The sequence below is a fragment of the Lolium perenne genome, chromosome 6, assembly GCF_019359855.2.
Source record: "Lolium perenne isolate Kyuss_39 chromosome 6, Kyuss_2.0, whole genome shotgun sequence".
NCBI lineage: Eukaryota > Viridiplantae > Streptophyta > Magnoliopsida > Poales > Poaceae > Lolium > Lolium perenne.
This window is the reverse complement of record NC_067249.2, coordinates 66,300,831-66,371,837: the sequence shown is the minus strand read 5'-3', so window position 1 is coordinate 66,371,837 and position 71,007 is coordinate 66,300,831. Positions and strand designations below refer to the sequence as shown.

Genomic DNA, 71,007 nt, shown 5'->3' with positions numbered 1-71,007 from the left:
CGGGAAGGTTTCTAACTTATCCCGTAAGATTACAAATAACATTTCCTATTACAACTCTATCTTTCCTTAAATACATCTTGGGCTCCCGAATCTTCTTATTCTTCGGGTAGTGGGCCTTCAGTAAACCCCGGGTACTATCTTCGGCAAGCCCATTTGGGATGCCTATGTCAGTAGCCCCCGAGATTTTGCTTGAATCGTAGAGTCAGGGAAAATCTCCACTGTTTATTTTTATTTGACAACTTTAACTTTTCTATATTTCTTCACATAAATTTCTATATTGTACAGGGATAATGGTAGTTGGGGCTAGTTCATCTGACGGATCAGGTACTAGTTAACTGCTCTAGTGGCAATCCGCAAAAACCTACTTCAAAATCACGTCCCTGGACATGATCTCGGGATACTGGTGTAAACTTCGACAGGTGCCGCTTAAGGTCTTACCATTCTGCCGAGTCCCAGTCAAATTTATCGGGTACCTAACGCGTCCGTTAGGATTTTTCTTCGTATCTGTTGATACGGATAAAAGTAGCAGAGCGCAGTCTTCGGCGATGCCACGCCCAGCAGAACGGATCTGGGGTCTTACCTTCGCAAATTTGCGGCATTCAGAAATTGATCGCAACTTTGGCGTTCTGAGAATATATTGTCGAGTGCTTTTCCGGCTGTTGGAATGGCACATTTTATCGAGTCAAAGATGACTTATATTGCTCTCCCGATGGGAGTATATGTAGAGTTAGTTATAACTCGAAATATACTTTTTTGCTCTTCTATCTTTTTTTTTTCTCTTTCTTTCTTTCTTTTATAATTTCATCGGGCACGCGAACAGCGTTCCCGATGGGAGTAGCCCCCGAGGCTACAGCCAAGGACTTGTTCTTGGTTGTAGGCTCCACACCTCATGTCGCTATATTCTCCTTTTATCTCCCGAAGTTTTCCAATTTCTCGGGTGCGCGAACAGCGCTCCCGATGGGAGTAGCCCCCGAGGCTATGAACAAATATTTGTATTTGGTCATAGGCTCATGCCACTTCTATTTTGTCTTTCTAGATTTTTTCCTTTTTTCCAAAGTAGCCCCCGAGCATTTGATCAGAAACTTGTATTTGATCAAAGGCTCAATCATTATTTTTCCGTGTCGCCTTTTATGAAGCTGTTGAGTCGAATTTTTCCTTCTGTCAAGTTGACGTTGTTGCTGACGATAGCCACGATTGCTTGTCAAAAATTTGCGACAAGCCTTTTCTCGCCGCCATGCGGGCCCAATTAATCCACTATCTTGACACGTCGTGCAAGTGGGGGACACACGTCCTCCGCTTTTTCTGGCACGCGCACCGTAACTTCCGCGACGTTGAATTACTTTTTTACCCTTGATGCCACGTGGCTATCATCTGTCACACATTTTCCTTATCCAACGGTTCGTCGTTTCACCATACCCCTATATAAATTCATCTTCTTCCTCCTTGGGCACTTCCGCCCGCGCCGTCTTCCTTCTCTCATCTGCAAATTTCCCCTTGCAATTCACAACCTCCTGAGCTCCTCATCTCCAGACTGCGAATCCTGCGCCATTGTTGATGCCACCTTGCCGGTTGACCAGGCACAGCACGCCGGAATCCTCCATGGCCGCCGTGGATCTCGGAACGGCGGAGTGGGAAAGATCCAAGATTTCCGCTCAGGACATCAACATGCTGAGGAGGCTGGGGATCAGCAAGAAACCCCAGGCATTGCGCTTCCCCAGCGAGGAGAGCTATCCAACCCCTCCAATGGGGTACCGGGTAAGCTTCGTCGACCACCTCATCCGCGGTCTCTCCGCCCCCATCCATCCTTTTCTCCGTGGACTTCTTTTTTTCTATGGTTTGCAACTCCACCACCTCACGCCAAATTCCATTCTCCACATCTCTATTTTCATTACTTTGTGCGAGGCCTTCCTTGGCGTCCAGCCTAACTGGGCGCTATGGAAGCGCATTTTCTTCTGCCGCCATAATGGCTCGCCCAATGTCGCCTATAATATAGGCGGCGTTGTAATTTCTGTTTGTCCCACTGTCGACTACTTCGACGTCAAGCTTCCTGACTCAGTTCAAGGATGGCGCAAGAAGTGGTTGTACATTCAGGAGGAGAACCACGGATGTGCAGAAGACAACATTCCTCCTTTTGATGGCGCCGAAAAAATCTTTCGCCGCCGCTCATGGGACGCGGAGGCCACCGAAGAAGAAAGGGCGTCGACGGAAACATTGATGGCTCGTATCCACGAGTTACAAAATACTCGCGGGAAGGAGTTATCAGGTGTCCAAATCACTGCATACTTTCTTAGGACTAGGGTGCAGCCGCTTCAGGCTCGCAAGCATCCTCTCTGGAAATATGCCGGCGACAAGGACGTAGATCGGCTGTCGGTGAATTTGGAGGTCAAAGACTTAGAAAGACTTGTCCGAAAAATTTCATCTCTCAGCAAAAAAGATGCTGTTCCTTCTTCTTGTCGAGTGACGCCATTCAGCGCCGCCAATCCACTTCCTGAGGTAATCTGTGACTAATTGTCTTGTTGTTGCTTTGCTATCTTTTTTGTAACTTTATTTCTGATATTGCTCCCTGTTTTGTTTTACTCAGAATCATCCAGACCTTGTCTCGCTTCCTCCTCTCCCTGAAGGTGGAGAAGTCGAAGAAAGGGCCATTGTCACTGATGACAATCAGGAAGCTCCATCTTTTGTGAATGAACCCGTGGATTCTCGAAAATCTGCGGGTTCTTCCGAAGGTACTGCGTCGGCACAATCTCCTCCTCCCGCTGTCTCCCCAATAGGCAAAAGGAAAAGGAAAGATGTCGAAGATTCCGGCACTTCCAAAGCCGAAGAAGTTGATCCTTCACGTCAGAAGGCAGCTTACGATCCATATCTTGAATCCCTCGCCAGCTCGTAAGTCATTTTTACTTCTCCTTATTTCTGTACTCGAAATGTTTATCTTGTCTTGCTTTTTATGCTGTCGATTTTTAATCACAGCGATGATGAGGGAGAAATACCAACTGTTGACGTGGCTCCTCGGACGAGCACGTCACATACTTTACTTGCCTCGGACACGTTAGTTGAAGGAGAAGAATCTTCGCCTCCTCAACGAAACGTCGTCACCACTACTCCACCATCAAGCCCCCTTGCTCCTTCACCAAAAAGGACAAGGATTGAGATGATCCCTGAGCCTGCCCCTCAATTGGGTAGCTCTTCTACTCTGCTCTTGGATGATGTAAGTTTTTTAGTTTTCTTGCCGATTTCTGTATTTCCTCTATTTTGCTTTTTTACGCCTTCACTCTTTTTTCATGCCGATGTTTCTCTTGCTTTGTTCTTCTTTGACAGCCCATGATCAAAGATCTTATCCGCATCGGATCCCAATTCATTGGGTACCGTGAGTATGCCGTGAATCGAAGGTAACAACTTTTATACTTGCCGCTCTTTCTGACTTTTTGCTCCTGTTGTTTGTCGCGATTTTTGATCTTTCTCTTTTTTTTTATCTCGACAGAGAAACTTGCAGAGGCCAACAAACGTGCCGACGCACTTGCTCAAAAACTGGAGCAAAGTGAGGCGGCTCGCAAGAAAGCCGAAATTGTTGCTAGCGAAGCCAAAGCCGAGGCTGATGAAGCCAAAGCAAAAGCTGCTAGTGTCGAGGAACTGCAGAAAAGACTTGAGGATGCTGAATCTGCTTTAACCGAGCATAAAGCTACACAAGCTGCTCGTGAGCAGGGGATCCTCAAGCGCCTGAAATCACAAAGTCGACGCACTCAAAGTAATATTATTGATCCCCCCTATTTTTATGAGACCCGCTGTTTCTTGTTTTTGACCAACGTTTTGTTTCCTGTGGCAGACCAAACAAACCAAGAATTTGATCTGGAGAATCCCGACAATGACCCTCTCCTTGACGCACTTTCTTATCTGGAGCTTCATGGATCCGAAATTCGTGAAGGCGTGGCAAATGCTAGTGCAGGACTGTCAACGCTGTTCCCCTACTTCTTCCCGAAGAAAGAGGAGCCCCCGACTTTCCTTGCCCTTGCCAAGAGCTTCAATTCATCAGAGGACCTTGGACTGAAGATGCGCCAGGAAAACATGAAAATTGCTGTCGAGAGTACTGTTGCCCTGGTCGCCGACAGCCAACAAACTGTTGATTGGATGAAGGTTGGCGACACCGATCAGATAGAGCAGTCAAGATGGAGGTCGTTGATTAAGGCAGCCAAGCCCAACACGAAGAAAATCCTGGCCTATCTTGGGATCAAACCAGCTTCAACTCCTAGCTCATCAAGGCCGGAGGTCTAGTTGCATGCCTCTTTTTGTTTTTTCGTTCTCTGTTTATTTTGCCCTTGTCGCCAATTTAGCTTTGGCGACAATTATCCTGGTAGTCCTTTAGGAGAAACTTCTTTTGTAATGCCTATGTAAATATTTCTAGAAATTAATGAAATTCCGTCTGGCACTATCATTGATCCAGGCGCTTTCTTTTCCAGTTAATATTTGACAACTATTCGACCAATCCTTGCTCTGCCGATGCTTCTCCCGCTTCTTCCTTCTCGAAGAAAATGCCAATCGCTGATAACCCTCTCGAAGGTTCTTCAAGCAAACATTCGTCAGAAGATTTGCAAGAACTTCGACAGCAACTTCAATCCATGAAGAAACAAACTCTTGCGATGATGGAAAAATCTCGACAAGCATCCGAAAGAGAGGAAATTGCTCTTCAACAGGCGAAAGAAGCGATTGCTGCGAAGGATGCTGCTGTTGCTGAAGCCGCTGAAGCTTCTTCCCACGAAAATTATATGCTTCAGCTAATGTCTGATGCTAGTTTGGACATGACAGGTATGTTTTCCCGCTCGTAATCATATTAGATTTTATTCTTGTTGACTGCCAAAACCCAGCGGCGGGCAGCGACCGTCAACACAGGTAGAGCCGGGAAGAGCCTAGAGCTGCGGCTGGCTGAGACCCCTCCGAGCGACGGCCCGCAATGCTCTTCTGGTCACACGTCCGATGCGAAGTGCAAGGGCGTGCCACCTGACCTATACCTGGTCAGGAAGGTGATGGGGATGCCTCGCTTAGTTTCCTGCATGGCATACACGTAAACATTAAATACGAGCCTCGATCGGCTCTCAGGTTATCCTGTGAATCGGCTCAAGGAGCCGATCCACCCATGATTCATACGGGGTGCACGAATATATGGTGGTCCTGCTTGATCAAGATAAAGCTAATGAGATCTACGACGATTTAGGGTTTTCACCGCATAATCGGATCATCCTACTCCAGGTTGGGCCTCGCGGCCACGCACGGTGATCGTAAGCCGATCCTAAACAAGGCCTAAAAACCAACATGAAGTTGATCCTCGGAACATCCTGTTTAGGACTTGCGAACGACACCCTACGTGCCGCTGGATCCTCCCCCCCTTTCTAAGGCCTAACTATTGCAGATATTAAACTAATCCTTGTAGAACAAGGAGCGACCGTAACGGATCAGATCTACTAAATAATGATCAAGCGGGGTGCCGCCCCCACACCTGAGATAGGTGTGAGGGCGGCTAGACATGCAAGGGTTGCACTATGTAAGCATGCTTAAACGAAGAACAATGCTAACCCTAACACATCTATGATAACTACGTTGCTCGCCATCAAAAAGGCTTCGATCACGAGCAACGCACTGAACAACGTGGAGCTTGTGCTGCCTAGATCGCAAGATGCGATCTAGGCGCATGTCGCTTACTCCGATAGAAACCCTCGAGACGAAGGAGTTGGCGATGCGCCGAGATTGGTTTGTTTTGGGTTGAACGTGAGTTGTTGTTTATTCCATAAACCCTAGATACATATTTATAGTCCAGGGGACTTTCTAACGTGGGAATATCCCCACCGTGTACGAGACAAACTCTAACTTTTAATCTACGATACAATCTACTATAATTAAGGGTACACGGGCAGTCTAGCCCAAATTCTCCGTGCAAGGCCTCTTCAGAGATCTTCCACGTGTAATCTCCCAAGCCCATCTCTCTGACGGCCCACCTCCCGATTTGACCAAAATCTGGTGATAACACATGCCCCCCTGGTTTTGGCAATGATAATTCCAAAACCACTCTGTTTCTGAAGGGTCATGTCGTGGCGGAAGCGTAGCTGTTGCGATATCCGTTATCATTATGCCCTGTCTTCTCAGCTTCTCTGCAAAATTCGATAGCCCTGGCATCATTTCCTTGGAAACTATAATGGCATTAAATTTCCACCAGGCTTCTCATTATTTAACCGTGCCGACTGATTAGCTCTCTTTATCCCCTTCTTCTGTTCCAGCCATCGGCACCCAAAAAACCCTCTTCTCCTATAGCAATGTCCTCCTCTTCCTCCTCCTTCTCAAGCCTCTTCCCCCAATCCTCGCCGAAGAAGAAGAACGAGGACAAGCTTCACTCCGAGGTGAACCCCCTCTCCCCCGACAATGAGAAGAAAGAAGGAGAAGTAGCAGAGGCCAAGGCCTTCCCCTCCGCCAAGCTCCCGCCGAAGAAGCGCTCCCGCATGTGGGCGGATAGCGAGGATGAAGACGACGATGAAGAAGGAGAAGAAGAGGAGGAGGAAGATGAATCTTCCTCTTCCGCTGGGTACCCGCCGACCAAGCGCTTCCGCTCCTGGGCGGACAGCGAGGATGATGATGATGACGCGGAGGAAGAGGCTCCGGCGAAGGGCTGGGGCAGCAGCGACGAGGAGCTTCCTGGGAGCAGCGCCGACGACATCGACGGCGGTGATGACGAGGACAGCGACGACTAGCAGAATAGGACTAGTAGTAGCAGTGCACTAGGCACTAGATCCCTCTTTTGAGAGCCATCGGCTCTTTCTTGTAAAGCCGCTCCTTTGAATTAATGAAATCGTTCTTTCAATTCATCCTTCAATTACTCCAATTTCATTTCTTCCGCCTGTCATGCCAAGACCGATAGCAATGTATCGGATTTCTTTTCTTTTGGACGCCCATGAAGCCGGACTCTCATGTCGATTAGCTCGTAGGCCAAGAACTTCTCAATTTCAGGCTGCGATTAGGTATCTGACCACAATTTTTCGCAATCCCTTAGCCGATGACTACTCATCGGCTATTTTGAGAATCTAGTCCCTTCCCTTCTCTTGCAGCGACAGGACGGTCCAAAACTTGTAAAAAACAACGGCCCCCTTCCCCGATTCAGAGGAGACCCCAATGCAGGGCCAGTCGATGCGACTCCAATCGGCTTTCAAAAACAGAGCATTTACCAGGCCAGCTGCCCCCCGAGTCTTAGTCGAGGCGAGAACGGTAATGGATCCGCCGAATGTGCCGCCTATGCAGAGTTAGCCGATTTCAACAAAATCGGCTCCCCAAAGCAGAGAACCTTCAGGGTGAACTGCCCCCCGAGCTTCTCCAGTCCACTTTTCGCGCCTTGCAAGTCAGATCGGCTCCTTTCCTGCACTGAACGTCGATGTCGATGTGAACTTTGAGCATATAACCAGCCGGTCTTGGTCTTGTGTGACTGCACTAGAGTTGATGGCTGCGCATCGGCTTCGCTTCTTGCGAATTTTTTTTTTATTTGGCCGATTTTTCTTAATCGGCCCCCAATGTTTCACTGCACGCATGTTTACACACATTTATCTGCACATGTTCATCTGACTGTATGCCCCCCGAGCCGAATCTGCCAAAAGACTGCAGATATCGGCTTTTATGGTTAGTCAGGGCACTGTACTTGCACGTCGGCTCCGCAAGGATTCATGCTGACTTTCATCTGCCGACGTGGCCGCTACCCAGTAGATCGTTGCTGAACATAAGCAGAATATGTGCTGAATATGTAGTGAACATAATTTTGGCCGATTGCTGGAATCGGCCCCCATATCCATTAGAGCGCTGACTGAAGGTTCTGTAATGCTCCTTCATAATTTATAGAGCCGATCACCAGGATCAGCCTCGCCTTGTTTGCTCACTGGTGTGTTCTTGCTACTCGGTCAGGCTGGATAAAACCAACCCAACCTCTGACTTTATGCGCTTGCCGTCGTCCACCTTGAGTGCATCGTATAATCGTGGAGCACTAAGCTCCGTCGGAAGGACGAGCACCATATTTGTGCCAGCCGATGTTTCATCATCGGCTTTCCTTTGTTTGGGGCGCCACTCCATTCTCTGTGGACGACCCTCTTCATCCAGGGTTCGCTGAACTTTTGCAGCCAGATCAGGTCGTGCCTTCCTTAGCGTATGCAAGTATAACCTTTCGGCTTCCTCCAGGCCGCGCAAACGCTGAACCCTGCGCTTTTGGGAATGGCTGAGTCCGTCAGGGCACCACCTTGGACGGTGGTACCTGTCTTCTTCCTCTGGTCCCTCGTCTTCAGAGTCCTCAAGATCTGCCCACCGAGGGGACTCAGCACGTTTGCTCTGTGGCGGGAGAGGCCCTAAGCGCTCGAACACAGACACGTTGGCTGCCTCCTTCTTCTTCTTGTTGCATTCTGGGCAATTGCCGATTGTGGGCAATCGGCTCATTCCTGAATCCCAGCAGTGTCTGAAGAAGGGGCAGTCCCAGTGTCTGGCGTTGTCATCTTGCTCCCTTGATTTTTCCGTGGCACGGCGCTCGTGCTCCTCCTCATCGCGATCATGCCGACGATGTCTTCTGGCTTCTCTAGCCAGACGATCTCCTTCATCATCATAGTTGGACCGTCGGCGTTGGTCATACTGACTCACATATTTGTTGAGGAGGTGATCAGAGAGAGGTCGTTGATATCTTATGTTCTTCACCTCTCCCTCTGTGACATAGCGCTTGCCATCATGATGGAGCCGATCGCGTGGAGCGGCCCCCTCTGTGTCCTTGCTATGAGAGCAGCTGCCCTCATCTCTATCTTTGCCAGAGTGGTTCCCAGGTCCTACCATGTTGATGCTGAACGAGGGACCTGGCTGGCAACCCTCATGGTAGGTGGCTTCCACCATGTTAACGGCGGGAAAGGGCTGGGTGTCGACCTTCATGGCTTACTGGTTAAAAATTAGACGCCCCTTCTCTATCGCCGCTTGGATGTGCTGACGCCACACCGTGCAGTCGTTGGTGGCATGGGAGAGCGAGTTGTGCCATTTGCAGTATGGCTTTCCGTTCAGCTCTTGCGCCGTGGGGAATTTGAGACCTTCAGGAATCGTCAACTGTTTCTCCTTGAGCAGGAGGTCGAAGATTTGCTCAGTCTTGGTCACGTCAAAATCAAATCCCCTGGGTGGGCCTGGTGGCTTTACCCATTTGCAGGGCACGGGGGTTCCTCCCCGAGTCCATTCAGCCACTGCTACCTCTTGGTCTCCCGCAGGAACTTCGTCTTCCTCTGCATCGACCAGGACTACTGCACGCTTGAACTTGTCTTGGTACAGGTCCGGGTGGCGCTGTTCATATGCTGATAGTTTCTGAACCATGTGCGCCAGCGAGGGATAATCTGCCTGGGAGGCCATGTCCTTGAGCTGTGCTGCAAGGCCTGCTACTGCCAACTCGACTGCTTCCTTTTCAGTTATACGAACCGAATAACATCGGTTCCTAAGATTCCTGAAGCGCTGGATGTACTCTGTCACCGTTTCTCCGCGCTTCTGACGTAGTTGTGCTAGATCGGCAATGCCGGACTCGGAAGCCTCTGAATGGTATTGCATATGGAACTGTTCTTCCAATTGCTTCCAAGACCGGATGGAGTCTGCTGGCAAAGAGGTGTACCATCCAAAAGCCGATCCCGTGAGGGACTGTGAAAAGAGCCTCACGCGTAGCTGATCCGACACTGAAGCCGGTCCTAGTTGCGCCAAATATCGGCCGACGTGCTCGATGGAGCTGGAGCCATCTGATCCACTGAATTTGGAGAAGTCAGGGAGCCGATATTTAGGTGGCAGCGGGATCATCTCGTACTCGTCAGGGTACGGCTTGGAATAGCCGATTGCCCTTCTTTTCGGCACCATGCCGAACTGGTCTCTCGCATGGTATCGATCTGATCCGTCGTGTCTTGGCTGCAGGAGTTGCACTCTGAAGATTCGCCGGGGTGGCGTACTTAGCCAGCCATGTTTGCTTTTCCAGCTCTGAGCCAACTGCAGGAGCTGAGCTCTGGAGGTTCGTCGGGGTGGCGTACTTAGTTAGCCACGTCTGCTTCTCAAGCTCTGTCGCTGATGTTCCTCCTATTTTCGCCGGAGTCCCTGATGTTGTGGCCTGGTTTGTGAGTGCCCAGTTGCCACAATCTGGCACATACGTGCACGCGTATCCTTGAGGGATCTCCTTAGGCGCCTCAGTCAAGAATTGGTAGTCACTAGGGTCACCACCGATCTTGTAGATGACGAATGCCGGTGTAGCCGGCACTTCAGCTGGTGCTGCCAACGCATATGGCAGCGGTGGACGGGACTGGAGTGGCAACTCTCCTTGATGCGTCCCGAGAGCTGGTCCTGACGGCGAGTACTGGTGGCTCATGATCTCCTGGATCGCGCGCAGAGCGACACGCTCCAACACGTTGACCAGGTTTTCAGAGTGGCGGTGTAGCGAGTGAGCCACCAAGTAGTTGATCTCCTGCCGCAGGCCCCTGGTGCGTTCCTCCGACGGGGCAGAGAGGTCTATCCCATCGAGTGCACCTTGCGGTGAGAATCCCTTCCATCTGATGCCATGGGAACAGGTTCTCTGAAAAGAGCCGATGAGGTCGGCTTCGAGGGTGGCCTTGATCTCGTCATATCTCTTCTTGAGCTCGTCAGGCAGCTCCTCGTAGGTGACTGGCGTGCCGTCCGCCATCTCAGATGTAGATGGCGATGTGGTTGATGTAGACGATTGTCCCACCGGGCGTGCCAGAATGTGTTGACTGCCAAAACCCAGCGGCGGGCAGTGACCATCAACACAGGTAGAGCCGGGAAGAGCCTAGAGCTGCGGCTGGCTGAGACCCCTCCGAGCGACGGCCCGCAATGCTCTTCTGGTCACACGTCCGATGCGAAGTGCAAGGGCGTGCCACCTGACCTATACCTGGTCAGGAAGGTGATGGGGATGCCTCGCTTAGTTTCCTGCATGGCATACACGTAAACATTAAATACGAGCCTCGATCGGCTCTCAGGTTATCCTGTGAATCGGCTCAAGGAGCCGATCCACCCATGATTCGTACGGGGTGCACGAATATATGGTGGTCCTGCTTGATCAAGATAAAGCTAATGAGATCTACGACGATTTAGGGTTTTCACCGCATAATCGGATCATCCTACTCCAGGTTGGGCCTCGCGGCCACGCACGGTGATCGTAAGCCGATCCTAAACAAGGCCTAAAAACCAACATGAAGTTGATCCTCGGAACATCCTGTTTAGGACTTGCGAACGACACCCTACGTGCCGCTGGATCCTCCCCCCCTTTGTAAGGCCTAACTATTGCAGATATTAAACTAATCCTTGTAGAACAAGGAGCGACCGTAACGGATCAGATCTACTAAATAATGATCAAGCGGGGTGCCGCCCCCACACCTGAGATAGGTGTGAGGGCGGCTAGACATGCAAGGGTTGCACTACGTAAGCATGCTTAAACGAAGAACAATGCTAACCCTAACACATCTATGATAACTACGTTGCTCGCCATCAAAAAGGCTTCAGTACGAGCAACGCCTGAACAACGTGGAGCTTGTGCTGCCTAGATCGCAAGATGCGATCTAGGCGACATGTCGCTACCCGATAGAAACCCTCGAGACGAAGGAGTTGGCGATGCGCCGAGATTGGTTTGTTTTGGGTTGAACGTGAGTTGTTGTTTATTCCATAAACCCTAGATACATATTTATAGTCCAGGGGACTTTCTAACGTGGGAATATCCCCACCGTGTACGAGACAAACTCTAACTTTTAATCTACGATACAATCTACTATAATTAAGGGTACACGGGCAGTCTAGCCCAAATTCTCCGTGCAAGGCCGATTCAGAGATCTTCCACGTGTAATCTCCCAAGCCCATCTCTCTGACGGCCCACCTCCCGATTTGACCAAAATCTGGTGATAACAATTCTTCACCATTCGTTCCTTGATTTTTTGTTTGATGTGTCAGGCTCGTTTCTGGATGCTGCTGCCGAAGACCAACGTGTTGAAGCTCGAACCACTGTTTTGCTGAGATTGGCTGCGCAGCATGGGTCTAATTTTTGGGTCACTCCTGAGCGCACCCGCCAAATCGTCAGATTTCAAGATCGCGCAGCTCAGGTCCGCGATTTCCTTGACTTCTGTACGAAGACTTTATTCTTAGTTTATGGAACCATGTTCCCTCGGAACAAAATGCCAGAAACCCTTCCAGCTTTAATGGAGAAATTTCGAGATGCTCCGCGAATCCATGGCTTTGTGCGAGCTCAACTTTCTGCTGGCGCAAGATTTGCCATGATGATGATAAAAATTTGTCATCCAAAATTGCCCATAGATCAGATTGTTCCTACTTGTTTGGCGAAGATGGCAAAGAAAAAGAGAAATATGGGCAAGATTGACGATTTGGTGACTCCCGTTGCTGAGGATATGATGGATGAACTTCTTCGGATGGATTCTGAGTTCTTCGTGAAGGGAAGCTATGCTGAACATAGTACTCGTCCTTCTACTGAGCGGGTAACCATAGATCATGTGCTAGGTTTCCCTTGAAAACTTTTCCCTCTTCTTTGTTGTAGTTCTATCATCAATACATCTTTGTGTATTTGTGAACACAATCTATATTGTAAAGCTGTGTTTTTTATCTTTGAGCCCCCGAGCTTTTGGCCGGAGTTGTACTGTTTTTTCCATCTCGAAGATTTTTCCTCGTGTCATAATAAGATATCTCTGTTTTTTCATTGATGAGTTGAAAGCCCCCGGGTGTCGTGGTGTCAAAGTTCTATATTTTTGTTGCGAGGTTCTGGGACCAAAGCAATAAGTTTTTGGCGCGTACACTATATTTATAATTTTATTAGCTTCCGATATTTGGCGAGGTATTGAGTGTACCAAGGCGAAATATTTTGGTAAGTCTAATATATCTATATTGTATGTATTTTGAAAACTTGAAGGCATTGAGCCCCCGAGCGTGTCGAAGAATAAGAAATATATCTCCACTATCTTTATTATATTGCAGTACCGCGAGCCCGCCTCATTAAAAACCTTTTCGGCCCCACTCGGTGCCCCGAAAAGGAAAAGAGTGCGTCTGAAAACTCGCGGGCGTTTCAGTACATTGTATTTTTACAGAAGAGGACTATATTTCGACTCTAGGCGTAGAACCGCCTGAGCTGTGCTACGTTCCAGGGGTTTTTCTCAGGAACCCCCGTCTTCTTGTCCTTGATCCTATATGTGCCTCCGTTGATGACTTCTGTGACAACGTAAGGTCTCAACCATGGCGACTCGAGTTTTTCAGTTCGCTCTTGATTGAGTCGCAAAACTAAGTCTCCGACTTGAAAAGATCTTGGTCTCAAACGTCGACTGTGGTAATTTTTCAGGTCCTGCTGATACTTGGTTACCCTTGATAATACTTTGTCTCGAGCTTCGTCGAGTGCGTCGACGTCGTCTTCCAATGCCTTCCTGGAAACTTCGTCATTATACTCTGTGACTCTAGGGGAGTCGTGCTCTATTTCTATTGGCAGTACTGCCTCTGCTCCATGGACAAGGAAAAACGGGGTCTCTTGTGTCGCTGTATTTGGTGTTGTTCGGATGCTCCATAACACACTTGGTAGTTCTTCTGGCCAGGTATGTCGAGCTTTTTCCAGTGGTCCTAATAGGCGTTTCTTGATGCCATTGCAGATGATGCCATTGGCTTTCTCGACTTGACCATTGGTTTGAGGATGTGCAACTGACGCGAAGTGCAATTTGATGCCTACCTCTGCACAGTACGCCTTGAACTCCTTTGACGTAAAGTTGCTGCCATTGTCTGTAACGATGCTATGAGGTACTCCAAATCGAAAAACGATGTCCTTCACGAATTTTATTGCCGATGCTGCATCTGGTGAATTTATCGGTTTTGCTTCTATCCACTTGGTGAATTTATCGACAGCAACCAGCAAGTACTCATATCCGCCTGGCGAAGCTTTATGCAATTTGCCCACCATATCAAGTCCCCATTGGGCAAAAGGCCACGACAATGGTATTGGTGTTAGCTCTGCTGCTGGAGAGTGAGGTTTTGCGGCAAACCTTTGACACGCGTCGGAAGTTCTTACTATTTCCTTGGCGTCCTCTATTGATGTCAACCAGTAGAATCCTGCCCGAAAAACCTTGGCTGCAATAGCTCGACTACTTGCGTGGTGGCCACATACTCCTTCGTGTACATCCTTCAGAATTATTCTTCCTTCTTCGGGTGTGACACACCTTTGCAGGACGCCTGATATACTTCGCTTGTATAATTCCCCTTTGATCACTGTAAAAGCTTTAGATCGTCGAATAACTCGCCTTGCCTCAACTGGATCATCGGGTATTTCTTTCCTGAGGATGTATGATATATATGCTTGCATCCAAGGAATTTGTACCATCATCACAAGCTCTTGGTCCTCTTCGTCCTCCGTGGTTTCTTTGAGGGGTGCCGAAGTTTTCTCTTCTTTTACTTTTTTCTGCACCTTTTTTGGCTTCGTGGATCTCTCCGCTATTTCTTCCCAAAATACTCCTGGCGGGATTGGGAGGCACTGCGATCCAATATTTGTGAGAACGTCGGCTTCATCGTTGCTCAATCTACTGATGTGATTTACCTCGCATCCATCAAACAGCTTCTCGAGCTCATTGTACACCTCCTTGTATGCCATCATGCTATCATTGACTGCATCACATTGGTTCATAACTTGCTGAGCTACCAATTGTGAGTCGCCAAAGATTTTTAGTCGAGTTGCACCGCAAGCTTTCGCCATCTTCATCCCGTGTATGAGGGCTTCATATTCTGCTTCATTGTTAGATGCGTTAAGGAACATCATCCGAAGGACGTACTTTAACTTGTCGCCTTCAGGTGATATAAGTACTACTCCTGCGCCAGCTCCTTCTACTCTCTTGGACCCATCGAAGTTCATGGTCCAGGTTCTCGACAAATCTGGGGGTCCCGTGTTTTGTAGCTCCATCCACTCTGCAATGAAATCTGTCAGAACTTGCGACTTGATTGCCTTTCTTTTTTCATACGTGATGTCCCGAGGGGAAAGTTCTATTCCCCAAAGGGAGACACGCCCTGTAGCTTCTGGATTGTTCAGTATATTTGAGAGAGGTGCTTCATTGACTACTATTATCGGGTGTGCCGAAAAATAGTGGCGCAACTTCCTTGCCGTTGTAATTACTCCATATGCTAGTTTTTGGTACTGCGGGTACCGCTGTTTGGAAGGCGACAGAACTTCGCTGGTGAAATATACTGGCCTTTGCACTCCATGGAGTTTTCCTTCTTCTTCTCTTTCGACAACTAGCACCGTGCTCACCACTTGGGGCGTGGCTGCAATATACAGCAGGAGAGGTTCCTTTTCCTTCGGCGCCACCAGAATTGGTGGTGTCGAGATTGTGCGCTTCAAATCCTCGAAGGCTTTGTCGGCCTCTTCGTTCCACTGGAATTTATCTCCTTGCTTTATTAGAGCGTAAAATGGTAACGCTTTTTCTCCCAGCTTGGCGACGAATCTGCTCAAAGCTGCGACTCGCCCAGTTAGCTGCTGTATTTGTTTCAACTTTGTTGGCTTCCTCATTGTTACGATAGCTTGTATTTTATCGGTATTTGCTTCAATCCCTCTTGCTGAGACTAGAAACCCCAGAAGTTCTCCTGCTGGGACGCCAAAAGAACACTTCGTCGGGTTTAGTTTGAGGCAGAATTTGTCGAGGTTGTCAAAGGTTTCCTTGAGATCCTCGATCAGCGTTGCCCCCTTTTTTGATGTTATGACGACATCGTCGATGTATACTTGCACGTTTTTTCCAATCTGTGTCGCCAAACACTTCTGCATCATCCTCTGATATGTTGCTCCCGCATTTTTTAGACCAAAGGGCATTGTTCTGTAGCAAAACACGCCGTAAGGTGTAATAAACGCTGTTTTTACTTCATCTTCTTCTTTCAATCTGATCTGGTTATAACCAGAATATGCGTCCAGGAAGGAAAGACGTTCACATCCAGCCGTGGAGTCGATAATTTGATCGATCCTCGGGAGGGGAAAGTGATCCTTTGGACAATGTTTATTGAGACACGTAAAGTCGACGCACATGCGAAGGACCTTAGTGTTTTTCTTCGGCACCAACACAGGATTTGCTACCCATGTGGCTTCTGTAAATATCTCTTTGATAAATCCAGTTTCTCGTAGTCGATTGATTTCTGACAGCATGGCCTTGCGGTTTGGTTCCGAAAAACGCCGCAAGGGTTGTTTGATTGGTCTCGCTAATGGATCCAAGTTTAGGTGGTGCTCGGCAAGTTCCCTGGGTACTCCTGGCATGTCAGCTGGACACCATGCGAAGATTTTCCAGTTCTCACGGAGGAACTCGACGAGCGCGCTTTCCTATGCGAGGTCCATGTCGTTTGCGATGGATGTCGTCTTTTTCGGGTCTGTCGGGTGAATCTGCACCTCCTTAGAATTTTTCTCTGTATTGAAAGTTGATTCTTTGTTTGGCCTTCCAACGTCTGGCAGCACGTCGTAGTCAGTCATACTCCTTGACGCCAGGTATTCCGCTTGCATCCCGAAAGTTTCTGATAGCCGGTGAAAATCCTTATCGCATTTATCGGCTAAGGCGAAGCTTCCTTTGACTGTGATTGGTCCCTTTGGTCCAGGCAACCTCCACAACAGGTATGTATAATGTGGCACCGCCATATATCTAGCATATGCTGGTCGTCCCAACAGAGCGTGGTATTGCGACGGAAAATCCACGACTTCAAATTCCAGCCTCTCGATTCTATAATTCTCTCGGGTTCCAAACTGAACGTCGAGATTGATCTTCCCCAATGGATAACTTGGTTTCTCCGGTGTGATGCCGTGGAACCTTGTGTCTGTTGGCTTCAAGTTTGCTAAGGATATGTTCATCTTCCTCAATGTATCTGCATACATAAGGTTTAGGCTGCTGCCGCCGTCTATGAACACCCGAGAGACATCAAATCCCGCAATAACTGCTGGCAGAATAAGTGCTGACTGCCCTGGTCGAGGAACTTGCTGCGGATGGTCTGCTATGGTGAAGCCAATATCTTGTCCTGACCAATTAAGATACTCGACTGTTGGTGGAGGCATTTTTTCTGCCATAAACACCTATCGTGAGATTACTTTCTGAGCTCTATTGGATGGCCTTCCCTTCTGAATCATCGACACCGCTCCGTTGGAGTTAGGATCAACATAAGGTGGTGGTGGAGGTGCTGCCGCTATTCTCGAGCCGATGCCGATTGTCGTCAGAATCGCGGGAGGAGGCGGCAAGTGAATCTCGCTCCCGGGTTCTCGAGGATTTCTCTCGTGTTGCCCGCGCGTTAGCGTGCTCGCATACCTTAGCATTGCCTGAAAATTTCGACAGTCTTCTGCAGTGCCCCGACTGTCTTTTACCGTTCTTTGTCGAGGAAAAAGTGCATCCGACACGGCCCATTCATCATCTCTTCTGGGACACGAAAGGCCTTGGGAACCTAGGCCTGCTATTTTGCCTCGTTGTTGCGAGAATCATCCCTGTTATCACCTCGCTGTTCACCGCTTCTCGATAATCATCTCTATTGTTTCCTCCGTGTTTGCCCGAAACCTGCCGAAATTTGCCCTGGAGCGTCATAGTTCGGGTACTGCCGAGGAAATCGTCGCCTCGGTTGATAATTTCGACCACGGTCCTCCTCTGGCGACCTGTGCCGTTTGTTGTGGACAGCATCTTCTCCATCTGCCCATCTGTTTGCTATCTCCATTAACGCGGATACTGTCTTTGGATTGGTCCTTCCCAAGTCCTCGACAAAATCTCCACGCCTGATTCCTGCGACAAACGCATCTATTGCTCTCTCGTCAGATATATTTTCTGCCGAGTTTTTGATGATGTTCCACCTTTGGATATATTTTCTCATTGGCTCATCTGGCTTTTGTCGACATGCTCTCAACTCCTCTAACGACGCAGGTTTTTTGCACGTGGATCTGAAGTTCTTGACGGACACGTCCTCGAAGCTTTCCCAGCTGTCGATAGATCCTGGAGTAAGTTTCTTTATCCAAGATCGTGCGGCTCCACTCAAATGCACCTGGATGCTTTGCATAGCTGTTGCCCTGGTTCCTCCTGTGAGCTTCACTGTCTCGAGATAATCAACTAGCCAATCCTCTGGATCTTGAAGGCCGTCGAACTTCTTGAAGTTGTCGGGTAACTTGAATCCCGAAGGGACTCGAGTTTTTCGGACTCTCCTCGTGAAACACGGTAAGCCACACATATCTTCGTCGTTAAGCTCCGGGGATTGCCGATGTTCCCTTCTGCTTTGCCGCGCTCTATCGACCCTTGCTTGTGCTGCCGTGTCTCTTGCTCCACTTGGGCCTTCGAGTCTTTGCCGTTGTTGCCGCAGTCGTGGACTATTTTGCCTAGCCGCACCTTCGGGAGGCGTTGATACAAACGCTGTCCCCATAGCTCCAACTCCTGCTACCGCCATATTGTATAGTGTTTCCCTTGGATCACCTGGAGGTGGTTTAGATGCAAGGATAAAAGCATGTGTCGCCATATACCCAGCCTCTGGTATCTTAGGGATGATGTTTCCTCTTGTATCTATCGACATAAAAGACATGTCGAGGTTTTGGACCAAGTGCTCTCTTTCTGCTTCGGGTATATGTTGCAACCTTGATCTTGCTCTGTTCCGCGCCTCCCTGTGGCTATCACCCGAAGTTCTAGATTGTCGACTTAGATCTGCCCTTCTCCTGCTAGATGCAGAAGCTGCCTCCTTTCTTCTGTTTAACTCAGCTGTCTGTTTTTCCAATTCTCTTGCAGCTCGTGCGAGCCTATATTGATATGCTTGCAATTCCTCTGGTGTGGCTGTGGTGGCCATTGGTTCTGAACCGTTCATAGCTCTCGCAGCTCTATCCCACGCTGCTTGCGAAAGTTGAACTCTGTCTCGCGGCTGTGGCCCAACGTATTTGTTGCCCAGGCCTTGTCGCAGATTGGAGGGATCGACGTATGGATTTTCCAGATCGTCGAAAGCCTCAGATGTTTCCTCTTGATCCTCAATGGCATAAATCTGATGATATTTTGTATTCAGATCTATGTTGGGTTTGGTGACATCATCGTTGAGATTCATGAAGACCTTGCCCACTGTGATAGATTTGTCGATGAAGTCGTAACTGTCGACATCGCTTGAGCCATCGCTTATATATGAGTCCGCAGATGACCTAAACGATATGTCGCTGAAGATCTTGGCGAGTTTCTCTATTGCTCTGGTGCTGACGTAGCGTGTCGACGAAGTTTCTTCTTCTCCCGATTCGGTTGACGATGTATAGCTTGGAAAATCGGAATCGACCGCCGACGATCCCGACGAAATCGGAATTTCGACACGATACGATCCTTCCTTCTCGACGCGGAAGTGAAACCTTCCGAACGTCATCTCCATGGGCTCCGCCAGATACGCATATGCATCCAAACGGGAGGGTGGGTGAGGAACAAAATCGACAGGGCCAGCAGCGATCTGTTTACCTCGATCCATTGCGTTGCTTGCGGTTGATGATGTCGAAGATCTTGAACGTGCCATCGAGATCAGATCCTTACGCCTCTAGTTCCCACAGACGGCGCCAATTGACAAGGTATTAACTTGTCAATGCCTATGGATTGTAGGCTAGGGTTTAGTTGGAAGTAGAGGGCAAGTAGATCTCGAAGGTTTCAGCCGAAAAGTACTCGACGATTATGAAAACTAGGGTTTATAAAACAATGATTCGATGATCTCCTCGTCCCTCGACTCCCCCTTATATAGGAGGCGGAGCCGAGAGATTCGTGTAGTACAAGTTACATAGTCCGGGAAGGTTTCTAACTTATCCCGTAAGATTACAAATAACATTTCCTATTACAACTCTATCTTTCCTTAAATACATCTTGGGCTCCCGAATCTTCTTATTCTTCGGGTAGTGGGCCTTCAGTAAACCCCGGGTACTATCTTCGGCAAGCCCATTTGGGATGCCTATGTCACTAGTTGCTATTGTTACACTTAGTTGAGCTTAGCATATTTAGGGTTTGTGCTTATAAACTAAACGATAGTTTAATTCCGCATTCATACAAGACAAATCCGCAAGAGTTTGTAATCGCCTATTCACCCCCCCCCCCCCTCTAGGCGACATCTCGATCTTTCAAACTGGGGATAGAAGTTGTGACTCGCTCGCTGAGTGAGTGGTTCACGCCATCAAGGCGAGATACAATGGCTTTGCAAATGACACACTAAATTATATTTTTTGCGGGTAAAAGAAAAAATGTGATTGACGGTATATACATAGTATAAAACGTGCGTTGCACCTGTAGGCTTACTAGTTACTATAAATATATGTAGTATTGATTGTCAAAAAAAGTAAGTTTCGAACATTGGACCGGACCCTTTTCTCTCAGGATACATTTAAATTTTAAGTTGAAAGGGGGGTATGGGATTTCCGTAAATGATTTTTGTAGGTGTAGCATTACTCTTCTGAAACAATAATCCTACACTTACGGACTCTTTTGGTTACAAAAATTCCTACGGACAGACGTGGAGGAAAATGGTTGGTCCGGCTTTGATTCCTCCCGCAAAAATCGGGAACCTCCCTCACTGCTACCGTGCACGATGTTTGTGCGTATGGGATTTCCGTAAATGATTTTTGTAGGTGTAGCATTACTCTTCTGAAACAATAATCCTACACTTACGGACTCTTTTGGTTACAAAAATTCCTACGGACAGACGTGGAGGAAAATGGTTGGTCCGGCTTTGATTCCTCCCGCAAAAATCGGGAACCTCCCTCCTGGCTATGGGATTTCCGTAAATGATTTTTGTAGGTGTAGCATTACTCTTCTGAAACAATAATCCTACACTTACGGACTCTTTTGGTTACAAAAATTCCTACGGACAGACGTGGAGGAAAATGGTTGGTCCGGCTTTGATTCCTCCCGCAAAAATCGGGAACCTCCCTCCTGGCTACTGTGCACGATGTGAGTCCGTATGGGATTTCCGTAAATGATTTTTGTAGGTGTAGCATTACTCTTCTGAAACAATAATCCTACACTTACGGACTCTTTTGGTTACAAAAATTCCTACGGACAGACGTGGAGGAAAATGGTTGGTCCGGCTTTGATTCCTCCCGCAAAAATCGGGAACCTCTCTCCTGGCTACTGTGCACGATGTGAGTCCGTATGGTATGGGATTTCCGTAAATGATTTTTGTAGGTGTAGCATTACTCTTTCTGAAATCCAAGGTTTATTTGCCGCACAAACGGGAAATGAAGTTGCAACCGTAGTACCGTGAGAGACGGCGGCATCCTCTCACCGGATCCCCAAGGTTTATAGCACGAAGGCCCCCGCGGGGATTCCATACAGCTGCCACATTAAGAACCCACCACGCAAATGTTTGGCGACGGTCGGACTACTGGGCGCGGCGGCAGGGGCGGCGATCCGACGACTGGGCGCGGCGGCAGGGGCGGCGATCCGACGACTGGGCGCGGCGGCAGAGGCCGCAGGCCAACTCCTCCTATGGTACGTGTGCGGATTCGGTTGCTGGAATGCATCTCCGTGTTTCGATCTCTGCTCAACATTACATCATCTCTACTGAAAATCAAACATATCACCATCTCATTTCCCTCAATGCTCACCATCTGCTCGATGAAATGCGCAGTTCGTCCGAAGCCGCCTTGTCGGCCGCACGGCGCGGGAGACCGCGGGCCGCGACAGGCTAAGCGCGCTCTCCGACGACCTCCTGCACCGCATCCTGGGGCCCCTGGATGCGCGGCTGGCCGCGGGACAGTGCAGCCTCCTGTCGCGCCGGTGGCGGCATGTGTGGGCAACCATGCCCCACGTCACCCTGCCCGGCCACGCCTCCAAGAGGTTCGGGGACAACCTGCTCCTCCTCCGCGACGGTGACAACAAGCTGCGCGCTCACCCTGCACAGCGCCAGCACGGACCACTTCGCGCACCAGTGCAGGTGGCTGCGCCATGTCGCGAGCCGCGGCATCCGCGTGCTCGACATCACCCTCGGCACCGCCTACCATTTTGAGCTGCCCGACTGCGTGTTCAACTGCGCGACGCTTGAGGAGATTACCGTGTCGGCGTTAGCGGTTGTCGTCGCACCCAAGACTATCTGCCTCCCACGCATGAAGAAACTGCACCTTCGCTTCATGCAGTTGTCTGACCCATCCGTGGCAGATAAACTCACCTCCGGGTGCCCGGCACTCGAAGAGCTGGATTTATCCCGGTGCTCGCTCGGTGTATTCAGGGTATCTTCAGACACCGTGAAGACATTGTCGGTCACCGCCTGCGATTACTTGGAGATCCATGTATCTGCTCCCAGCATTGCTTCCCTCAAGCTATCTGTTGCAGGAAGAGTTAAGCTGGACGCCATGCCTTCGCTGCTACATGCCTGGGTCAATGTTTGTGGTGATGGACTGAATCCACATGCTGCTGATAGACATGATTTTCTTGATGCTCTTTGCAATGCTCAACATCTTGAGCTACTTAGGTTTGGTTCGCTTCTCAAGGTAAAAAATCTTCTTGCCGATGATGCAATGCTGCTGTCTAAGAAAAGTTATTTCCTAGTAACTCTAAGTTTTGTTTACTGTTGCCTTTGAAGGACATGATGGATAAACCAGCTACTGAAGGCCCAACCTTCAGCAAAATGAAGAGCTTGTATCTTGGAGAATGGTTGGTCGTTGATTTCTACCGTCCACTTGCTTATTTCTTTAACCACGCTCCTAACTTGGCCATGCTTAGTTTGGACCAATGGAAGGTACAGCCCTGGCATATGTGCCATCTACTAGCTGATCTGTTTGTATAATTGTATTGTGAAGCGCCAGGACTAAAGTCTAATAAAGAGCTTACAAATAAATCATATCTGTTTCCGCAGTTGTATAACAATGGGAAGATATCTGGTCCAGCGTACTTTCGGTGGAAATCTACTGAGAAACTGAATCTGCCATCTGTTCTATCATCAGACCTTGAGATTCTCCGTCTCAGAATCTCGAAAGACAATGACGCTGGAGAATTCAGCACGCTCCGAAGGATGCTCAAGGAGAAGACAAAGCCTAAAGAGATGGAGGTCGTGTGGTTTTAGTCTTTCTGTGGTTGTTTCTTCCGGAGTCTGGTGATGCTACTCTTAATTTTCCATATCAGAGTTTGCAACTCTATTTGTTCTCTCCTAGGCTATTTAGGCTGGTGTTTGTGGACTCTTTGACAATGTTGCTTCAAATTATCGATGAGATCAATGGGTAACATTTCGTTGAGTTATCTGGGCTGTCATGTTGATGTATTTAGGGTACCGTTAGCACGTTGATCAGAAAGGTACCAATGTTGCATGAACTAGGTTAATGCCTGTGTCACAGTTGTTAAATCTCTCGCCTCTTCGCACATGTGAACATAATGTGTGTAAACAATCACGCATGGTGCACATGAGTTTTTGTTCCTTTTTAACAGCATCGCCTCTAGGCCTATGTCGGTAGGTTCTTTTTGAACGTCAACAATGAAAGTGCATCTAGTGCTTTCTATAGTAGGTTCTTAATTTTCCATATCAGAGTTTGCAACTATGTTCTCTACTTGTACGCTATTTTAGGCGGGCGATTGTGGACTCTCTGACACCATTGCTTTGAATTGCCGTGAGATCAATGGGTAACATTCCGTTAATTATCTTGGTAGTTATTTCTTGTACACTACTTAGGGTTCCGATATGTCAGTACCTGCTATTCTTCAGTTAGCAAGGTGTTGCGGTTTCAGTTAACCTACTTGATATATCTTGATCGACAAGTTGTCTAAAGTAATATACTTGTTATACTCCGTCCGACCCATATTAGTTGCCACTAATATAGATATGTCTATTTTAGTTATAGGTACATTCATACTAGTAGCAAGTAATATGAATCGGAGGCTAGAACCCTAAATTGAACCCCAATTCACAACTCTTATCCAATTTTCCCATTTTGTTTGCAATCATACTCGATTTATGGCACTCGCTAGCATGTTGACCAGAAGGAGTTGCAACGATCATAACCTTTTTGTCGTATATGTAAACATAATACAATACAGTAATACATGTAAAGATATACAGTGGCGCACAAGGTAGCTAAATGTCTATGATGTTTATGCTCTTCGTTGCATGTGTACCCTTTATTTTAAAATGTGTGTTTGATATTGAAATATCAAAAATTTCAAAAGAAAAATTCACCTGTACATCTTCACATGCTACGTGCGCTCAAAGTTTTCCATAAAAAATCAACGCATCGTTTAGGCTGCGTAAAAAGACAAAATTTGGTCATAAAGATAAGTCTTTTTGTAAGGAATATTTTGTCCTTTTTAAATTGACCTAGAAAAATATCGGCTTTTCGCTAGACTGTGCGAACACATACAGATTGTCAAGATATACCTACAAAAAAAATTATTAATTTTTTGAACAATTAATTTTTTTAATGGTGGCATACACCTGAAAGGAATTAAGTATATCCGTTTTTTAAACTCATACTAGTGCCCTAGATAGGTTTCTTGCTCCGTGTCGTGGTAGGAGGTCAGGTCCCAGTTGTGTGAAGAATTTTCAAGGACGGGAAAACTATTGCAGCTGATAATACACTGGACTACGCAGCAAATTTTTTCACACATGCTTGGTTTTGATGACCCCAAAATGCTGGAGTTGATGCGCCTATACATAACAATTCACACGTAATTTCATCCATCCTCATTTCAATTTCTATATTTGTTTGCTGAAGGATTTAGGGTTAATTTTCCCTTGTACCGTGACCTGTTTTCTTGCAGTGATCACGAAGGAGGGAATGTTAGTGCTCATGCTGGGCATCTGGTAATATTTGTTTCATTTTGTCTATCTTGATTTTTCTTGTTAGTGTTGCTACAATTGTTCTGAATCTGCCAAAGGATGACTGCTGGCTGCACTAAGATACTTTGATCTGTTGGCATCGTTACACTGCAGTTTTTGGCATGCACTATTTCATCATATATCATTGCTGACCTGTGGCTAGGCACAATGTGTTTGCTACATATCTGTGATGCATTAGCATGTTTCATAAACCAAACTAGCACTCATTGTTCCTGAAAAGCACTATTGACCAGGACTGTAGGATAACCATATTTCAAAATGTACTGTAGTAGCAAGTAGCAACTGTATTGAGGCAATTGTTTTTATTGATTTCTTCACTACTTCAATTTCAAGTCCTTGTGTAGTTATTGTGCTTTGATGGTTACTTGTTTCCTGTTTATACCTTTGTGCACTAGCCTCCTTATCCAGCACTAATGTGATACATTCAATCACAGGTTGGAAGTGCTCTGTCAGATCCTTATCTTTCTTTTGCAGCGGCACTAAACGGTTTAGCTGGACCACTGCACGGCCTGGCTAATCAGGTACACTAAGTTTTATGTAGCGTTCTCACTTTTCAGAAACATCCTGTTTTGCATGTGCTTGTCAAATGAATCTCCTTTAGCAAATTGTTTGTGATAATTTGCAAAAACTGATTGCAAGTTTGCTATTTACTGTATCACTTGCTTTTACACATGCTTTTCAAAGAGCATATTTTCTGTCTTCTTTGATTGTTATACTTGTTGTATTAATATGCATGAACTGACCATGGTCACCATGTACTACAGGAAGTGTTGCTATGGATCAAATCTGTAATGGAAGAAACCGGGAGTAACATTACAACTGATCAGCTTAAAGAATATGTTTGGAAGACACTGAAGAGTGGAAAGGTAGTGTATCTCAACAAATTGTTCTATTCAACTAGCAAATGCTATTGCTTATGAGTATGTAATTCTAGAAGTTAAATACTGCACAATAGATCTACTACCTCTGTTCCAAATTAGTTGTCGCAGGTTCAGTGAACCTAGACAGATTTAGGAAACATTTTGCCTAAATCTGCGACAATTAATTAGGATCGGAGGTAGTATTATATTTGCTCTCTATTGCATCCTTCCTTCTGGGCTGGTTATGCAAATGCCTTTTCTCTCATGATCTGGGTCTACTTTTAGTTTGTTTGTTTTAACTTAAATTTAAAACTCTTTACTGGTGGCGGGTTGCATCCATAGGTTGTTCCTGGCTATGGTCATGGAGTTCTACGTAATACAGATCCACGATACTCGTGCCAAAGGGAGTTTGCACTGAAGTATTTACCCGAAGACCCACTTTTCCAACTGGTTAGTTTAAAACCTGCATTCTACTCCATCCTAACTGCATGGTTTCTCTTCGGTTCTACAATCTTAATGCGGTATATTGTTCTTCCCTTTCAGGTCTCCAAGTTGTACGAAGTTGTGCCTCCTATCCTCACTGAGTTAGGCAAGGTAATATGCTATGACACTGGTTGTGATTTACCCTCCTTTAATTTCATATTTCTGGGTATGGGCATCATCATATCTATGCTATGCATTTTCAGGTAAAAAACCCATGGCCTAATGTTGATGCTCACAGTGGAGTTTTGCTCAACCACTTCGGATTAGTTGAAGCACGGTATTTAATTTATTTTTGTTAAATTATTTAGTTAATAGTTTAATCTGCAACTGATTTGATATAACTCCGTAGTAAATCTAGTACATTGTGAGTAACAGCGATGACTTGTCTAATCCACAGGTACTACACTGTCTTGTTCGGCGTCTCAAGGAGCATGGGAATTGGATCTCAGGTCTGTCTTCTCCTTCCACTTTCACATGCTTGTTCTGTGGATCTCCCCCATTTGCTAATCTTGATCTATTATCTGTGACAGCTCATTTGGGACCGTTCCCTCGGCCTGCCACTTGAAAGACAGAAGAGTGTCACCATGGAGTGGCTGGAAAACCACTGCAAGAAGGCTGCGGCCTGAAGCTACACCAATGCTTCGTTTTACAAATCAGGCCGTCTTTGATGTTAATAATGACTGAGCATAAGTTAGGCATGGTTAGCCTTGTTTTACCATCTTCGTTTTCCTGGCCAATAACTGGAGCAAGAGGCTCACAGACGGTAGAATTTTGTAACCACCGTTACTTGAACACCGAATCAGTTAATATGTCATTTGGCATAAAGAGATTAGGACATGACACATAAGTTTTATGTGTCGCTCGGTAACGTTTTTTAAGTTTGTGTTGCTCGAGTTAACTATACCAGTTATATGATGTGGGGAATAATCTATCATGGAAAAGAATGCTACTACATTGATATGACCGTGTTTTTCCTTCTTGAGGATAGACCTAGCAATACTTTGAAATGGTGGTGAGCTCTGTACTTTGATTTGATACTGGTGTTCTTTTGCCGGTATAATTTTCTTCAATTGTTCTTCTCATAGAGGAAAAAGCAGTAAAGAATTATTTATAAAAAATCATACAGGGCCATCTAATGTGTGTTTCGGCACTTAGGTAACCTCAATTTTATTTTATTTTATTTTATTTCGGTGGGTAATAAGCACCCTTGCTTTCTGTATGCATTTACTTCTGAATACTTAAGAATCCTACTGTCGGTGGAGGTATATTTTTTTCGAAATGGGGAGTTTAACCCCGGCTTCTGCATCATGATGATGCACACGGCCTTTTATTAACCAAAAGTTTCATCCAGTCTTATATTCTAAAGAAAACAATCATCGCCTACAGTTGATACAAGAATCAACCAGCGGAATAAAAAACTAGAAAAACTACACATTATTGTAGCCTTCTAGTATGACGCCAGTCAGCCTGGCACAAGATATCCTGAGCGACCGTCAGGAGCCGTGTGCATCCAGAAACCATGGCATCCCTGAGCCCCTCCGGCGAAAGGAGAGCCCATAGCTGGACCCAGTGAGCCATCATGTGAATAACCTGTAAATAGTAGAAAGAATGTTTTTTGTTAAAGATAAGATCATTTCGAACCCTCCAAACAGACCAACATAAAGCAGAAATCCCCACACGGATGAACGCTTTAGATTGTCTATCTACTCCATTTAACCAATTTCCAAACATATTTATAACATTGGTTGGAGGTGGAAGATCAAAAGTAAAATTAACCGTTCGCCAAAGAAGTTTAGCCAATGGACATTCAATGAAAAGATGTTCGACTGTTTCATGTGCTCCACAAAAAAACACACTTCATACATCCGTTCCAATTCCGTTTAGCTAAATTATCTTTAGTTAACAAAACCTTGTTACTAAGAAATCACATAAAAATTCGAATTTTTAAAGGTATCTTAACTTTCCACAAATATTTTCTCAGATATAGGGTGTGATCACTCATCAGATCTTCATACATAGATTTCACCGTGAATTTACCATTGGTTGTCAGATCCCAAATAAAACGATCCTGTTCATCATTCAAATTTACCGTCATTAGTTTTCGGCATAACTGCAACCATAAAGTCCATCTGTTTCCCAACAAAGCCCTTCTGAAACTAATATTCAGTGGGGTATGGGCAAACACATGTGCTACCGTTATATTTTTGTGATGCATAATATTATATAATGACGGATATTGATCGGCCAGAGGAGTTTTCCCTAACCATACATCCTCCCAAAAACGAGTATTCATTCCATTACCAATATTTAAAAAAACCTCTTTTAAAAAATTCCTCCTTCACATGCATTAAACCCTTCCAGAAAGACGAATCTGTGGGCTTAGGCTGAATAGCCGATAATGGCTTATATCTTATATATTTATTGTGTAATAACTCCTGCCACACCCCATCCTCATTAAGCAACTTAAACAACCATTTACTCAAAAGGCATTTATTTTTAAGTTCAAGTACCTCAATACCTAAACCACCTTGATCTTTTGGTCGACAAACAATATTCCATTTAGTGAGCCTATATTTCTTCTTTATTTCATCAGATTGCCAGAAAAACCTAGATCTATAAAAATCCAATCTTTTCCTTACCCCAACAGGTATCTCAAGAAAAGATAACATAAACATAGGCAAACTGGTTAAAACTGAATTAATTAACACCAACCTATCCCCATAAGATAATAGTTTTCCTTTCCAGCATCCCAGCTTGCTTTCAAACCGTGTTTCGACTGGATACCAATCAGAATTCCTGAGTTTTCTGTAATGGATTGGAATACCCAAATATCTAAAAGGGAGAGATCCAGCATCACAACCAAAAATCTCTTTATATTGGTCCTCATCATCCTTTGCCTTACCAAAACAAAAAAGCTCACTTTTATGGAAGTTAATTTTTAGACCCGACAGTTCTTAAAAAATGCATAATATTAACTTCATGTTTACAGCTTCTAGAAGATCATGTTCCGAAAAAAGAATTGTATCATCGGCATATTGTAAAATAGAGATTCCCCCCTCAACAAGATGAGGAATAAGCCCTCCAACTTGACCATCATTCTTTGCTCTTTCAATTAAGATGGCAAGCATATCTACAACAATGTTGAATAACATCGGGGACAAAGGGTCCCCTTGCCGCAATCCCTTCTTTGTTTGAAAATAATGACCAATGTCATCATTTACCTTTATTCCCACACTCCCACCTTGGACAAATTTCTGAATTAGGCTACACCATTCTGTAGCAAAACCCTTCATTCTCAAGGTTTGTTGTAGGAAAGACCATTTAACTTTATCATAAGCTTTCTCAAAATCAATTTTAAACAACACCCCATCCAATTTTTTAGTATGTAATTCATGAATCGTTTCGTGAATAATTACAACTCCTTCTAAAATATTTGTTCCTGGCATAAATGCAGTCTGTGTTGGTTTAATCACCTTAGGGGCAATCCCCGTTATTCTATTTGTTCCCACTTTAGTAAACACTTTAAAACACACATTTAGTAAACATATGGGTCTATATTGTTGAATCTGCATCGCATCCTCTTTCTTGGGTAATAAAGTAATCACCCCAAAATTGAGTTTATAAAGAGACAACTCTCCTGTACTCAATTCATTAAAGAGTGACATTAGATCCACCTTAATTACTTCCCAAATTTTTTGATAAAATTCGGCCGGAAAACCATCTGGGCCTGGTGCTTTATTATGTTCCATCTGAGATATCGCCTCAAACAGCTCCTCTTCAGTAAAAGGATTTGTTAGAATTTCATTCTCATGAGGTGAAATCTGCGGAATATCGTGCACCACTCCTTCTAATAACGAAATATTTGTCAACTCCGGTGGTCCAAATAATTTTTTATAAAAATCAGTGATATAAATCTTCAGGTTATCTTCTCCTACAATTGTTTCTTCTTGTTGCTCTAATTGAAAATTTTTCTTTTTCCGATGTTTACCATTTGCAATCAAATGGAAATACCTCGTATTATTCCCCCCTTCCTGGATATGTTTAACTTTTGCGCGTTGAGCCCATTTAGATTCTTCCTCCCTCCTTAACTTACTCAAACCTTCATTTGCTTTTCTAAGTTCCTCTCTTTCATGCGGATCCAAAGGATTATTTTCTGCTTTAATATCAAGATGATCAATAATACCTATTAGTCTTTCTTTCTCCTTTTTGTATTTCCCACTCTGATTTTTTGCCCAACCTTTTAGATATTTCCTAATGTGTCTTAATTTGTTTAACCAAACATCAATAGGAAACATCGGTGGAGGTATACGTATACATCGTATGAAATATGTTAAGAAAGAGATAAATCTCTTGGATTGATTGCCATCAAGTATAGCCACGATAAAGACCAAACACTTCCAATTTTGGAGAAGCAACACACCACCATAAACCCTAGACCAAACACTTCCAATTTTGGAGAAGCAACACACCATCGTAAACCCTAGGGTTCTTAGTTTAGCTCTAAAGAAATATCGCAAAACAAGAAATATTACCCACCTCGGGGACCTAAATCTGGGTGAAGTGTCTTCATGTTCTTCTCTCCATCCAAACTGACATAAGTAATTCATGCTTTGACACCGACTCACTAAATAAAGTCAAAGTTTCGAATACCGCCCTAGATAGAAAGCACGCCCGCTCATTCCTGGCAGCCGCCGGCCCTAAGAAAACAACTCCGCCTCCACCTTCGCCTCCTCCATAGATCAGTTCCCCCCTCCCCGGCCAGTCTCATCGGCGTCAGGAGGAGTGGGGGACCCGATCTATGTGTGAAGTTTTTAAATAAAAGTAGGGTTTTTTAACGGATTAGGTTAGGGTTTGATAGTGGTCTTCTTGTTGGCCTCCGCCTCAATGAAGATGGCATGGTCTACAATAAGAGTTTTTTGGCCCTTCATTCCACTAGAAAATCTCATTCGTGGCGTCAATATTGGCGATGGAAGATTACAGTTTTCTAGGTATGAGACTTCAGATTTTATTTCGCCAGATTAATTTTGGATCTTTTCTCATGGTTGTCGCGAGAAGGATTATCCTTGCAGTATTTGTCCTGACTGTTAGAGTATATGTCGGTTAGGGATAGATTAGGTAGGGATAGATTTGTTTCTTGTCTTCTACTCCAAGTCGGTCCCTTGTACTCCTATATATACTCGCCCATGAGGCTCAATAATACATCCATCATATTCCGCATATCTCTCTCCCTCTCCATCCTTCTACATGGTATCAGAGCGGCACGCTCCTTGACCTAGCCGCCGCAAGGTTTCCGCGCCGTCCTCGGGGAGATCGATCTCCATGATCTACTCTGGGGGCCGCGCAATCCGTATGAGGGTTCGTTCGCCGATCCATTGATCTGCTGCCCTCGAGTTTTTTTTCCAATCTGTAGATTGGTTTTCTTTTTGCTCCGCCGATCGCTTGACCATCGTTTTTTCCTTTTGGTTTACCGATCATAGATCGGATTGAGTCGCCCATCGCCGTCGTCCTCTTGCGCCTCTACTCCGACAACGGCATCAACCTGTACCGGCCATCAACCGCACGGCACAGCCGCACGCGCCGCACACGGGGCGCCCCTACGTGCGACGCCGCAGGCTGTCTCGCCCGCGCGGTCTCCATCGCTGGTCCGTCTTCGCCGTCCTCGCCCGCGACTACATCGACAACGCCGCCATCGACTCCGATCTGTGCGTCGTCCACGCCATGGCACATGTAGCGCCGCCGTCGGTCTGATCAACCGACCCCGCACACGTCTACGCCAAGCAAGTCCCCGAGCACGCGCCTACCACCGATCGAGCATCGGGTTGCCGCTGCGTCGCCCCTTCGGGCCGCAACGCCGCCGTCTTTGGTCCACGCCGCTAGCCGCTGCCGCACCGGCTGCACCGGCTGCCGCGCCGTCCGCCCCGGTCACTAGGCCGGCTGCACCGGCTGCCGCGCCGGCTGTCCTGGTCGCTCGGCCGGCTGCACCGGCTGCACCGGCTGCCGCGCCGGCTGCCCCGGTCACCAGGCCAGCTGCACCGGCTGCCGCGGCCTCTTCATCTACCGCACGGCAGACCTCCTCCACGACCTCGTCCTCGACCCCTGCCGCACCCTCTGCTGCGGCTACAGCTACGCCGCCCCCTCGGGCCGTGGCGTCGCCACACGCAGTCACCTTCGCCGTCCCCCGCGCACCGACGTCCGAGGCCACCACAGCGCCACCCCTTCGGCACGGGTCGCCTCCGTCCGCGCATGGTCTTCGTCACGCCGCCGGGTCTTCCTCGCCTACTTCGTGTACCGCCGCCGCGCCCCCACCCCGAGTCGCCGTTGGGCTCGCCAACCACTTTAGGTCGCGCTTGGCTCGCCGACCACCGCAACGCCCGTCTAGGCGTCCAGCATGACCACCCCTGGTGAACGCTGGGTTAGCCGCCTTCTACGTCTCCAACCGTCTCGACTTCGTCGCCCGTGCCATCGCCTCGTCCCCGTCTACACCACCTGCTACTCTACTCTGAGAACCGCGAGCAGCGTCGGCATCTGTCCGTCGATCTGCGAACGCGACGCTTCCGAAGGCCTCCTCTGCTAGTCCCTCTGACATGGCGATAGGTTCATGATGGTTCCTGCCCCTCGCATGCCCGGTACTGGCAATACCGGAAGTGCCTTCGTCCCCGACACGTTCCCGAGTCTGGCAAACTCGCGACGGACGTCTTGTCTTCATCGGCTTCGACAACGTCTTCTTCGGCATCGCCTCTACAACTGCCTTGACCGCGTCACCAACTTCTTCTATGTGTACTCGGTTCTGGCAAAACCGAAGTATGCCTTCGTCCCCGACGTGCGCCTAGTTCTGGCAAAACTAGGGCCGCACCTCGTCGCCGATGGCTCGGACTGCATCGACTTCGGCATCGACAACCTCCACGACTGCCTCGACGCGTCTCCGTCACTCTCCTCGCGCACTACGCGCTTGCGGCTACATCGACACCGGCACCCGCCCACGACATCGACCACGGCAATCCCTCGCGCGGCTCCCTCGACCAAAGGTTGCAGCACCCACGCTCACGGCTACCTTGACATCGGCACAAAGGGCTACCACCTCGCCTGAGACTCACCAGCTTCCTCTACAGTCCAAGCTAGTGCGTCGCGACACCGTCCACGAGGCAGCTCACTGGTTCTACTTCGGTTTCTCTCCAGTCTGACCGTCTGCGACGTTCCAGTTGTTCACGATGCTACCGCTACGACTGCGGGGGGGGGGGGGGGGGGGGGTGTTAGAGTATATGTCGGTTAGGGATAGATTAGGTAGGGATAGATTTGTTTCTTGTCTTCTACTCCAAGTCGGTCCCTTGTATCGTATATATACTCGCCCATGAGGCTCAATAATACATCCATCATATTCCGCATATCTCTCTCCCTTTCTATCCTTCTACACTGACTGCTACGTCATCGACAATAATGATTTGTACTCTCGGCTCTCCAACGATGTTGATCAGGCTGTTCGGTTATTTTCCCTGATATACTAGTGTTGGTACTCTTTCTAATGTTAATTGACTATCTTAATGGTTGCGCATGTGTATGTAGCCTTGGTATTGCGGCTCAAATTAAAACTATGGGAAAACATACGTTGGTATTTTCAAGTCTATGGTTTAGTATCTATTTTTGGCTGTCTTCATAGAAGTACAATATTATGTCATGAAAGGAAAAAAGAATTAGAAGATCTTGATGATTTTTTATATTTTATTTTATAATCATTGGAATTAGCTCATGCCATGTACTATTTATTACTATAAATATATGTGTGGTATTGATTGTCAAGAAAAAGTTAAAAGTTTCGAACATTGGACCGGACCGTTTTTTGTGGGCGAGCCTCAGCATACATTTGAATTTTAACTTGAAACTTCAAGGGGTACTTGCCGCACAAACGGGAAGTGAAGTTGCAACCGTGCTACCGTGAGAGACGGCGGCATCCTCTCACCGGTTCCCCTTCTCCTTCATAGCACGAAGGCGCCCGCGGGGATTCCATACAGCTGCCACATTAAGAACCCACCACGCAAATGTTTGGCGACGGTCGGACTACTGGGCGCGGCGGCAGGGGCGGCGATCCGACGACTGGGCGCGGCGGCAGAGGCCGCAGGCGAACTCCTCCTATGGTGCGTGTGCGGATTCGGTTGCTGGAATGGAATGCATCTCCGTGTTTCGATCTCTGCTCAACATTGCATCATCTCTACTGAAAATCAAACCTGTCATCATCTCATTTCCCTCAATGCTCACCATCTGCTCGACGAAATGCGCAGTTCGTCCGAAGCCGCGCTGTCGGCCGCACGGCGCGGGAGGCCGCGGGCCGCGACAGGCTAAGCGCGCTCTCCGACGACCTCCTGCACCGCATCCTGGGGCCCCTGGACGCGCGGCTGGCCGCGGGCCAGTGCAGCCTCCTGTCGCGCCGGTGGCGGCACGTGTGGGCGACCATGCCCCACGTCACCCTGGTCGGCCACGCCTCCGAGAGGTTCGGGGACAACCTGCTCCTCCTCCGCGACGGTGACAACAAGCTGCGTGCGCTCACCCTGCACAGCGCCAGCACGGACCACTTCGCGCACCAGTGCAGGTGGCTGCGCCATGTCGCGAGCCACGGCATCCGCGTGCTCGACATTGCCCTTGGCACCGCCGATGATGTCGAGCTGCCCGACTGCGTGTTCAACTGCACGACGCTTGAGGAGATTACCGTGTCGGCGTCAGCGGTTCGGCAGGTCGTCGCACCCAAGACTATCTGCCTCCCATGCTTGAAGAAACTGCACCTTCGCTTCATGCAGTTGTCTGACCCATCCGTGGCAGATAAACTCACCTCCGGGTGCCCGGCACTCGAAGAGCTGGATTTATCCCGGTGCTCGCTCGGTGTATTCAGGGTATCTTCAGACACCGTGAAGACATTGTCGGTCACCGCCTGCGATTACTTGGAGATCCATGTATCTGCTCCCAGCATTGCTTCCCTCAAGCTATCTGTTGCAGGAAGAGTTAAGCTGGACGCCATGCCTTCGCAACATCTTGAGCTACTTAGGTTTGGTTCGCTTCTCAAGGTAAAAAATCTTCTTGCCGATGATGCAATGCTGCTGTCTAAGAAAAGTTATTTCCTAGTAACTCTAAGTTTTGTTTACTGTTGCCTTTGAAGGACATGATGGATAAACCAGCTACTGAAGGCCCAACCTTCAGCAAAATGAAGAGCTTGTATCTTGGAGAATGGTTGGTCGTTGATTTCTACCGTCCACTTGCTTATTTCTTTAACCACGCTCCTAACTTGGCCATGCTTAGTTTGGACCAATGGAAGGTACAGCCCTGGCATATGTGCCATCTACTAGCTGATCTGTTCGTATAATTGTATTGTGAAGCGCCAGGACTAAAGTCTAATAAAGAGCTTACAAATAAATCATATCTGTTTCCGCAGTTGTATGAAGAAAACAATGGGGAGATATCTGGTCCAGCGTACTTTCGGTGGAAATCTACTGAGAAACTGAATCTGCCATCTGTTCTATCATCAGACCTTGAGATTCTCCGTCTCAGAATCTCGAAAGACGACGACGCTGGAGAATTCAGCACGCTCCGAAGGATGCTCAAGGAGAAGACAAAGCCTAAAGAGATGGAGGTCGTGTGGTTTTAGTCTTTCTGTGGTTGTTTCTTCCGGAGTCTGGTGATGCTACTCTTAATTTTCCATATCAGAGTTTGCAAATCTATTTGTTCTCTCGTAGGCTATTTAGGCTGGTGTTTGTGGACTCTTTGACAATGTTGCTTCAAATTATCGATGAGATCAATGGGTAACATTTCGTTGAGTTATCTGGGCTGTCATGTTGATGTATTTAGGGTACCGTAAAGGTGCCAGTGTGGCATGAACTAGGTTAATGCCTGTGTCACAGTTGTTAAATTTCTCACCTCTTCGCACATGTGAACATAATGTGTGTAAACAATCACGCATGGTGCACATGAGTTTTTGTTCCTTTTTAACAACATCGCCTCTAGGCCTACGTCGGTAGGTTCTTTTTGAACGCCAACAATGAAAGTGCATCTAGTGCTTTCTATAGTAGGTTCTTAATTTTCCATATCAGAGTTTGCAACTATGTTCTCTACATGTACGCTATTTTAGGCGGGAGATTGTGGACTCTCTGACACCATTGCTTTGAATTGCCGTGAGATCAATGGTTAACATTTCCTTAATTATCTTGGCAGTTATTTCTTGTACACTGCTTAGGGTACCGATATGTCAGTACCTGCTATTCTTCAGTTAGCAAGGTGTTGCGGTTTCAGTTAACCTACTTGTTATATCTTGATCGACAAGTTGTCTAAAGTAATATACTTGTTATACTCCGTCCGATCCATATAAGTTGCCACTAATATAGATATGTCTATTTTAGTTATAGGTACATTCATACTAGTGGCAAGTAATATGAATCGGAGGCTAGAACCCTAAATTGAACCCCAATTCACAACTCTTATCTAATTTTCCCATTTTGTTTGCAATCATACTCAGTTTACGACACTTGCTAGCATGTTGACTCTAAGGAGTTACCTGAACTACCAGAATGTCCATGAGTTGCAACACTCATAACCTTTTTGTCGCATATGTAAATATAATACAATACAATAATACATGTAAAGACATATAGTGGTGCACAAACTAGGTAAATGTCTATGATGTTTTTGCTGTTGGTGATATATGTACCCTTTATTTTGAAATGTATTTTTGATATATTTTGAAATATCAAAAATTTCAAAAGAAAAATTTATGTGTACATCTTCACGTGCTACATGCGCCCAAAGATTTTCCATAAAAAGATCGACGCATCGTTTAGGCTGCGTAAAAAGACATAATTTGGTCATAAAGATAAGTCTTTTTGTGAGAAATATTTTGTTCGTTTACATTGACCTAAAAAACATCGGCTTTCCGCTAGACTGTGAGAACACATATAGATTGTCAATATGTACATACAATATTTTTTATTACTCCTGAAAGCTCAATTTAAAATATTTTTTTAACAATTAAGAATATATATTTTTGGATGGTAGGAGGATACACACCCACTAGAAAGCCGAATTAAATATCAATTGTTTTTAAACTCATACTAGTGCCCTTTTTTTTGAAATACCATATATATTAAGCCAGCAAGCCGCCTCATTAAAAACCTTCCAGTCCCCTTAGGTACCCTGGTAAGAAAAAGAGTGCGTCTGGAACTTGCTGCTTCAATCAAAGTATAGTTACATCGTTTAAAAGCCTACCAAGAATAAAATCAGGGGGTTCATCGACCCAATTACAAGAGACTTTGCTACTAAAACAAGCCCTAGATAAATCATGAGCTGCCTCATTTGCTTCCCTTGGACAGTATTGGAACTGAACACCTCCAATAAGCGCGGCGAGATCAACACAATCCGCAAAGATAGCCGACGATTGTCCCCACCAAGTAGCTTCTCCTGTACACGCCTCCACTGTATCTAAAGAATCAGACTCTATTTGGATGTTATTGCACCCCAATCTACTTGCAAGATCAAGACCCTCCTTCATGGCCAACGCCTCAGCCGCCGCCGCCGATGCAATGTTAGGCAAGTAGATCGATGATGCCGCAACAAACTTTCCATCGTAATCTCTAAGAATGGCACCTACCGACCCTGTATGAGAATCTGAATGAAAAGAACCGTCAACATTTACCTTAGTAATCCTCGGTGGCGGTCTAGACCATCGAACCCTCTGAGTAGTTGGCTTGCTCTGGGCCTTTGCAGCATTAGCAGCAATAGAGAGGATAGAGAATTTGCACTTGAACATTGGCGGAACTTGTTCATCATGTGTGCGTTGTCGACGGATCCACCAGAGGTACCAACTTCCAACAGCAATAACTTCCTTCATTCCTAGATCAATTCCAGGCATAGAGGTATCTTGTCTCCTGAACAAAAATTCAAGGACTGCAGAACCTGAACGATCTTCCTCTATGGCTTCTTCCATGATTTGGGATATACCTAGGGAACACCAAAGAGATCGAGCAGTAGAACATGTAAAAACAAGATGCAGTACATCTTCCGCTGCTTGATTACAGATAGGACATCCACCATTCGTTCCAACATGCCGATTTGCCAAAATTGATTTGAGTGGCAGTATTCCATGCAGTGCTCGCCAAACGAAGATTTTAACTTTACTAGGTACCTTGAGCTTCCAAATAATTTTCCAAATTGGGTTATTAACTGATGAACCTGGGAGAGATAACTGAGATGTCCTGGGACCAAATTGGTGTCTCCATTGGAGATGGTATCCAGACCTGACCGCATACTGTCCATGTTTGGTGAAATTCCAGGCAATGAAGTCCTCAAAACCTTGATTGTTCAAGGGTATCTCCAGTATACGGTTTAGATCCACTATATTAAAAAGTTCATTTAGTCTCTCTTCATTCCATGTGCCGCTGTTTGGGATAATGAGATCAACCACCTTTGTATATATACTGTCACCTCTCGGGGTCATTATTTTCCTGTTAGGACTAGACGGAATCCATGGGTCAGTATAAATATTTATCTTCTCTCCGTCGCCAACTCTCCATATATAACCCCTTTTAAAGGTAGTCATCCCAGCTAAAATGCTCTGCCATGTAAAAGAAGAACCTGACTTAGGCCCTGCCTTTAAAATATCACCATTGGGATAGTACTTTGATCTCAACACTTGGGCACATAGAGAATTTGGCTCGTTTAATAACCTCCAAACTTGTTTAGCTAACATGGCCAGATTAAAAGAATGAAAATCCCTAAATCCCATGTCTCCCTCATTTTTTGGATAGCACAATTTCCACCATGCTAGCCAATGCATTTTCTTACTATTTTCATCATCACCCCACCAGAATTGAGCTATAGCATCTATCATTTTCTTACACACTCCAATGGGGATTTGGAACACTGACATCGCGTAAAACAGGAATTGCTTGAGCTACTGCCTTCAGAAGGATCTCCTTGCCGCCTATAGATAACATTTTTTCTTTCCATCCATTTATCCTCTGAATTATCCTTTCCACAAAATGAAGAAAGCAGTCACTTCTATCTGCCCCAATAATAGCCGGAAGTCCAAGATACTTATCAGATAGGGCTTCGGTGTCAATATGAAGAATCTCACAAATATCTGACCTTACCAAAACATGGGTGTTCGGAGAGAAAAAGATACTAGATTTCGCCAAACTCACCAACTGACCCGAATTTGCACAGTAGGTATCAAGAACATGTTGCAAGGGAGTTGCATTATTCATATCCGCCTTCATGAGAATAAGAGAATCATCAGCAAAAAGTAAATGAGAGACTGACGGTGCATTTCTGCACACTCTTAACCCATCAATGCCACCAACTTCTTCTTCATGCAATAATAGACTAGATAATCCTTCCGCACAAATAAGGAAAAAATATGGAGAGAGAGGATCTCCTTGACGGAGACCCCTCGTAGGGAAAAACATATCCGTTTCCTCAAATTTAAACCTTACTTGGTATCTGACAGACCTCACACAAGACATCATGATAGTAATCCATCTTTCCGAAAAGCCAAGTTTCCTCATCATATTTTCCAAGAAAATCCATTCAACCCGATCATAAGCTTTGTGCATATCCAATTTCACCGCACAAGCTCCATTATTTCCGGTCCTTTTCCCCTTGATAGAGTGAATGCATTCATATGCCACCAGAACATTATCTGTAATAAGCCGCCCAGGCACAAAGGCACTTTGCATTGGTGAAATCACCTCGGGCAGTTCCTTCTTCAGTCAAAAGGCCAGCATTTTAGAGATTATTTTGTAAATAACGTTACATAGACTTATAGGCCGATATTGAGTGACTAGCTCCGGATTGTCTACTTTTGGTATCATGACAATAGTTGTATCATTCCAGCCTTCGGGGATGACTCCAGAGTTCAAAGCCTGTAATATTTCATTTGTAATCTGGTCACCACATAGACTCCAGAATTTTTTATAAAATATGGCATGTAGACCGTCGGGTCCTGGAGCTTTAAAATCACCGATGCTAAAAGCAGCTTTCTTCACATCTTCAGCCGTGAAAGGGGCCGTAAGACGCTCATTCATATCATCATTAACCTTAGTCTGAATTTTCTTCAAAAGAGCAGGGTCTGTGTACTGAACCTCAGACGTGAACAGATTAGTAAAATAATCAAAGACAAGAGGTTTAAGCATCGCCGTACCTTCGACCCACTCATCATTTAAATCCTTAAGTCTTTTAATAAGATTTTTCTTGCGGCGAGCTGTAGCGAATTGGTGGAAAAAATTAGTGTTGCGATCACCCTGCGTTAGCCAATTTGCTCTAGAACGTTGGAGCCAGTGTACTTCCTCTTGCTGTAGCAGCATCTGCACAAGATCAGTCATTTCCTTCGCAATCTTCTCATTCTCATCGGTCATCGGCCCATTCATAGCACTATCTAATTTCTTTTGTGCTTTGCGGATTCTCTTTCTCGGTTGTTTGAGAATATGCCTGTCCCAGTCATGGAGCGCCTTATGCATATGAGCGAGTCTATCCAGTACCCCACTCCCAGCCGTTGCCTCATTTGCATTGTGCCAAGCCTGTTCCACTACCTCAATGAAGTCTTTTTCATGTAACCATTTGGCCTCAAATTTAATACTTGAGTTAGGATTGCTTGGAATAATTTGAAAGTCCGTGTCGAGAAGGATTGGGCGATGATCGGATCTTGCAAATTCCAAATGTTGCACCACCGCACTAGGATGCATTATATTCCATGCATTGTTCACTATTACTCTGTCCAGACGTTCACGGATTCTGCCCTTCCAAGTGAAAGGTTCACCAATAAAGCCCAAATCAATCAGATCACAATCATCTAAAACATCTCTGAAAGCTTGCATATACACTTGCGGTCTAGGATTTCCACCCTCTTTTTCATGGTTGAATAAAATCTCGTTGAAATCCCCTATAGTCGCCCATGGCATATTATATTGGCCATTTAGTTCTCTAATTTTATCCCACGTTAAGTGCTTGTCCTCCCATCTAGGTTCCCCATAAATACCAGTGAGTCTCCAAACCTTGTTCGGGCTTTCAACAACACGGACATCAATGTACTTAGGCGCTGAAAAAATCTGTTGTATAGAAATCTCTCTTCTCCATAAAAGTAGGACACCACCACTACGACCATCGCTAGGATTAACAATTTTAAAGTCCATCTTCAATCTTCTCTTAAGACAATCTGCCGGATAGGTATCCAAGTGCGTCTCCGACAAAAACAACACATCGGGGTTGCAGCGCATTTTGATATCCAAAAGCGCTCGAACTGCCGGGTCATTCCCCAAACCCCGACAGTTCTTCCCTAATATCCTCATTGATCTGGGCGGCGCCCCTCCATGGAGCCCGCCAAAGTAGAGTTAACATTAGAACCTTCCTCTTCAGTAGTCTTCTTCCTCTTCGGATCTCTCACTGGATTAGGACTTGGTGGATTATAAGCCTCCAGAGAATTAACAATAGCATCCACTTTTCCCCCTATCTTTGATCCTGCCAATGCATCTTTTGTAGCAGTCTCGCCCAATGGAGCAGGTAGTGATGCATTGTTTCGACCATCCCCAGTTCTCTTTCTATTAAGCTCAGGATCATCTTCCGACATAGCATCCTTTTCTTCCTCCTCAGTACGTTCTTCAAAAAAGGAACCAGAACCACTTGTAAAACCTCCTCGACTACTTCCAAAACCCCTCCCACGGCCATGGCCTCTTCCCGCAGAACGAACAGCCCATGTTGCTTTGAGGTCCTTAAAAACCAGTGACGACGATGGATGTATACCATCTCCATGTTCTGTATATAAGTGCCCTATCATCCCACAGAAAGCACACCAGTCCGGGAGTCGCTCATATTTCACCAAGAATATTTGTCGCCTTTGTGCTCTTATCATAGAAACGTGATTTTTCAGCGGTTTCAAAACATCTAGCCAAACTCGAACTCTGAAAAAGTTTCCAGGGAAATCACCCGAGACAGGTTCCGAAACCACAACCTCTCCAACTTTAGCAGCCAAAGATCCGAGCATTGGCTTAAACCCATCTGGGAGATCATGGATTTGGATCCATATTTTGAATTTATTCAATGGAATCTCCGAAGGTTTAGTAAATCCGTCATAAGGAGCCAAGATCACCGGGTGCCCTCTGAAAACCCAAGGTCCTCCTTCCATCACTTTGTCCCAATCACCTAAACAATGGAATTGCATCGTATACATATTGTTGTCCAGAGATCTGATCTTGACTTCTTGAGCTAGATCCCAGGCTGATCGTAGATTCTTATAGAGCCAGAAGTCACTGTATTCTCTCGACGTATGCACGCGGGCAATCGCCAGCCAGCGAGTAGATTCAGGCGGCGGAGTGGGTTCCTCCTAAAAAATTACGTCATCAAGATCCTCTTCCCTCAGCCCCAAATTCTTCATCATCTCCTCCAGATCGTCTTTTCCAGAACCCCCAACATGGGATGTATCTGCTAGCTTTGCTGGGTCCAACGCCATGGTGAAGCACGTCAAAACCTGTCCCCAAGATCCCCTACCAGCACTACACGGGAGCCAAGGCTGGGAAGCAAAACGAAAACCGCTCCCAGATCCCGAGATCGACGTGCAGCGTGGTGGCGTCGAAGGATCGGGGAAAAAGAAACCTCTACGACGGCGGACGCCGCGAGAGAAGACGAAACCCTAACGAGAGGGAAGCTAGGCTAAAAATAACCCTACCTGGATATCCATTACTCATACTAGTGCCCTAGATAGGTTTCTCCGTGTCGTGCTAGGAGGTCAGGTCCGAGTTGTTTTCAAACCGTGTCGTAGTCTTGCAGGATGTGAGTTTGTAATCTGAGTTGAGAAGAGAAATAATCAAATATAAGTGAAAATATAGGGCACGATAGCCAGCCCCGACCCTTCCCTCGCCGGAATCCTTACGGGCGACCCAGACCAGATCGAGCTCCTCTGGCCGGATCCGTCGCGAGCGCCGTGCTGCACCCCACTGCCACCGCTGTAGTGGACGGACACGGACGTTCCATGGCGGATGTAGACGGCTATTCACGTCCTGCCATGGCGGCGGAGGCGGGTGTAGTCGGCGATTCGAGCCCTGCGAAGCCGGAATTGGTAAAATCAGAAGACGAGATGTACATGGAATCGTTGGTTGGAGTTTCGCTTCTCCTGCTCAGCGAGGAACTCCCGCTCGATGTCCAACTGCACGGCTCCAAGATGCTCCAGCATCTGGTGGATCAAAGAAGTGACAAACTCAGCGCTGCTCAACTTCTCAATCTGAAAATTCAGCTGGTTGAATCCGCCACAAGCTCCAGCCCTGTCTTTCTCAGTACAGTCAAGAGGGCTCCTGGATTTCAGGATGGAATTAGAGTGGGCCTCTCTCTTGTGCTTGATCCCCACTTCGTATGCTCTACTCCAACATCATCATCTTTATATCCTCCGATCCCCTGTAACAGCTTACCGGGGCAGACTCCTTCAGTTTCAGAGCATGAAAGAAGAAGCCCGGATAACGGCGAAACGACATTTCGTCGAAAGAATGACATGTTTCTCCTCCTTACAGAGCACAATTTGTTATGCGAGACGTTCGGTATTATTACATCATCTCTTACGGAGACCGCGCAATGCGCAACAATAATTCCACGCCTACTTGATGCTCTGAACAGGATATGGAGCCTGCCAGAATGGAAATATTTTCCGTCCACTTCCGGTGGTGTGAGCCTGCTTTTCTCCGACGGCCAGTTCTTAGAGATGGCTTATCATGTGGTGAAATTCTGCGAGGAACAGCTTAAGAGGCGCAGAGCCCAAGAGTCTGGCGGTGCTTGCGATCTTTTCTACTATGTGGCACCCTTACAGCAGATGCTTCCGTTGCTCCTATGGCTGCTTCAGTGCATACATGCGCTCTGGCAGCGGGATCATGATGATTTTTTACCTGAAGAACTTGAAGAAGCTAAATGTCTGAGCTGCGTGGATCTTGCTGCTACCCTCAGAACTACAAACGGGTTGTATGACATTGACAGTCTCCATAAGAACAAGACAGGGGCATTATTGGAGGGAACTCGACAGAGAGCGTACAATGCTCTTGGTCTATGTACCTCCGTCGATGGGGCATTTTCTGAGTTATTGGACAGTCGATATCTTGGGGATGCTCTCACGAGAACTTAGGCATTTGGTGAAGGTTATTCGACTGGTAGCTATTCCTTTGGTTCAAAACTGTCCCTGCAAATTTTGGGAGCAGTGGAGGGTTGATTTCTTAGGGCCTATACTAGGCGACTGTGGGTATAGGCTTCACTATGCTTGGTTCGGCCTCTTGCACCATGGGAGAACTGGAAAACCATACTTTTATGGTAACCTTGTTGGATCAGATAGACAAATAAAGCAAATGGAGCAGAAGCTACTTCTTGTGTTTACTCGGCAAGTGTCGGATCTGCTTAGAGTATTAGCACTTACACAACAAAATACGGAGTCTGCCTCATCTTCTCTCTTGAGCGTCCTCTTACGTCATGATTGCTTTATGAGGATGAGGATGAGCCTCTTTGGGTACTTCGTGGACGATGAGACAACAATAAAAGCCCTTCCATTTTGTCGTTCTCTCACTCGTCTTGCAATCAGTGACAGGAGTGTTAGGCATTCGATCGTGAATGATCTGCTTCCTTGTCTAATTCGACGTTTAGACAACCAGCTTCCATGTGCAATCCAACGCCTAAGGCGTAAATTGGGATCAAGTACAAACGCTAGCGTTAGCAAGGACCTTGAATCACTTTGTGAAGAATGGTACAATCATTTTGCAAAGGATTCTGTTGATGGATTTGCAGAAAACAACTTTACAGCCTGGCTGACGAAGAAAAAGAAAGACTTTCAAGTAAAGGCGCGCTCTGCTGCTAAGGAACTTGCAGACGGCTCTGATTGGAACTGGGAATTTGAAGATGAATTTAGAAGATACCTTCCTGCCTATGTGGACATGGTGCAGCAAGTGGATTCAATCAATGACTATGAGGAGCCTTTTTGTGTAGAGAAAGAATGGCTCTTCCAGCTATTGAAGCCAGAATTCAGATATAGGTATGGCATAACCAGCTGCGAACACCATTATATGTCGACCATATTTTCTTTGTGGCAACGAAAAGATTCAATAGCTTGTACCATGGTCAACAGAAATAAAGGCAAAGTTGTTTGTGAACTACTCAAACTCAAGCCATACATTAAGGTCTCTGATTCTTCTTCTGCAATTGTTCATCGCCTCAAAGAAAATCCTGAGATACGAGCTGGACTTCCTGACTTTGCTGTAAAACCATCAGTCAGCTACCTACGTGGTTTACTATTACGCTGGGAACCTGTTTTTCATCCGCTGATACGTGAGAGCCACATGGACCTACTTTTATGGGCAGTTGATCAATATACCAAGTGGAATGAAAGCAAATTCTGTCAGCAAGTAGAACCAGATGCGTCTGATTTCGAGTTACATTTGCAGCTTTATGCACAAACGTTTTTTGAGACTAGGCTTAAAGAGAAAAAGTATCATATTGCAACAGAGCAAATACGCTTGCATAAAAAGTTCGACAGCTATTTGGCTTCTGGTGTGCTAGATATCCGTATGGATGTATTCAGATCTTCAAAGGATGACTTTGTAAAGGATCTTGTTCAGAACGAGATGGCGAGAATGCAGCTTTCAGATTTGCACCATGAACTCATAATATTCTCTTTAGAGCGGAGAGATGAACTTGTGAAAATCCAGCATCAAGTCATCAAATATTCTGAATGTCTACGAAGCCTCTTTTATAATGAGTCGCTGAAAGGTCAACTCGGAGTTTTGATGAATGGGCTTGAAACACAAGGCTTTTTCGACACTGGTAATGATTCTGTCAATTGGGAGAATAAGCTCTTTTCAGAACATGTAGATAAATTCAATAACCTAGTTTTTGCTAGGCATCGCCTCCCCAAACACTATGTGATCAGAGGAATTATTTATTATCGTTCAATCTCGATGTGCAAGGATTGCTCTTGGCAATCTGCTTTCGAAGCGGTTGTTGATGAAAAATGTGAGAGGTGGATTTATAGTTGTGAAGAGTTTTGGATGAAGACAAGCTATTATGAGCACCTCTACTATGATATTGTTAGACGAGCTCTGACACATGTCTTTTTATGAGATACGATGATAAGATATTGAGAAAAAAGAGAGGAGTGGCCTACTAATAGGACAGCTGATTTGTTCATCGTCCTCTCGCCTACGCTAATTGGCGTCCTTTCAAGATAACGACAGGTGAAACAGCCAAGGTACACCCAATTACTGGAGTGAATCTTCTGCAGTTGTCTTAAACACTTTCTAGCGAGTACATAATGCAGTGTCAAAGCTAACACAATGTGATGTGTCTTCCAGAAAATCTCCAATCAACACGACTAAAAGCTGGTGGGCTTGAAGGAGCAGCTCGACGTGAGCACCAGGCTGTGACCACGGTGGTGCTGGAGATCAATGAGTACAATGCCAGCGGCAACTACGTGGTCTCCAAGCTATGGAACCACAGAGAGAACAAGAAGGCTAGCATGTTACAAACCTGCAACATTGACAGTGAAGACAGTGATACAGACACATTTGAACTATGTGCCTTGAAGAATAAATTGAGTTTGGGTCAATGTTAAATAATATCTGACTCTAGAGAGAATGCAAAGGCCCTTTCATATGAGGGACGTTGCAGTCCGGGCACAGAAAAAAGATCCATAAATAGTCATGATACTAGTAGTACTTATTCCTTCCTATACACACAACAAAAATCATGAAAAAAAGTTGATCATATGTGCACTGTGAAAAAAACTAAGCGCATCATCTTTTCTTTACTCACCTTGTTTATTTTGCACAAAACATATCAGATGTTTAACAAATTTTGTATCTGTACAGCATTGACTTGTCCCCAAACCCCGGATTATCGGTGAATTTTGGAAGGGCGCAGATGTTCAAGTTAGAAAGGCTTTATTTTATAGGGCACCCATCTTTAATTTTCCAGTGCTTCTTATTGATTCGAGTTCCTGAATAAACTACTTTCTGCACCACTTGGTTCAGACTGAGGGCACGTGGCTGTTAATAGAAACTTAGTGCGTGTTAGGTAGATATGATTTGGAACTTCTTGTAGAGCATCAGCTGTTGTTTCTGTCCAATGAACTGGGTCTATTCACCTAATCATGTGCAACAGTTCTTTTTTCAACATAATGATATTACATGCTGATGAATAACCGTTTGCTGAATCCAAATTTTCAGGTTAAATTGGTCATTGTACACAAGTAATGTGTCTACTGAATTTGGGAGTATGCGCGTAGGAAGTAGGATCTGCTGGAATTATGAGTTAAAACATTACGCGTTCAGCAAAGGGTTGATGTCTAATAAAAGCAAAACATTTATGTTTCTCTTTACAATTTGGTTTGGATTCATGGGCGTGGGTATTACTTTGTGTTCGTTAGGTAGATATGATTTGGAACACCTTGTAGTGCATCAGCTGTTGTTTCTGTCCAACGAACTGGGCCTATTAACATGTCATGCGCAATACTTTTTTTTTCTCAAGATAATTAAATTTAATGCTGATGAAGAGTTTAAGTTAGGCATGTATATACACAACTAATGTAGCTACCGAGTTTGGTAGTGTGTGTCTAGAAACTATTGGAACATTTAGTTCTGACATTCCATCTTCAGCAAAGAGTTGATAAACAGTTTTTAATTTATTTTTCTTCCGTAGCTGTGTGAATGCATATCTTTGTTTCTATCCTATGTAATCACAAATATCTGTTGATCTCAGGCGGCTCAAGATCTACATGTATTTCACAATGGTCTATGACGGAGCCGATGGTGCGAAGCATGGGGGAAGTCGTGGAGCACATCCTGAAGCAGTGGAAGCTGCAGAAACGTAGGAGGTCATAAATGCATCACACTGGACCAAGCTAACGTTCTCACTGAAGATGGTTCTTATTTGTAAAGGTGATGATGATGATCTGTGGTGGAATGTTTAGTTAGCATGCACGGTAAAATTTGGATTCATTTTAGATATTCAAGAGGCTATGTACGTAAGACTCTGCAAAGGTTTGCTGTTTACCCTGATTCAAATTTAGTTGGTAAACTGCAAGTTATGTGCTATCTGAAGGAACACTTGTGACTTATGTATCTGCCGCTTATATCATTCTGCCTGCAAGAAGCGACTGAAGCAACCATCTGCGGGTTCCAGCAAACTGATATTATATGCAGAACATGCACATTTGATGAATTACTACTTATCTTCAGAAGTATTTTGCATTAGCTCGGGCATTGAACTTCCGTACTGTAAAATTGGAGTTGTAGTTTGGTTCACAAACTGTGGATATTTCTGTTTGTCCATGTGAGAAATTATTTGCCACCTGTTGTTTTTTTAAGACCAAGTTCGGTATATACCATCTAGTTTGTTGCAGGCATGTCCTCGACCCCTGTCGTTTCTCCATGGTGTGGGGCTTAATTATCAAGAGAAAACATGTCTCACTGATTTTAGCTTTGCATTAAATTCATCATAAAAAAAAAAAGATTACATGCTAGAAGAATGTTCAAAGGTTTTTTTTCGCATAATCGTCGCGCTCAAAGTCGTTGAATGAAGCCAGCCAATCTTGATTTCCCATTCTGGAGGCCCAGGCCCAGTAGCGTGTCCTAGCACGCAGCCCAGGAGCACTGCCGTGAACGCTCTCCGCTCCCGGTTCAGCTCCGGTTTTTAGTCCCACACCGCTGGCGCAGACAGAGAGCGCTCGCCGGCAGCTCTATAAGAAGGCGGCCAGGCTGCACTGAGAGAAGCACGCAGCTGCGTGGTGAGCACAAAGCGAACTATTCTTTCGCCTTTTACTAAAGAATACCGTGTGCACGCCACTCTAAGCAGCATACGCTTATTTTTGAAGGGTTCCTTCCTCTACAGGAGGGGTCCCACAATTCAGTTAAAATAATTATGTGCAAAGAGGAAGAAATAATATCACTGAGATCGAGCGATGTAGGCTGCTACAAGAAGGAAAAGAAAGGCCAGGTTGAGGAATACGACCTGACATCAGCTAATCTGTGTGAAGGACAGAAGTTTCAGTTTAATTAGCTGCCGGCATGTTTCTTTTGTCCATGAAAACTCTGAATGAAAACTACTTTCCCCAAATCTTCATGCGACACGATATGCGGGTCGCTTTTCTCAACAATAATTCAGCAGTGCGAGAAGTAGCGGCTTGTCTCTGTCAGGAATCAGATCAAGAAGTTGATTGGCACCATCTATTTGGCATTGGCAGTACACGGTGGCAGACCTGTCAGTAACGTAGGTACCAATCGATCGATGGTACTGATCATGATTTCTACGTCATTCTAACATTCACATGATTCTAGGCTAACAGTTCATGGAGTACCCGTTTGCTTCTAAAATCTTCACCGGGAGAGGAATGAACTCAGATCTTTTATTGGTGGAGGCAATGTCTTGGTCCTACGTGCACACGGGTGCATCACGACACATACGAAATCCCAACTCATCAACTCGATCAGCGCATCGCATCAGGGGCGAGGAAGACGGAAGTAATCGAGCGCCGGGCGCCCGTCGAGGCCTTTGTCGTCGTAGTGGGAGAGGAACTCCGGCACGGTGACGCTCCGGTACAGCGCCGGCGCCGACGACGAGGACACCAGCTCCTCGATGGGACCGTACTCCCTCGCCGCCGTCCTCGCGCTCAGGTCGGCGTTGCAGAACGCTGCCACGGACACCCTGGCCCTGCCGTCCCTGCTGCCGTTGGCCACCACCCGGTGCTCCACGCTCCTCAGCCTCCCGTTGCTCACCAGCTGCAGCAGGTCGCCCACGTTGATCACCAGCGCGCCCGCCACCGGAGGCACGTCCGCCCACGCCCGCCGCCGCCCATCCTCCTCCTCCTCCTCGCCGCCGACGAGCACCTGGAGGCCGGGCATGTCGTAGTCCTGCAGGAGCACGGTGAGGAATGCCGGGTCGGAGTGCCGGCTGGTGCCGAGGGTGCGGCGCGGCTCGGGGCACGGCGGGTAGTAGTTGCCCACCACGACCACTCCGTCCGCGCACCCCATCTCCGCCAGCCGGCCCGGCGCCAGCCCGAGCGCCTCCGACAGCAGCTCCAGCACCGCCACGGCCAGCCTGCGCGCCGCGCCGGAGTACGCCGGCAGGACGCCGCGCACGGCGGGCGGGAGCTCGTCCTCCCCCGGCGGGTCCGGGAGCGCCTGGCAGAAGAGGGTGTCGCGCCAGTTGGCCGCCGGCGACTGGAACAGGTCGAAGTTGGAGTTGAACCGGAGCTTCTTGGCGAGGTCGCGGGTGTAGTACGGCGCCTTGGACTCCGGCGGCGACTCGTGGAAGCGGCGGACGGACGCGAGCGTCTCGGCGAGGAGGACGGCTGGCACGCCGTGGTTCACCACCTGGAAGAAGCCCACCGTCTCCGCCGCCGCCTTCACCTGGGCGAGCACATCGGACCGGCTGGCAAAGAGGTCGATGACCGGGATGGTGACCGAGGAGGAAGAAGTGGGGAGGGAGTCGGGAGGGTGGTGGAAGATGGGCGGGACGATGATGACGCCGGCGTCGACGAGGCCCTTCACGCCAGCCTTGGTGTCGTCGAACGCCTGCAGAGCTTGGCGCCGGTCTGTAGTGTTGGTGGCGGCCATGCTGACTTCCGGCAGAGTGATGTGAGAGTTCCTAGGTTGATTACCATTTACTTTACTTGCTTTGATTGATGCGGTGCTCCGTGCTTGGTTCTGCCGTGTCGTGCATACACGCACGCCAGGGTGGCCCTTTCCTATCTTCAACCGGTCCATCCAAACGGACGCGCTGGGCAGTCCGTTTTAGCCGTTTGGTAGCCGAGCGGACGCGTGGACGGAGTCCCGCGTCCGTGCGTCCGTTTGGGTCGCGCGGTGCGCCCAACGCTGCAGAAATGGGTCGCGCCGCCGTGTTGTATGTTTTTGCTTGTAAATTGACTATAAATGTCAAATAAATTATAGAAAATATAGAAAATGGTCCAAATGCTCAAAATTTATTACACAGTACATTGTCCACGTAATCAATGATAAAGTATGATTCAAATAAAATGTAAAAACGTTACAAATGCTTTAGGCTTCGGGATTTCCATCATCATTGTTGTTTGCAGCATTGTTGCCTACATGCTGTCACATGTGCTCGATCAAATCAGCCTGCAGCTGGTTGTGTACAGCTAGATCTCGAATTTCATGGTGTGCATGAAGAATGTCCTGGAATGATTCCGGACCACCTTGAGGAGTAACCAACTCTCCCTGGCCCTCCCAGTCATTATCAAAGAGTGAATCATCCCGCTCTACCTCAACAATCATGTTATGCATGATTACACAAGCGGTCATCACCTCCCACAGAGTTTGCACATCCCAGGCTCTGGCAGGGTGTCTGACGATAGCCCAACGAGCTTGGAGGATGCCAAACGTCCGCTCAACATCTTTCCGGGCTGCCTCTTGCTCTTTGGCAAACCTTGCCTCCTGCTCTGAGTTCGGTTTTCGGATTGTCTTCACGAGTGTAGCCCAAGGTGGATAGATACCATCAGCAAGGTAGTATCCCTTGGTGTAGTGGTGGCCATTGATCTCAAAATCCACATCAGGGGACTGACCGTACGCTAGCCTATCAAACACCGGAGAGCGCTGCAGCACATTGATGTCATTGTGCGAGCCAGCCATTCCAAGAATGAGTGCCAAATCCATGTGTCATGTGAAGCAACAGCTTCAAGAATGACTGTGCACCCCTCAGAATGGCCTTTGTACGCCCCCTGCCAACCAAAGGGGCAGTTCTTCCACTCCCAGTGCATGTAGTCTATGCTGCCAAGCATCCCAGGAAAACCCCTGGAAACGTTGATTGACAACAGACGAGTTGTGTCCTCTGCATTAGGTTGCCGGAGGTACTGTTCTCCGAACGAACCGATCACTGCTCTGCAGAACCTGTACATCGCTTCCAAGCCGGTAGACTCACTCATGCGCGTGTACTCATGTACGAAATCACAGGCAACGCCATATGCGAGCATCCTAATCGCTACCGTGCATTTCTGGTACGAAGAGAGGCCTACATTGCCAATTGCATCCACTTTCGCGCAGAAGTAGTCGTCGTAGTGCTTGACGCCATCCATTATCCGGCGGAACAACGGCCTGGACATCCGAAAACGCCGGCGAAACATGGCCGGCGTGAACAATGCCTTCGGTTGGAAGTAGTCGGTGAAGAGCTGGTCGTGGCCGTGTTCTCTTTTGCGGTCCAATGCGGCCGCGCGCCCCGGCAAGGACCCCCGGTGCACGGGGATCTGCGAGACAATGTGCTCGTGGATGATCAGCGCAGCCTCCGTGAAAAATTCTTCGTCGGACTCCTCGTCTGACAACGTGTCGATGAAGTTCTTGAAGAAGTAGTATGCCCATTTCATCGAACACCTCCCAGGCGGAGGCCATCCAATGCGTCCGTAGGGACCTGCAGGCCATGGCTGTCTCGGCCGACTTGCGGTCTGGAAACACGGTCCAGGAGAGCTCACCTCCGGCGGCAACGGCGCACCTGCGAACGGCGGGAGGTCTCGCGACGGTGAGAGGACAACAGCGACGGCGACGGCGTCCTCCGACTCTGCTACGACGCGGCGAAAGCAGCGCGGGGCTGCGACCTATGCTTCCGCCCCGCTTGCTGGTGTCTCGACGACGGTGGCCTGCGTCGATGCCGCTCCCAAATCGCCGGTCCTTGGTTGGCGGCGGAGCGGCGGGAGATGTGTGCTACGGGTTTCTGTTTTGGGAGACAGACAGGCGGGCCAGGGGCGGACAAGGGGAGGACGCGAGCGATCAGCCTTCCGCGTCCGCGGCCACGCAAACTCGTCCCAGATTTGGGCCAGGTTTGGGTCGTCCCGGACGCCGCGGCCATCCGTTTTTGGGATGGGTCCGCGTGTTAGACCGCGTTTTTGTCCGGTTCGACCCATCCGGATGCGCGGGCGCGGGATGGGTCGCCCCGTTGGAGATGCCCTAAGAGCATCCCCACTCGTCTCCCCGACGAGGCCCCCGAGCGACGTTTTTCTCATCCGGACGGCGAAAATCGGCCCAGTCGCGCCCCCGGTTTCTCGTTTTCGTCCGGATTTGGGCCTAAATCCATCCGGCGAGCCCACGCCATCCCCGGTCCCCCGGGGAGCTATCGGGGAGTCCGGACGAGTGAAAAGCGGGGAAGGGCCCGATCTGTCGGCAACTCGACACACGAAACCCACTGCCACCTCGCTCAAAATCTCCCCCACCCCTCGTATCTCTCTCGTCGCCGGCACCACCCCACCGGCTTGTTGCCCAGATTCCGCCGTCCCTCCTTCCCCACCTGCCTATATTCCGCCGTCTTTCGACGATGGCCTATCTGGCTGCTCCTCCACCTGCCTCTTTTCCGACGACGGCCTACTCCTCGTCGTTCGCGGCTCGGCTTGCCTCGACCACGCCCGTCAGGTGTTCGTCCATTTGCCTTGCCGGTCATGGACTCGGACGAAGAGGAGGAGCATATGTTCGTCGAGCTTATGCGAGAAGAGATGGCAGCCGCCGCCCAAGACGAGGAGCACATGATGATCCTCGGTTTCTTATCAAGCATGTACGCCGGGGTGGCAACTGGTCGACGTGGTGGGTCGGCACTAGGTCGCCGGAAGTGCAAGCCGAGACAACGAATGGAGGGCTATTGCATGTTGTACGCCGACTACTTCGCCGACAATCCATTGCACGGTGAGACTGTTTTCAGGCGTCATTTCAGGATGAGCAGAAAGCAATTTCTGCAAATTGTGTATGCCATCCGAGACTTTGACCCCTACTTCAGATGCAAGGCGGATTGCACTGGCTTGGTTGGATTTTCGTCACTGCAGAAGTGCACAGTGGCTATGAGGACGCTGGCGCATGGAGCTCCCGGTGATGGTGCAGATGACTATCTTCGGATGGCGGAGTCCACCGCCCTTGATTGTTCCTACCGGTTCTGCAGGGCCGTCGTAGCACTGTTCGGGGACTTTTACTTGAGATCACCCACTGTCAAGACACTCAAAGGATCCTTGCAACAAATAAAGCTAGGGGTTTTCTAGGGATGCTTGGAAGCATTGACTGCATGCATTGGAAATGGAAGAACTGTCCGTTTGCGTGGCAGGGAATGTACAAGGGTCACAAAAACGGCTGCACTGTGATACTTGAAGCAGTGGCTACCCATAATCTCTGGATTTGTCACTCTTTCTTTGGTATGTCTGGTTCCAACAATGACATCAACGTCCTAAACTGCTCCCCGATCTTTTCCAAGCTTGTTGAGGGTCATGCTCCCCCGGTGAACTATGTGATCAATGGTCGGCACTACAACAAAGGATACTACCTTGCAGACGGTATCTATCCAAAGTGGGCAACATTTGTGAAGAGTATATCGAAACCTAGCACCCCCAAACTTTCCAAGTTTGTCAAGAAACAAGAAGCTTGCCGAAAAGACGTCGAGCGTGCATTTGGTGTCCTCCAGCAGAGATTTGCTGTCATCCGGTTCCCCGCTATGACTTGGTCCAAAGATCAGATGTAGGAGGTGATGAACTATTGTGTGTGCTTACACAATATGATTATTGAAAATGAGCGAAAACATCCGGTTCCTCTGGCTGAGCAAGAAGCACCATATGAGAGAGAGGGTCTTCTTGCACAGCCTAATTGAAAGGACACAAATGTCGCCTAGAGGGGGGGGGGGTGAATAGGCGATTTAAAACTTTTACGAGATGGGCTTAACAAATGCGGAATAAAACTAGCGTTTACTTTGTCAAGCCCAAAGCCTATATACTATGGTTGACCTATGTGCACCAACAACTTATGCTAAGCAATACAAGCAAGTATGTGATAGCAAGATATATATAACTTCAAGCACGATGGCTATCACAAGGTAAAGTGCATAAGTAAAGAGCTCGTGTATAGAGATAACCGAGGCACGCGGGAGACGACGATGTAGCCCGAAGTTCACACTCTTGCGAGTGCTACTCTCCGTTGGAGCGGTGTGGAGGACAAGTCACTCCAAATGCACGAGGGCCACCGTATTCTCCTCGAGAATTCCCACCAAGAGGGATGTCCTCGATCCACTATGTAACCTTAGGGAGGTTACCGAACCCGCACAAAGCTTGGGGCTATCTCCACAACTTAATTGGAGGCTCCCAACAAATTGCCACAAAGGCCTTGCCCTTGAAGAATCTCCACAACTTAATTGGAGTCCCCAAGAACACTACTAAGATGCCACAAAGGCCTTGCCCTTGAAGATTCTTTACAACTTAATTGGAGTCCCCAAGAACACCACAAAGATGCCACAAAGGCCTAGAATCCGTCTAGGGTTCCAAGAACCCAAGAGTAACAACTTTCTTGATTTCACCTCCACGAATCACCGTGGAGAACTCAAACCGATGCACCAAATACAATGGCAAGAACACCACAAAGATGCTCAAGTCCTTCTCTCTCAAATTCCAACAAAGCTACAAAAGCTATTGGGGGAATAAGAGAGGAAGAACAAAGGAATTCACAAAGAACATCAAGATCAAGATCTAGAGAGTTCCACTCACAAAGAGATGGATTTGATTGGTAGAAATGTAGATCTAGATCTCCTCTCTCTTTTCCCTCAAATGGGGGCAAGAATCATGGAGGGATTGAGAGATAGTGCAAGCTTCTCTAGTTCAACAATGGAGGAGAGAGAGAGTGTGAGAAGCCACTGCCCAAGGAGGAAGAAGGGGGGTATTTATACCCCCCAAGAAAATCGAGCCGTTGGCCGTCCCCCCGGATAATCCGGCCTCAGGGACAAAACCTGGTAAAATTCCGGCCAAAAGTCCGGCCCCTGTCCAGAGCTGCTTTTCTTCTGGTCCTTAGCCGATTTCGAGGGGGCCGGATATTTCCGAAATATCCGGCCCGGATAATCCGGCCCAGATAATCCGGCCCGGATAATCCGGCCCAGATAATCCGGCCTGGCAAACTGCAGAAACACCAAAACTAAAACGGGCATAACTTTAGCATCCGGACTCCGATTTTGATGATCTTGGGCTTTTTTTGAAGCTAGGAACAAGCTCTACAAGATCATGCAGGAAACCATCATAGTCCAACAAGGGAGGATAGAAACAAATGATGAAAGGTTTGACCTATCTAAAAAAGACATACTGGTAAAACCTCCAATCTCGAAAATGCAACAAGTTGCCCGTGCAAAAACCATTCTTGATGAACTAGAGCTTGTCATGAGAATAAGCACAAGCTCTAAATCATCACATGGATAAGATCCAAATAACAACCAAGAAAGATGATGAATCAAACTCGAAAACGCAACAAGTGATCTATGCGAAATCCGTTTTCGATGAACTAGAACTTGTCATGAGAATAAGCACAAGCTCTAAAACATCACATGGATAAGGTCCAAATAACAACCAAGAAAGATGATGCAAGGATGCAAAGGTTTGAGCTCTCTCCGAACGATACGATCGAGTTACTCACTCGAGAGCCCTCTTGATAGTACGGCAACTAAACTATAAACCGGTCTCCAACTACACTATGAGACCGGTGAGAAAGAAACCCTATCAAGAGCAAACCTTATACTTGCGCATTCCACTTGAGCTCGATGACGACGATCTTGACATCAACAAGATGGAACGCCTTTCTTGCTTGTGCTTGCTTGACGAAGTCTTGTGGATTGCTCCCCCATAATCCACCATGGGAGAGCTTCTTCTTCGGCGCATCTTCACATAACCATGACCACCATGTGGATGGCAAGACTCAAGCAAAGGATCTCTTCGAGATGGCTCATCTTGAACTTGCACTTCATTTCTCCATGGCAAGCTTCAAGCTTATGAACTCTTTGAGTTGGCTCATCTTGAACTTGCACTTCATTCTTCATTCTTCATCATGTTGATGTCTTGAAGTAACTTGAGGGTTCACTTCATCTTCATCTTCAAGACATACTTGACACTTGATATCCTTCATCAAATTCTTCTTATTGCAACCTTGAAGCCAACATATGGTTCAAGAATTGCATATGGACAACTCCTACAAATATAACTCAATGCAAACATTAGTCCATAGGGATTGTCATTAATTACCAAAACCACACATGGGGGTTCCATGCACTTTCACTAATCATCAGGTCCCGACATCATGGGCCGCCTTCATTGCTATGCGCCAGGAGATTCGAGACTCTACAATGCATCAACAGCTGCAAGATGATCTGGTGGAGCACATATGGAAGCTCTGAGGCAACGCCGACACCGACTAGTCTATCTTAATTTGTTTCAAAACTTGTGAAATTGTGTGCTTCATTTGTTTCAACACTTGTTAAACATTGTACTGATTTTCGCCGAATTTGTTTCAGCAATTTTTCGACTCTTGTTCGCCGAACTTGTTAAATTTTATGGCCAATTTGTTTGAAATATGTCAAATGGGCGAGGTTGGGGGTTTCCTACCGGGGGGACGGCTGGAACTTCGGCGCTCCCCAGGCCAAATTTTCCTCCAATCCGGACGAAAATTTCGCCGGATTCGGGCTTGGGGAGCGCCAACGAGTGGAGATGCACTAACACGCGGAGCACATGTAGTACTTGATTACTCGTGTAACTTGACTTCTTCATGGTACATGGTAGTTTTCACGTTTGTTTACTTATGTAATTTGATTTTCTTTTATTAATGAAATCCGTGGTTGCTCTAAAAAAACACGGGGAGCACATGTAGTACTTGATTATTGAATCAAAATTGCTAATTTAATAGCTAGCTAGTTAACTTAGTGATCAATCAAGTTCTATGTTATTGGATTTACTGTACTATTTGTCCACTTATGAGTTGCGTACTAAATTCCAACCAAAAAAATTTAGTTGCTAATAAGGTTACAACTGCTCCCTCCCCAGGTGCCTCCAACTCCCTCCCCCAGCGTCCCTAGGTCACAGCGCCTTCTTCCTCCTCGTCGCCGCCGGGAGGCTCTGTTGGGCAAAGCCAAATTGGGGATGGCGGCGGCGGGGTGTCTCCCCCCGGGCAGCGACCCCTTGCAGACGGCGGTGGCGCGCCTCCCCTTTCGGATCCAACGGCATGGAGCAGCGTGATCCCGACGGCTATCGTCTCGACGGCGACGGAGATGAGGAGCTCAACCCCCGCTCTGGGGTGGTGGCCCTGCTGCTGTGGCCGGCGGCGTCGAACTCGCTCGGGCATGGTCGGCCGAGTCCTCAATGGCAGGAGCATGGTGGCGCCTGGCAGCGGCCGGGCGCCGTGGTGGTGCTGGTGACCGGCCAGGCGGCGGCAGCGAGCTGGACCTCCACCATCCAGTACGCCCGGTGGTGGTGGTGGAACCACGGTCTCCCGTGGCCGTGGTGAAGCCTATGATGGCCGACACTCCTCTCCTTATGTGGTGTTCATCGCTTCTCGGCGGTGGTGGCTCAAGACGACGACTTTAGGCCTCGTTCCCCTTCTCCAATCTAGCTCTGGCATATCGGGGTCACAGTGTTTGGCCGAGGTGAAAACCCTGCTCGGCGGCGTTCGATGCTGGCCACGGTGACGCCTGCGGATGTCGTTCCCTTACTGGAGGCATGTTCATGGCTCTTACCGTGCTTCCCCTCCCCTCGGATGTCGGGGGAAACTCTAAGTTCGGCTCATCAGACTAGGCAGTGGCGACGCGACGATGTTGTTATCTTCTTGAAGACGTTGTCTTGGCCATTGATAAACCACAAGTATAGGGGGTTTATCGTAGTACTTTCGATAAATAAGAGTGTCGAACCCAACAAGGAGCAGAAGGTGTTGACAAGCAGTTCTGATCAAGGATTCACTGTAAATACTAGCAAACAGATTTTTAGGGGTTCTTGATATTGCAAATAAATAAAGTACGAGCAAATAAAAGATAGTAATAATAATTGCAGCGAGTGACCCAATCCTTTTCAGAGCAAAGTACAAGCCGGTTGTGTTACTTATGATTACCAAACATTCATGGGGATACACGGCAATTCCGTCAAGTGCTTTCGCTTCACGCAGCTGAATAATCTTTATTGGTTTGGTAGGTGTTGTGTGGGTGAACCTATGCTAATGCACTACCCCAACTTGGACTAATGCATACTTGTGATTATACCCCTTGCAAGCATCTGCAACTACAAGAAAGTAATTAAGATAAATCTAACCACAACCTTAAACTTTGAGATCCTACACTCCCTCATGCACTGGTTACCCACCGGGGGTTTATGTTTCTGTCACTCCTGCAACCCCCACAATTAGTAGCCAAATACACGTTGCATTCCCCTAGACCCATAAAGGTGAAGTATCATGCAGTCGACGTTCACATGACACCACTAGAATAATAACACCACAACTTAAATATTAATACATTAAATATTACTCAACATAGTTCCACTACTAACATCTTAACTTCTCCCATGTCCTCAAAAACTACACGAACTACTCACAAGAAATCATATGGATCATAATCAGAGGTGATATAATGATGAATAACAATCTGGACATAAACCTTAATCGAATGGTTTCACTCAATAGCATCAACTACAAGGAGTAATTAACACCGAGAAAGTTTCCCCTATTAACTAGACAAGGTAAAACCCAAGATGTTACAGCGGGACAGAGTGCAGATGGTGGAGATGATGGTGCTGGTGATGGAGATGATGATGATGATCCCGGTGAAGTCCAGCTCGATGACGGTGACGATGGAGACGATTTCCCCCCTCCGGGAAGGAATTTCCCCGGTAGATTTCTGCCTGCCGGAGAGCTTTTCTCTCTTTGTTGTTTTCCGCCCCGTCGCGGCGGCGGAATATTTCTGCGACTCTCCTCCCTGTCTTAGGGTTCTCGGGGGGATGAAATACGCAAAAGGGGCATCATCAGAAGTGGGCCAGGGCCACCACACCATGCCTTGGCGCGGCCAGGGGTGGCCCACTGCAAGGGTATATTGGCCCTATGTGTGGTTTTGGTAATTAATGACAACCCCTATGGACTAATGTTTTCATTGAGTTTATATGAAGGAATATTCCATAGGTACTTCTTGTGTTCCATGTGTTGGATTCAAGTATGGATGCAATGAATATAAAGATACACCTTGTGTATTGGCATCAAGATCATCGATTTAAAGATACATATGTGATATGATCAAGAAGATGAAATGAAGATGGAGTTCTTATGTGGAACTCAATATTAGCCATGCTCTATCTTAAGTGAGTATGAGAAGATACAAGGTTTAGTTGGGCAAGTTCAAGATGAGCATCTTGAGTGGATCACATGCTTGAAGCTTGTCGTCCATTTGGTGATAATGGACATGTGAAGATGTGCATCAATGGAGCTTTCCCATCATAGTGTATGGGGGAGCATTTGTGAGTCTTCACGAAGCAACAATGATCAAGTTGTGGCATTCTGGCTTGTGTAGAGCTTGAAGAGTTATCATCAAGATCAAGCGGGATGCGCAAGGCAAAGGTATGACCTTGATAGGTTTTCCTTTTACCGGTCTCAAGGTGGTTGATGGGAGACCGGATTATAGGATAGATAGCCGCACTATTAAGAGGGGTTTTTGGTTGAGTAACTTGATCACATCGTCTTAGGGAGCTGAATCCTTTGCATACTTTTCATATTCCTATTGCTTCTTGGTGTTTCTCGGTGTTAAGTTCTTAAGCTTGTTGCTAGCTTTACAACAAGCCCAAGTTCATCGAAAACGGAGTTCGCATGCATCTTCTATTGCGTTTTCAAGGTTGGGTGATTTTACCGGTTATTCATGATATAAGGTTCTACCTTTTATATTCATGATAAAATCCCCTCCTACAGTTTCTTGAGTTTTCACTTTCTATTAGATAGCATTTGTTGTTATCTTCCAAACAAAATTGGTTTCATTTGAATCGGAGTTCGGGAGCATTAGTTATTAAAGAAAAAGGAAAAAGAAGAAAAGAATAAACAGAAAAGAAAAAAAGGGGGAGGGGATGCCGGCCGGCCGCCCGGCCTGCCGGGCCAAGCACCGGCCCACCCGGCCGAAACCGGCCCGGGCGCTCGTGCCATCTGGTGCGGCATCCCGTGGGCCTAGCGGCCTGGTCCGGCCCAGTGACCGGCCACCGACCGGCCCGCTCGAGCGCCCGCCGGCCGACCGGCCTCCTGGCCGGGCCGGGCCTTCTCCTCGCCCCCGCGCGGCCCGCTCGCTCCCCCCCCCCCCTGCGGCCTTCGCTTATCCGCCGCCCAGTGAGCGCGCCGCTCCGCCTGGCTGCCCATCCGGCTGCGCCGGATCCCAGACCGGCCTGTCCGGCTCCTGGGTCGGTTGGCCGGCCGGTTGGCCGGCTGGGCTGACTTTTCTGCCCCCTTTTCACTGTGCAGTTTTTCTGTTTTTCCCCAACGGTTCTATTTCCCCCTTAGCTATAAATAAGCTTCTTCCACCTTGAGCTGAGATAGTTCTTCCCCTTTCTTCACCTCCATTGTTGCTCTTGGAAGAACTTGCTCTCCCCTTTGATTCCTCCCATGATTCTTGCCCATTCTTGAGGATTTGAGAGAGCAGATCTAGATCTACAATCCCCACCAATTCATTTCTCCTCTAAGCGAGGGGAACTCTTGGGATCTAGATCTTGGAGTCTTTTGTTGACTTTCCCCATTGTTCTTCCTCTCCAATCTCATCCTAGAATTTGTTGTTTGGGTGGGATTTGAGTGTGAAGGACTTGAACACCTCTAGTGTTCTTGCTTTGCATCATTGCATAGTGTTGAGCTCTCCACCACGATTAGTTCGAGTGAGAGACCATGAGCTTGTTACTCTTGGAGGGAGACCTCCTAGTTGGCTTGGTTGGTGCCCCGGTGATCTCTTCGTGGAAGATTGTGAAGGGGCCCGGGCTTCTCCTTCGTGGAGCTTGTGAAGTGGTTGTGGAGCTTGCCATCTCCGGAGCGGAGGAAAAGCTAACCATAAGGAAAGGGCCATTATCCTTCGTGGGTGTGGTTCGGAGAATAGGGTGAGCCTTCGTGGCGCGGGGAATCCTTCGTGGGACCTCCACTCCTCCAAACGTGGCGTACCTTCTTGCAAAGGAAGGGAACACGGGAATACATCCTCATCTCCGCGTGCCTCGGTTATTTCTATACCCGAGCTCTCTTTCCTTGTGATAGCCATCGTGCTTGAAGTACATATATCATGCTATCACGTGTCCTACATATATCTTGTGCCTATCTTGCTTAGCTCTAGTTGCCATTGTTACACTTAGTTGAGCTTAGCATATTTAGGATTTGTGCTTGTAAACTAAACGTTAGTTTAATTCCGCATTCTTACAAGACAAATCCGCAAGAGTTTGTAATTGCCTATTCACCCCCCCCCCTCTAGGCGACATCTCGATCTTTCAATTGGTATCAGAGCAAGGTCTCTCCTTGTTTTAGGCTTCACCGCCTTGAGAGTAAAGATGTCGACTAGTATAGTGCACAATGACACAATCTCTACTATTAAGAGCAAACTGGTGAATGCCTGGTGTCACATTTTCAGGATGGACAATAATACCCTCCCACGTCTTTATCCTATCTACAAAAATGCCACCTTAACCTCCTTTGCGTGATTATTAGAGGTTTGTTACGGGATTTAGTTTGTCTCGTCCGCACCCCACGCGTCTATCTACACAGTTGCCGCTGACGAAGTCCCCGCTCGCACGCGTACACAGTTGCCGCTCACGTCGCAGCAATAGATTTCTTCTCCCGTCCTCTCCAGCGCCACCGTCCCCCTCCCCAGTCACCTCTCTCTACCAACGAGCAGCTCCACATAGAGCTCAAAACGCCGCCGATAGTCCGTCCGCCGCCCTTTCCACCACCCACCTCCGTCGAGTCGTCGGCGACCAGCCGCCGCAAGCCTCAACGGCCAGCAGTAGCACGCAATCCTTCCTGGGGATACAAGCGGCAGGCGCTTCCTACCCCCTGCGACAACGACCAGCATTTCCATTGACCGGCAAGGTTACCCTGGTACGCCTGACCCTTCCCCTCCCTCGATTCCGCGTGACAGACCTCGAGCACAGAGGCATGCCCCTACTTCAAGCCAACAAGCAGTGAATGGGGGCAAGTAGACCTCCTGCGATTGTCTCCTTTCCCCCATCCTACAAGAGCTGGATTTGCAGCAGAGATAGTAGGGTAAGTCGTGGATGGGGGAAGTCTCTCCCTCTCTTGCACTATTTGATTTGCAGCGACAAATCCCTTTATTGATTCCTTAATGTCACTAATCATTCAATTTTTGGTGTTCCCGTGCTACTCCTAGGTTTGTGCCCTCCACCTGTATGGTGCTATGCTTATGGGGGATCCAGCTTGCTCCTTTGTTGTTTCTCTGTGTGACTGTGTTCTTTTTATTTCTGAGAGACTGAAATTACCTATGTAATAGATAGATGAATCCAGGGTATTGAATGCTGCTACTGAAGATGCTCAAATTTTGGCACCTGCAACATTACTACACTCAAGCCATGGGCTATTAGCAATGCCCAGATTTTCATTCTCATATAAGTTGAAAGCTCCACTTAGAGCTTTTTTTTTTGCCTTCACATGACAGAGACTGTAGGGCAAGTTTCTGATGTGCAACATTTTAGATATAATCACACAAAGGGTAGAGTAGTTTTGGCCTTTGTGGGCAGTGCATGGTTTGTCTTTTTAAAAATGGGTCAACACACTGGAGTACTTGTTTGTCGTTTGATTTTGTTCTTCTAGCGAGCCTGCACTTGTGAACATAATACATCCCATGTTAGATATAGCCATGTATTGCACACACAGAGAGAGAGAGAGAGAGAGAGAGAGAGAGAGAGAGAGAGAGAGAAACGGATTTGATATTACCTCTATCGAATGTATAGAGGAAGAGAAGCTGATGCTCCCTTGCAGATTTTAAGGAGAATGGTTCTATAGAGAGAGTTACCTTATTTTTTAATCTCGTACATTTGGATTAAGTTTTCCTCTTTTTTTTCTCTTTCACTTATTGCTCTAAGGATTTTGTATAATCTGCCAACTAACCCATTTTTTTGTCATAGGAAAATGATCCAAGCATTGAGCATATTATTACTCCAAAAATTCCTCAGCACAGCGGACTATTTGGCATATGAGTCTGCGAAGTATGTGCTTGTCATCCTCCTTGACATGAGTTCATATGCAGATGCACTTTGGGAAGTAAGAGCGCTTATCTTCAGTATTTTATAATAAAACATATTGGCAATTCTCTCCCATCAGCTGGAGTTAGCACAAGGTTTTTTGTTATTTACACACAACCCTGCTTATCTGTGAAGCTCAGCATCGCATCTTAATTTTACGCGTTTCAGTGAAGCTCAACATATGTATTTATTATAGAAAAACCAGTTTTCTAGAGCCAATGTTATGACTCCATAGTATAAATTTCTATTAACTACTATTTGTGTAAAAAGATTGTCATCTACTATTTGTGTAGTATCATTAGTAGCTATGCCAGATTATGCTTTTGTGTTATAAGAACCTGGTTAAACTTACATTCATTTATGTTAGTTTAAACTATTAATAGTTATGAATAAGATCTTAGAAAAATAAATCTCTATGCAAACATGATAACCTGAAAAATTCCCGGTTCAATGTTGGCTGAGAACAGCAGGAGTTCTTGTATGGTTTGGATTCAACCGATCCTTGAAGTATACTGTCCTTTTTCATATTCAGTTATCTTACTTTATACGGACGCACAGGAAAGTCTACTTGGATTTTTTTAAGTGATAACAACAATAATAAAGCGGAGAGGACCGAGTACTACGGGTGACACGTGCTTCAGCAATTGTAGTCTCGATCAAACTATTTGTCTTTGTAGTGATGCAAACCATCTTATTGCGCCTTCAGTTCTTGTGCAGACTTGCATCATTTTTTTAAGACGAAGCACTTCAACCTGTTGCTCGGCAGTTCAGTGGTTCCTTCTCCTTGGTGGTCTCCGGAGTTGCTACTCGGCCACGCTTCCAGTCGGTGGAAGGATGGAGAGGAGGCGGCCAATGGAAATTCGGAGAGAACGAGGACCCAGACATCTGCCTTACACCACCGAGGTCTCGCGAGAAGGGGCGGTGGTCATTCGCATTATACACCTGTCGTTCGGTGAGCTTCTTCAGTAGTTTTGATCCCTGAATTCCATAAATTCATCTCATTCCAACAAATTTCATATGAGCCTTGAAGTATGGTTTGGATTCAACCGATCCTTGAAGTATACTGTCCTTTTTCATATTCAGTTATCTTACTTTATACGGACGTACAGGAAAGTCTACTTGGATTTTTTTAAGTGATAACAACAATAATAAAGCGGAGAGGACCGAGTACTACGGGTGACACGTGCTTCAGCAATTGTAGTCTCGATCAAACTATTTGTCTTTGTAGTGATGCAAACCATCTTATTGCGCCTTCAGTTCTTGTGCAGACTTGCATCATTTTTTTAAGACGAAGCACTTCAACCTGTTGCTCGGCAGTTCAGTGGTTCCTTCTCCTTGGTGGTCCCCGGAGTTGCTACTCGGCCACGCTTCCAGTCGGTGGAAGGATGGAGAGGAGGCGGCCAACGGAAATTCGGAGAGAACGAGGACCCAGACATCTGCCTTACACCACCGAGGTCTCGCGAGAAGGGGCGGTGGTCATTCGCATTATACACCTGTCGTTCGGTGAGCTTCTTCAGTAGTTTTGATCCCTGAATTCCATAAATTCATCTCATTCCAACAAATTTCATATGAGCCATGTCAATTGTCCATGGCCGCTCCAGTTTGTTGTCCCATGAAAACATGTGTTATTCTGGTTTTGTAGACAAATTAAGCGATGTATTTTGTGATGAAAATGCACTGTCCATCAGAACCCATTTTACTTAGATCACGAAAATATGTAGAGTTTTACTGATTATTTTTGTGTGCTATAAGAGCAAATATCATTTTTAATGGTTGCGTACCTTGAGTTATCCTCTTTGCTCTGATGAACTGATTAATACACCTTATTATCCATTTTATGTGAATATTATAAAACCAACATTTTTTTTGTGGCACCAACACACGGACATGGCAAACAATGGCATGGGGAAGTGGCCAGGTATAGGGAAGGCCAGGATGGAGACTTTAGCATGTAGGTGTCTGTTTTTCTACGGGTAGGTGTCATTGTAGATACTAATTTTCTGTCTTAATTTAAATACTTATAATGGGTAGAAAGAACACCTCTTCTAACATAATGTAACCGCACATGTTAGTTGCAATTGGCTTTTTTGAGATGTTAGGTTTCCAATGTATTTAGAGTTTAGTCTCTGGGTAATTGATACATCGTTAAACTCAGAGGTATAGATAAATGTGAATTATTTACTTCATTTAATAATAAAATTGGTTGCAGACTAAACAATAGATATATAGTTGTTCTTTGTTTCTTTTTTAACATTTTTCCCTGCCATTATTTTTGTAGGTTGTTCCGTTCCGTCACTAAGGTATGGTGACAATGTGAGTTTTGTGTTATCCCACGGTTTTAATTGTGGGATAGGACTTCATTTTTTCTTGGGAGAGAGAGAGAGAGAGAGTGGTGTGGAAAGTTCCCTTGTGTGAAAAAAGTGTAGCACTGATTGTAGATCTGGTCTGGGAGGCTTTGACCCAACTCTCGGTGTGGTGTTAACTATACAAATGGTTACTATGTGTATGCTATGTGTATGAACCAGTATTAATGGGCCAAAGCAATGCGAAAAAGTGTGTTGTATAACAGATCAAGAGTACGGCATGTTTGTTTCAGTAACACATTGCATGCTCTTCTCCTTTGCAAAGTGGTATTGAGGTTGAAATAATGATTTTTGGGTCTCTTCCTTTAAATACCGCCAAAAAATTTATATGCATTATGTTTACATGTGTGATGAGAAAAATAATTAAGGAGCCGAGGATTAATACAAGGCCAGTCACACGAGAGGGAGTAGACAAAGGTGAAACGTGCCACATCGGTGGTGATCCTGCCGTCTGCCCCGTGCCGACAACTTGCGGTGAAATGGAGAGTGGAAACAGTAGGAGGCGCTGGCATCCAACCACCGTGGTAAGGTGATGAACATAAATTTTTTTGAGTTCCATATTTCTCACTTTATTTAATTGTCAGAAATATTCTATTTGCATCACTGAGTATGGTTTCTTTTAGTTTCTTAGCTATTCGACTTCATTACTATATATTGTGAGACAGCCTCAATTTCATCTGTTGCGCATGTGCTGACTTCCGAGATATTTTTTATTTCCTTCACATGCACATCTTGTGTCAACTTGATGTGATTTTTGTGTGCAAATGCCTGATTAATTAAGTGCAGTCGTCAAAATGAGTTATAGTATGCTCAGGGTTACATGACATAAAGTATATGTGAGTTCATGGTTTCCTATCATTGTCTAATCATTGGAAACTGTGGGATGATAGTTCCTGTTTCATGCCTACTAATTACTTTGTTCCATTTTTGTATCAGCATTTAGTTTAACAAGGTATATCTTAGTTCTCCCTTGCAATTGGTTTATTAAGATCTATATACCATTTACATGGTTCATAAATTCCAGAATACTTAATATTCCGCATTGGTATTTTGCACACATGTAGAAATCATCATTATGTGTATCTAAGTTTTTTATAATTTTTTGAAACTTCAAAATGTTGATTTCGACCTTTTTCTGGAAAACGGGCTGCATGGAGCCCGTCCTCCATATTGGCGCTCTCTGTGGGGCTATAAAGGCCTGTGTTTTCATATGTTATATGAACCGTCGGGCCATTTTATCCGATATATGAACTCTCGTGTTACAACTAAGCATATGAACTATTGGGTTATAACATGTCTGAGCTAAATAGGCATGTGTTTTTCTTTTCGATGAGCCGCCACATAAAGCTATGCATTGAGCATAATAATAATGGATTTTTGACGTAGTATAAATTTTGCGCTTTAGAATTGTGTCATTTAGTTCCATACGTATGAATTTTACCAATTAGATAAATTTGTTAAGCCGTGGCGAAGCACGGGCATTCAACTAGTTGTCTTTAATGGCACAAATTATCTTTTGTGGCGAAATTGCTTGCTTTGTAATCTTCGCACCTTGTGTCCAAATATAGAGCAATTTCTAGATGTCGGTTTTTCTCCTCTGATGGATTCTCAAAATCTATCTTTAGAGGATGAGAAAAACTTACATCTTGAAGCTCGAGTATCTAATGAGCTTTTATTCTCCTTGAGACCCGATTTTCGTAGGTTCTTGATATATATAAAGCGAAAGTCGTCTCATGAGATGTGGATCAAGCTTAAGGAAATGTTTGGTGGATCCATTTCTCATTTGGTCGGTGGTGTCTCCGAGGAGCTCTCTTCCCCTTCACATCATGAAGAGCTCCAAGTTGCTTCCACCTCCGGCCGTGATGAGTTCTCATCTTCTTCCACTTCACCAACGTGTAGCAAGACACGAGGTAATGATATGGTGAGTGGTGAGGAAAATTGCAATGTTGATATTATGCTCAATAGTGATGATTCTTCATCTGTATCCCATTGCAATGCTTCCTCTTTGGACTTAAAAACATCTAGCACTGAAAATAATCTACATGCTTGTGTTGATAGTCCTTGCATATCATGTGTAAATTGCTTACATAAATCCCATGATGATATGCTTGCCTTGTCTTGCTCCCATAATCAAAATGCTTCTATTTCCTCTAGTTGTTTGTTGATTAACAATGTAGAGGAAACCGAACACTCTATGGATCAAGACATGTTTTCAAATGAGGATTCAAGAATTTCTTCATCTTCATCCTCCGGTATGCACATGTGCCTTATGGCAAATGGATCAAAGGTATCTCCTACTTTGACTCATAACACTTCCTCTAATGATGAGAGTGATGATTATAATGATGAAGAATATAATACCTTGGTGCATAATATGGCAATGGTATATGCTTCTCTTCATGGTAATAAAGAAGCTCGTGCTAATCTCGAACACTCTATGGATACCTTGAATAAATATAGGGAAACCATAGTGGAGTTGGAGTCTCATGTCGAAAATGGGGAAGTGAGATTCACTCTCCTCAAGCATGAGCTAAAAGATGAGAAGCATACTAATTTTATGCTTACACAAAAAATTGAATCCTATATGCATAAAAATGAGAAAACTATTGTTGATGCTTGTGCTACTAACTCTACTTCTTGTGAAGCATCTATCTTAAAGGAGAATGTTGAGTTAAGGGCTCAACTTGAGTTGCTAACTAGAAATTATAGGGAATTGGAAGAAAGTCATAAAAGGCTCTCGGGCTCTCATGATGACCTTCTAATTTCCTATGATGGGCTAAAGTTAGCTCATGAGGCTAGTATCACTAAGGTAACATCTTGTGAGCCTCATGTGGACACTAGCACAATCTCTACTACAAATGTTATATTGCCATGTGCTAGTCCTTGTAATCCATCTAGTCAAACTAGTGACACACCTTGTGTTGGATTACTTGCTTTGCCTCGTTGCTCTAACAATGAAGCTTCTACTTCCTCCAGTACTTGTATTTCTACTAACCATGTAGAGGAAATTAAAGAGATCGAGGCCCAAGTCCTTTCTCTGAAGAAAGACTTGGAAAAGCGTCATGAAGGGAAATCCGCACTTGACAAGATGTTGAGTGCGCAACAATCCCCCAATGACAAGAGTGGACTTGGATTCAACTCCAATAACAAGAACAAGTCCAAGAGCAAGAACAACAATAAGAAGGGCCAAGACAAAGTCAAGAATTCGGCCAAGATTGTTTGCTTCAAGTGCAAAGTTGAAGGGCACCATGTTAGATCATGCCCATTGAAGAAGAAGAAGCACTTAAGTGAGAAACAACAAGGGAAACGACCACAAGGTCAAGGTCAAGCTCAAGCTCGACCTCAAGTTGAAGATAGGCCACTTCCCAAGAAGAATCAAGATATTGTTCCCCAAGAGAAGAAATCAATAAAGAAGAAAAAGGGGAACACTTGCTACTTATTTCGTAAGAAGGGGCACTTTGCTTCTTCTTGCTTAGGTGGTACCTTATCTAACCCTATAATTGTTGATGATGATTATTCTCTAAGGAAGGATAAGGATGGCAATGTGTTTGCCAAGTTTGTTGGAACTCAAAGTGGTTTCAAGAAAAGAACCATTTGGGTTGCCAAGCCTATTGTGACTAACCTCTTAGGACCCAACTTGGTTGGGGACCAACAAGCTCAAACTTGATCAATAGGTACAAGCGGAGGTCATTGGAGACTTGGCTACTTCATGAAGAATTAAGGGATCTTCATATATTATATTTTGACCAAGCCAAGTCGTATGGATTATCATCTATATATTATAGCCAATGTTCCTCTTTGCGGTAACTTATACTTCAACTCATCATATTTATTGTAAGTTACTTGCCCCTTTGCATGTTTGGTTTTGTACCAAATATTTGTGTGTATGTGTTGTGTCTTACTTACCTATCTTGTGTATTCAAGTATGTTTGCTTGACTCATCATATACTTGTGTATTGTTTTTGAGCCTAATGCATCTTGATGCTATCTTATTTGGCTCTCTTTGAGTGATTAATGGAACATCCCATTTTGGGGGAGTGATATGCTTTGTGCATCTCTCCTTCTATAAAATGTGGGTATATGGGTACCACCACTTAGTATTGATATTGCAAGATTATCTAGTCACTATGTGGTGTTCATACTCATGAGGAATTCAAATTATAAATGTCCATTAATCATCTCTAGTTGAATTTTAGTTGCCTCTTGTTTAGAAGAAACGTTTTATCACATTATGGGGGAGTAATATGTTTTGTACATATCACAAGCCTAGAAAATGTGAACATATGAGGTTATGCCACTTAGAGTTGATGCTCTTAATTACCTTGTTCCTAGGTGGCATGTTTGCTCAAACAAGCTCCATTCCTATTAAAAATCTTTTATTACTCATCTTGTGGGTTCTTGTTTGAATAAGAAATTCTTGGTGCGGTTTTTCCTCAAATACATATCTCTATATTTTATTTGGGACACCGTTTGCTTCAAGTCTTTCTAATCATTGCTATGCGTGATT

At 46.3% G+C, this 71,007-nt stretch overlaps 4 protein-coding genes, 1 non-coding gene and 1 pseudogene across 5 annotated transcripts; 5 read left to right on the top strand and 1 right to left on the bottom strand.

Annotated features, from left to right (window-relative positions):
• Nucleotides 1–21,182: 21,182 nt before the first annotated feature.
• Nucleotides 21,183–23,210, top strand: LOC139829661 (F-box/FBD/LRR-repeat protein At1g78750-like). Its single transcript, XM_051338283.2, has 4 exons — nt 21,183–21,467; nt 21,607–22,465; nt 22,558–22,713; nt 22,831–23,210. The coding sequence occupies exons 2-4, from the start codon at nt 21,713–21,715 to the stop codon at nt 23,035–23,037; spliced, it is 1,116 nt and encodes a 371-aa protein (XP_051194243.1). The 5' UTR covers nt 21,183–21,467; nt 21,607–21,712; the 3' UTR covers nt 23,038–23,210.
• Nucleotides 23,211–23,412: 202 nt separating this feature from the next.
• Nucleotides 23,413–27,105, top strand: LOC127307558 (citrate synthase, mitochondrial-like; annotated as a pseudogene).
• A 6,940-nt stretch (nt 27,106–34,045) lies between these two features.
• On the top strand, nt 34,046–35,945 carry LOC127307557 (F-box protein At4g22280). The gene is made up of 4 exons (XM_051338282.2): nt 34,046–34,273; nt 34,418–35,194; nt 35,287–35,442; nt 35,560–35,945. Exons 1-4 carry the CDS (start codon nt 34,178–34,180, stop codon nt 35,770–35,772), a joined length of 1,242 nt encoding a protein of 413 aa, XP_051194242.1. The 5' UTR covers nt 34,046–34,177; the 3' UTR covers nt 35,773–35,945.
• An 8,678-nt stretch (nt 35,946–44,623) lies between these two features.
• On the top strand, nt 44,624–46,737 carry LOC139832416 (uncharacterized). The gene is made up of 2 exons (XM_071822173.1): nt 44,624–45,950; nt 46,478–46,737. Exons 1-2 carry the CDS (start codon nt 44,624–44,626, stop codon nt 46,735–46,737), a joined length of 1,587 nt encoding a protein of 528 aa, XP_071678274.1.
• Nucleotides 46,738–48,900: 2,163 nt separating this feature from the next.
• Nucleotides 48,901–49,020, top strand: LOC127311110 (U5 spliceosomal RNA). The gene has a single exon (XR_007857599.1). It is a non-coding gene; the product is annotated as a U5 spliceosomal RNA (small nuclear RNA).
• Nucleotides 49,021–49,314: 294 nt separating this feature from the next.
• On the bottom strand, nt 49,315–50,838 carry LOC127307556 (DIBOA-glucoside dioxygenase BX6-like). The gene has a single exon (XM_051338279.2). It carries the CDS (start codon nt 50,735–50,737, stop codon nt 49,622–49,624), a length of 1,116 nt encoding a protein of 371 aa, XP_051194239.1. The 5' UTR covers nt 50,738–50,838; the 3' UTR covers nt 49,315–49,621.
• Nucleotides 50,839–71,007: the final 20,169 nt, after the last annotated feature.

What these genes read in the sequence shown, in the direction of transcription:
- LOC139829661 (XM_051338283.2), top strand. Translation starts at nt 21,713, where the DNA reads ATGCGCGGCTGGCCGCGGGACAGTGCAGCCTCCTGTCGCGCCGGTGGC. An exon ending in GGTTTGGTTCGCTTCTCAAG is followed by an intron (nt 22,466 to 22,557) that starts GTAAAAAATCTT and finishes TTGCCTTTGAAG; the next exon opens with GACATGATGGATAAACCAGC. An exon ending in TTAGTTTGGACCAATGGAAG is followed by an intron (nt 22,714 to 22,830) that starts GTACAGCCCTGG and finishes CTGTTTCCGCAG; the next exon opens with TTGTATAACAATGGGAAGAT.
- LOC127307557 (XM_051338282.2), top strand. Translation starts at nt 34,178, where the DNA reads ATGTTTGGCGACGGTCGGACTACTGGGCGCGGCGGCAGGGGCGGCGAT. An exon ending in GCAGGCGAACTCCTCCTATG is followed by an intron (nt 34,274 to 34,417) that starts GTGCGTGTGCGG and finishes CGAAATGCGCAG; the next exon opens with TTCGTCCGAAGCCGCGCTGT. An exon ending in TTAGTTTGGACCAATGGAAG is followed by an intron (nt 35,443 to 35,559) that starts GTACAGCCCTGG and finishes CTGTTTCCGCAG; the next exon opens with TTGTATGAAGAAAACAATGG.
- LOC139832416 (XM_071822173.1), top strand. Translation starts at nt 44,624, where the DNA reads ATGAGGATGAGCCTCTTTGGGTACTTCGTGGACGATGAGACAACAATA. An exon ending in ACAAGGCTTTTTCGACACTG is followed by an intron (nt 45,951 to 46,477) that starts GTAATGATTCTG and finishes TGTGTCTTCCAG; the next exon opens with AAAATCTCCAATCAACACGA.
- LOC127307556 (XM_051338279.2), bottom strand. Translation starts at nt 50,737, where the DNA reads ATGGCCGCCACCAACACTACAGACCGGCGCCAAGCTCTGCAGGCGTTC.